The following is a 67,527-nucleotide window of genomic DNA, read 5'->3' on the forward strand; positions in this document are numbered from 1 at the left end:
CTACATACATATAAGTATGTAATATATCTACATACATATATGTATGTAATATACCTTCATACATTATGTATGTAATGTAGGCAAGTAATATACAGAGGAGAATCACCTGTGTATATTACTTGCCTTTTAATATGTTATAGTGATCTTCACTCCTGTAACACTAGGTATGCAAATTACAACTTAGTATGCCCAAAGTTTAAACATAAATTAGATGGCAGTAAAACTTTCACTGTTACCACATGTCAACTATGGAACTGTTTTCCTATCACCTTATGACAAGACATCAGAAAAACGTTTTGAAAAGGCCTTAAGGCAGTTTTTTCTAAGAAACTAACAGTTTGAATCATATTATAGTTTAATAGGTTACTCTTTTATAGTTTCCTGACTCTGTCATTTAATCCTTGAGATCTACTTTATTTTGGATTTTACTATGGGACTTATAATTTTTTAACTGTTCTTCTATTTCTATAATAATATATTTATTCTTACTTATTGATTTCTATCTTTGTATTAGTATTAACATATGTATTGTATGAGGACCAAAAGTTTATTAGCCTTTTGGCTATTAAGTGCTAACCTCTTTAAATAAAGAGTTTACTTACTTACTTACCTACTGACTTAACTACTTACCTACAGAATGGAAAGCTCTTGCAGTGGTTTGGACTTGTGAAAACTTACATCTATATGCCTACAGGAGGCCCATCACAATTTACACCTCAAACCCTTGGTGTCCATCTACAGCAGCCCAAGCTCCCAGCCTCCAGCAAGAATTAAGAGGTGGGTGTTAAGACTTCAACCACATCAGATCACAGTCAAGTATTGAGGAGAGGTAGGGGAGAGGTAAACCCCGCAGAATACCTGTCACGACACCCAACAAAACATGCAGCCACAACAAGCCAAAAGAAGAAAGTGGTAGAGGAATGCATCAGCTACACCATAACTTCTTCAACCCCTAAAAACCTTGAAGACACAAGACATCAAGTCCACCACTCGGAGTGATCCAACCCTGCAGCCATAGCAGAGGCTATTCAAAAAGGCACCTGGCATGATGTAGTCAAAAGTCCCTGTGTCAACATCACAGAATTTCACCCCCTAGAAGGAGTGCTGGACGAGCTGACTGTGACTGGGTCTGGCAAGCTCACTCTACACTCTACATGGAACCCTCATAGTTATTCCAAAGATCATGTGGTAAACCTCACACACAAAGACCATCAAGGACTCATGAAAACAAAGTCACTACTGTGCAAGAAAGTTTGGTTTCCAAACATTGGCAAATTGGTGGAGAATAAAGTCAAGTCATGTGACACATATTTGATTACTACTGCTGAGTGCAAGAGAGAACCCTAATGAATCTTACCACTCCAGCAGCGCTGTGGAAGTAAGTCAGTGTTGACTTTGCCGAGATCCATAACAACAAGTACCTCCTCTTAACTACTGATGGTACCCAGTGGTCAAAATAGTGAGATCAACCTCAGCAAAACAACCATGATACCAAGGCTGGACAATGTGTTCTCAGAATTTGGAGTTCCAAAGGACAACCACCCCCATTTCAATAGTAAAGGGTATGCATCATTATCACATAGTGGAGCATGACTGTGACATTATAGCAGTAATGGAGACATGGCTTCCTTGTGAAGATTTATTAGCTAATCAAATCATTGGTGATGTCTGTCCCGAAGGATACAAAATGTCTCATATACCTCGTGGCACTGGTCATCGTGGGGGTGGTATTGGCATCTTGTATAAAACATGTCTCGACATACCTGTTGCTGATAATTGCCAACTGACCACTGTGAAATATAATACTTTTTTAATAATACTTTTGAACATGTTGAATATCTCCTAAATATGAACTCTAAATGGATTAGGATTATTACCCTCTACCATCCTCCTCCATCTACTACCAATGGCCTTACAACAGCACAGTTCTTTTTTGAATTTGCAATGTTCTTGGAACACTTAATATCACTCTCTGGGCAAATCTCAATCGTAGGAGATGTCAATCTTCATTTGGATAATACCCCAAATAATCAAACAAGAGAAATTCTGGAACTACTGGATACCATGAATCTGAGTTAACTAGTGAATCAACTAACTCATAGACTTGGTCATATTTTGGATTGCATAATAACTGAACAGAATGTGAATCTAGTAGATGATATCTGTGTGCACACTCCTTGGATATCTGACCATAGCCCTGTAGCTTTTAAACTCTCAGTACAAAAACCTGCGTTATCCTATAGGACTGTAGTTACTTGAGACCGGAAGTCTTTAAACCTGGATCAACTCAATTATGATATTACAAGAGCTGACTGAAAGTGGTTTTCGGCAATCACAAACCACTAGAATCAATTTTTAAGAGGCCTTTGGATTGTGCCCCCTAGTGTTTGCAAGCCATGATCACTTGTCTACAGAAGTATGACCTGGAGATGATGTATCAGAGAGGAGACAAGACATTCTTACCAGACACCCTTTCAAGATTGTTTCTCCCAGCCAGTCAGCAAGACGAGTCAGAGTTTGAAACAATTTAACATGATCAAGTATCTTCCTGTATCGGAAGAAAGGCTCCAGCAGATTCAGAAAGACATTGAAGCAGATGAGTCTCTTCAAGTGTTTAAGGTTGTGATCTAGAAGGGCTGGCCAAAGCATAAGAGTATCTTCCCCTACTTCAACATGTGTGACGAGATGTCCATCCAGGACAGCCTCATTTTTAAGGGAGAGTGAGTTATGGTTCCCCATGCTTCTAGGAGCAAGCTGTTGAAACGAATTCCCAGCTCACACCTTGGGGTCAACAGCTGTCTAAACAGAGAGCATAAGTGTGTATTGGCCCAGGATGGCCACTGACATTAAGAGCCATGTGTGGACATGTGAGGTATGTCATGAACATGAACAAGGGTAAGCTAAGGAAACAATGATGTCTTTGCAGTCACTTTCATATTCAGATCTTTATCTGTAGTTCAAATATATGACTTTCATATATTCACAGTCATTTATTCATCACTTCACGGGTTTATTTGGAACCAACATAATGACCAGCTTCCAGTTGGCTTGTTAGCTCAGTTGGTGGGACACCAGTATCACAGAGGTCATAGGTTCAAATCCTGTACAGGCCTGAATTTTTTTTCAGTCCTTATTTTCACTACTGCTCAAGTACTGTTCATTACTGCGAAGATCACTTTCATATTCACATCAATTATTTTTGTTGACTTGATATCCTTTAGCATGCAATTAATAAATTTTCACACTTCTTCTTTTCAGTGTTTCATTGAGAATGATACCACTTGATACTACTGTCACTGATGCCTCAATTATTCTGCCGTGCCATTAATTATGCTGTGCCACAAAATGAGCATGTCAGTATCATTTTCCATTTGAATTGCTCTGAAGCCTGCTTTTTTCACAATTAAATTCTTTTATTTTCAAGTTCATTACCCATGTAAGTAAGAACTATTTTTTTGAACTAAATAAAGAAACAAGCTGAGAAATTGACAAGGTAAGGAAGTAAGAGTACAAACAAGATAAAAGCTTTGTTATTGAGTACTCTCCACTAATACATCAACCGATATATTGGTTGATATATTGGTTGACCGACAACTGACTGTCGACTGATATATCAGTCAACAGTCGATTAACTCTTGGCCAACTGTTGGTCGATATATCAATCGATATGTATGTTGGCCAATATAGCTTTTAGTTCACCGATACTTTGCTGATACGTCTAACTAGTTAAAATGGTCCAACCATTTAGAATGATCTAACAAGACAAAATGGTCCACCTAATTCTGTAGGACTGTGAAATGCAGGCTACCAAACTGGCAACTTTCAGCGGAAATTTATTTACCAAAAGTTATCTAACTCAACATGGCAACCAAAACAGTCATAGCTGGAGATTGGGTATGCATGGTCAAAACTTGTGAAAACAAACCAATTTTGACTTAAGATCCACAAGACACAATAAAACCCATACTCCCATGCTACAAAAATGTCTTTTTCCAAAATTGTATTTCATGATTTAGCTGCAATATCAAGTGAGGTCACGTGCCCTAACAAACACAGAATAAAAGGTGCACGGATTGCTTTATGGCCAGAAGAGAGAGCCAATTCATGGTCAAATCATGCTAAAAACAGATGTAACAGATATAACAGTCTGTTGTGAGCACTGTGGAATGAAACCTGACTTTTCAATACACAATTTAAACATGCAAATTAACTGACTGAGAATGATGTTACCTATGTTCTGCCTCCAAACAGGAATATTCTTCTCAAGCCAGGATAGCAGACTTTCCACAGATTCAATGTGACATGTTTCTGATGCTCTGTACTGTCTCCTCCAGGTTGATATCTGTATTATTATGCAATAGTTAAAAATTATTGGAATATCATAAGATCTACTGTAAGGGTCGTACATTGAAAAAATTTATGAAAATAACCTTTTTTTACAATGTCTAATATACACGTACTATAGAGATACCTATATTGTGTCGACATCCATAGGGCCCTCTAGCACCTGCTGACAACAGGGTGTCACTTTGATTCAAAAGTTTTTCTAAGCAGACCTTTCAATACGTTTTAAATGACTGTACAACCCTCTTTAGCCCGAATCAATGTGTGTTACTGGTTTGCTTGAATTCATAGCGAAATAACTAGGTCATGGTGACTGCAATATTGGGTGAGTATAAGGTGACTGCAATATTGGGTGAGTATAAGGTTGTGAAATATTTACTGTATTTTAAATGACAAGAATACTCATATGAAGTGCAAGGAATGTTGAGGTACATCCTGTTAATTATCTTTTTCTTGAGTTATTCACACCTCTAAATTTTGTAACCTACCAAAGAGGGGCTTTAGTTAATTCAATTTCCCTTTCTGGTTAAACTTTGTTGTGAGGTGGAAGAAATCCTTCCCCTTTATGCCATGTGAAGTCGTCTCTTAAAATTATAACTATGTTGACTTTCATTTAGGTATTGTTTCTCACATGTAGCCCTGTATTCAAAATTGATTGTTTATATCTATAAAAATATTACATATCCTTAGTAAAATGCTTATGCTTATCTATGAAGTGCAACTTTCCCGCCCCTTCACCAAACCAACCATTTTATTTTTCAATCAAGGTTATAGGATGATCTGGTTATTACTGACACCTAGTTCAAAAACCATAAACTGACTGTCAATGTAAGCATATACCAGTGCACTGTAAATTTTTTATGATTGAGGGCAATTTTTCCAACTCAATGTATGACAACTTGGTTCTTCCTGTGCTTCTCTAATTGTAGATTGGAATTGAGTAGGTGCAAACTTGATTGGAACATACTAATCTGAGTTATTTAACAGGCAAAAACTCTCATCCCTTAGGTATTAATCAGCGATATGTTCTTTCAAGTCTGACTTTTGACCTCTCTCAATTCCTGAAATTATATCTGGTTTTGTAATGGATGGAAAAAATATAATCAACTGCATATCATTTAATGTAAATTGTGGACTTGCAAAGTTGCTGCTGACAAGAGGAAAAGCACTGGCCCCTAAACTGACCCCTGAAGTAGACCCTGCTTAACAGACAGCATTCAGAAATTATGTTTTCAGGCCTAATTTGATAAATTATCTCCCCTCTCTGAAACAAGATTTACATCAGCCAACATAAGAAAGACTAAGCCACAAATAAATTTTCTCCAAAGCCTGGTTACACAGTTAAATTAAGACCTTTGTGAAGGTCTACGAAGTTGAACTGCTTGCATTGTTTTTCTCCTTCTTATTATAAAACAAAGACAAAAGGACTTAAAGAAAAACTCAAAGTTGTTTGGCTTTGATGATAGAATTTCTTGAAGAAGAGAGTTAAATTCTAAAACAAGAGGAGTGCCAATAACCCATTTTGGCAATGTACTAGAGCAGTTGGCTAGATAACTCGGTTGGTAGAGCACTGTGTTGGTGTCCCAAAGGTGATGGGTTCAAATCTGTTAAAGGCCTTCATTTTTTATCATTACTGACTTTACTGACTTCTACCTGATTTTATTGATTTTTTTCAATGGCAAAGGGTTGCTTCAATCAATCATTTATTAATTTGTTTATTATATATTAATATTACCTTTACAAAGATTTTTTTCAATTTTGATAGAATTTTCATAACTCAACTTTATTCACATGAAGCAGGTAAGTTAGTGTTAACAACTGAGTTAAAAATGTAAATTGACCGTTGTAAAGAGTAAAAAAGCTGACATTTCCAGTGTTAGCCCTTCATCAGAGTGATAGGGCTTTGAAGAAGGGCTAACACTTGAAACGTCAGCTTTTTAACACTCTACGGTTGCCAATTTACATTTTCAACTCAGTTGTTAACATTAAATTACCTAATTAATGATTGTTTGTATACACAGAATTTTTCTTCTTGTGTCCAACTCAGTATCTCTCTGGTTCCTTGCACTCACAAGGGAGGTATAGAGTTGAACAGACAAATTCCTTACTTACAAGCGACACTGTGTTACTCTCTAGGCATCATTTTGTGCCCCATCCTAAGAGCTATGTTCATGACCACATGTGCCATCAATCCTCCTCAGTACTTGTTGCAGGAGATTTTTCTTTCCAATGCAATTGCTTTTTATGTTATTAGAGGAAAGTCCAAAATCTTAGCAGCATTTAATTACAAGGTTTGTTAATGTAGAGTTATTTAACTCCACAACAACATCATTTTTGTTGCCAATTTTTAAAGATATCAACAATGAACCTATTTATTCATTGCTGTTGATACCATTCCCTTTGTAAACTACTTCTTTTTCTTATGAGCCAAAGGTTTGTTTGTTTATTCTATTGTCTCAGTATCTCCCAATCTCTATTGAATTAAGTTTGTTTTACTACATTTTCATTTACAAATGGGGCTTTTTGTCTTAATTCTATTAAGACTTGTGGTTTGCCTTTTCGCCTGTACCAGTATACCCTTCCCTGTCCTCTGACAGGGCAGATTAAGGTGCCTATTTTAACAGCTTATACCGTGTTTTCATAAAAAGTCAACTCTCTTTGTCATCTAGACAGGCAGATAAGGCCTCTTGACAAGTCTACATTAATAAAGAATATGTCAGCCAAAATAGCAGTGTTGTTTAACTGATGCTTTCACTGAGCTATAACACCATAAAATGCAGCAGCTATTAGAATGATTTTAATTGGTTCATTACTGATTAAGTTAATTTAGACACATTATCAAGTGGTACCATTGACCTCAACCATTGGCCTCACAGGACCTACAACATTATCCTAGGGTGGACTCAGATTCAACCTCATTAAAGCCCTTACTAATTAACGCTTAAGTTCACATTAGTCTCCAATAACATAAATTTATTAGTTTATGATGTACTACTTGTCTTACATTGGTGCTAACAGTCACTCGAGAGAGGGTGAAGAGTTCTCGAAAGTATTCCCTGTTATCATCCAGGTAAAAAATTGAATGCAGCTAGATTGTCTGAGTTGAGGGCTTGCTGTTGGACTACAGAAAACTCTGTTTTTTACCATAATCATTCAAAATATGAAAGAAAAACAAGCAAGAAGTTTACCAAGAAGTTTGTCTCTGAAGGAAGGGCCAATATGTTATAATACAGAGCCACTAAAGAAGTGAATGAATTCCAAATTACCTGTCTCCCTAAGAAGTTGGACTGATGGCCAAAATCAGAGAGTTCCAAACCCTTCCAATTGATGTTGTGTAGCCTTGCCAAAGTACTGATCATGCCATTGTAGATAGCTTTTCGATCATCTTCTGAATGATTTGGCAATGTGGGTTTACGAAATATGATACCCTGAAAAAAAGAGTTTATCAATCAGAAATCATTTTCAAAAATTCAAAGTGCCTTAAAAAATGTTCCGGCACATGGCCTTTGTCAGATGGCAGACAATGAATAATGTAAGAATGAACACAAGTAATGAGGCTAGGAAGCATAGCATGGGAAAAATCAATGCCTTTGTGAACAAGAAAAATGATATTTTTAAAAGTACTTTACATGAAAAAATCTCTTGTTGGTGTTTTCTTAGACTTAACTTTCAGCAACTTTTAATAGTACTGAAAATAGCATTTGATATTGGGGCTGTGCAGTTGTTCTAACCAATATCTGGCAAAGCACCTGACTTTAGTCCCCTTTTTACTAACCCAGTCATTCTTAGTTTTTCAAGGTTTGTGATGGCTCGGGCGGTTACCATAATCCAGACTCTACTTTGGGTAATTTCTCAATGATTGAGAGGCCCTTTACAAAAGCATTTTCATTACCTACTTTGCCTCTATGAGACAAAGCTAAGACTTCATTGCATATTATTTCACTTCCATGCAAAAGACACTCAGTTACATCTATCATTTAACTCTCTTCTTGATGTCTGACTTTCAAGAGATAAAACTGAAGTCTGTATTCATGATATTGATTGATGGATGCTACGTAATAGATCAAAGGATGAGCAAATGTAAAAATGCAATTGCTCATTTATAATTTAATGACAATCTTCCTTTGAGTTCTTTAAAGTATCTCATGATCAAGGATACAGAAGTTTCCAATTTGGTAAATTAAAACATAACAGTCTAGTTCTTGTTACAGCATACCTCTTCTATGTATGTAGAGGTATACATGTAGAGCATCTCAAGACTTCACTACTTGAATCTATAATAATTTTCTTTATGATAGACATGAAATTAGGTCTTAAAAGGTATTCATTTAAAAAGTCTATAGCAAAATAGGTAGTACTTCATGTTAGTCTTGAAACACAATTTGTTTTACTAATTTCCTACAAATTTCCTTTTGCTTTATATTTAGTTATTATGTAGCCAATTACATGATCTAAAATGAAGGCATCAGTAGAAATCAAGATTTCCTGGAATTCTATATCAACTTTGGAATCTTCGCTTCTCAGGAAATAGTTCTTACAAAGGGCACTACTCTTTAGCAACACCTTGGCTTTTTTCACTCATCATAGCATATAAAAGTGCAACATTAGTAAAAAAGAAGTTGGTCGAAGCTACACCATGACCTTTACTATGATCAGAAGGATCCAAGCTACCCCTATCTCAAGTATCTTTGCTATTTTTTTGGCGCGAGTTGTCAACCGAAGCATACAAGTCTTTTCTTTGTTGTTAATTAAGTTGCAGGATCATAATTGGCCTCATCATAGAACATCTTATTTTTAGTCAGCTAAGTGTTATCATTAAAGTATCATAGCAAAACAATCTTGGTCCTCAATTGTCCTTGTTTCTTTTCAAATTGTTATTCTTTTATGCTCACTCAAATTACTCTGTTTTAGTACTGACAATACTGTTGTTTGTATTTTCTAAAGACAAAAGAATTATCACATCTATTCATTTCTCACTAGGAGTTTTCTGGTTATATTATTGCACCAACAGCTACTACTACATGTATGTTTTTCTAATGCTACTGCTATTAAGGCCAAGGAACTTCAATCTTCATTATCTTTATAACCCTTCATGTCAAATGCTACTGATTGATCTAAACCTTTGAACTTTGATCTGTCATTAAATGAGTTTAGAGAGCCTGTTTGCTTTGATCCAATTTGACAGTTTATTGAATTCACCATTTAATGTGCTGATTAGTCAATCTGAATCCATTCTCATTAAATTCCCAGTAATAAACAATTATTAATTCCATTTAATGAAAAATTAAAGCACAACAAATTATAGTCTATACATCACTTACCTGTACATGTTCCATGATGTAAAACTCAGTTCCAATGACTGAAATATCTCCACAATAGAGGTAAGGATTTGGCACTGGGAAGGAGGCAGATTTTAATGCTGATAGTACTCTAAATTCTCTGTCAACCTGTAAGGATAAAAAGAAATCTTGAAGAAAAAAACTGACTATATAGTACTTTACTGCAACTTCACATTCAAATTTTATAATTTCAACTATGCTCTAAAGAAATTTAAGAAAACTCCTGTAACTCTTACAGATGTATTTGAAAGGAACTGTGGCATTGGTGACTTCAGACACATTTTCTGCCCTCAGGTAACTCAAGAACCACTAAGAGCCACTATGAAGCCTGACTACCAAAACAACTGCCTATTGATGTATTGTCATTGGACATACTTAACTCTGTAAAGATTGCAATGAGGTTTGCTTGTGCCAATGAACACTACAAAGTTCATTCTAAAAACCTTGAGTAGGGGTATGCACATAGCTGTGTAAGATATAAGCCCCCATGTTTTAAAATGTCTTGCCACCTCTGACAGTAGCCTGTGCTGCACTATCAATCAGCAAAAATAAACAAAAAAATTAGCACCCAAAAAGGACAGGGGTATGGCAAAGAAAAAATAGGAAATAGATTGTAAAAGGATTGTTTGAAATATCCCATTCTGACCACTCAGACCCACCCACTCAAAGAAAATGTTTCAGATTAGGTAAGGTAAAGTTTCAGATTAGATCATGCCTATACTAAAGTTGGGTGTAACCCAGAGAGTTTTGTTTGGGTGGTAGATCAGGAGAAGACAGGTTTCATTTTTCAAAACAACCAGTTTACTTCATACAACTAAAAGCATGTACACTGTTACACATAAGATCCAGTATATTAACCCTTGTAAGTGTGCACCCACATCAATCTGGTCATGCCTCAAAATACAGACCCTCAGTTTCTATTAAAATATCTTTCCCTCCATGAAAAAATACCGGTAGTCAATGTAAAAAGGTGAAAAGGATCATATGGTAAGTAAAAATAGAACTTGAATAGAATAGGAATAAACCACAACTGTTTTCAGAAGATGGCAACCACTGTATTTACTTGTGTATAAGTTGACCTTTTATGACCAAAAAGTCAGCCCAAAAAAATCACCCTTGACTAATAGACAAGTCATACACAAAGAACTGACCTTAGCAATCCAAGAAATTAGCATAAAAATTGCCTGAAGTCCGTTAGGAAAACCAGGTAAATAAAACCAGTTCTAATTGTGTTTGAGTTTCGTCACTTTTCAGCGCATTCTTGGTAAAAAAAAAGTTTGAAATGATAAATTTTAGGTGGCTGAACACAAAGTTACTGGAGCTGGTTTCTATTGTGTCTTTGGCCTGAAGGGCAGACATTTTTGCTTGCAGCTTTCAAATTGCTAATTCATGTCAAAACGGGAGGTCGAGAGCCTACTTCAGTTGAAAAAGGGCTAAGAAATACGTCAGCTGACATCGTTTGAATGGATTAAGGTTTATTACATGATAAGCTGTATGATTGGTTCTCACTTGGAATCTTTTGGAAAAACAGATGCATAGATGACGTCACCATTAACAGCATTTTACTTATTTATCATATAAAACAATTAGCTTCCATGTTGGCCTGGTGTCTTTACACAAATGGATTCTATTACATATCTCTCTACATGTCTCTCTACATATCTTTCAGTTACAGTGGGCTCTGATTTGCATATTTAATGCTGTAGGCCCGATCAAGATGTTGGACTACTTCTCTTTCATTCTCTCCTCACTTTTAACAAAAGAGTTGTTTACTTAGTTGTCTGATCCTTGCCCAAAGCTGTGGGAAGCGTTGTATTTGAGGTCACACTTTGAAGTGCTGGATTCTTTGTCTAGCTTTATGTCCAGGAAAATATGAATGTTTAGTTCTGGCACTATTGGTGACTTGTAGGTTTCTTTATTTGCCTCTTCTTTGCACCTTCTTTCAGGTGCTTGCTGTTTATGGTGCCAAACTTTCATTTTTATCGAATGATTTCAGTAGCTTACTGACCTGGCAAATGCTGCTGTCTCGCGCAGTCTTGCCTGTTATGCGCAATTCTTTGAAACTCTTCAGTGTTCCTTCAGTCTACTTAATCTCCTTTCAAACTCAACATTAAGATTAAGGTTGGTTAAATGCAAGAAGATTTCGTTTTCAAAGTGAACTACATGGTTAGATATGGTTAGATACTTCTCCAGTAAATGGAAGTGCTTGTGTATGCTTAAATCGTGGTGATGCAAACAAGTACTAATAAAATTCACAGCACACGGTTATATTTTGCTCTGCAGTCTTTTGAATTCTCCATGTTTTCAATACAATCTCAGAAATAATATATTATCTTTCTGGGAAATTCCTATCTGTCTGAAGTTTACTTTTTTGACTAGAAATGATGAAAAATCCAATTTTTGACCTTGAAAACTGGGGTCAACTTATACACGAGTTCGACTTATACATGAGTAAATACGGTATACGCAATTCAAGAGTGTACAGTAAAGCCTCTATAAACAACTTACAAAATAATTGCTTATTAGTGCACAACTGTGGGTTGAAAGTAGCCTAATATTTTAACTTGGATAATAATAATAATAATAATATGTAATATTTATATTGTGTATTTTCTTTTAAAAAATAATCAAATGCACAAGAAATTATCAGTAGAGGGATGATTCACACACCAAATCTCCTCTAAAACCCTTTAGCTTTTGCAATTAAATATAATTATCATAATTGAGCATTGGGTGCAAACAAAATATTAGTCAACTCAACTTATTAGTAGAATTATACACAACAAATTTAATTATCATGTCCAAAGACCAAACTGCAAAATTAATAACAGGTATAACTTTTTGAAAGCTGCAAACTGTCAGAACATACAAGAGCCAGCATACATGCTCACCTGATGTGCTCCTTTGAGAAGCTTACCAGGAGGTTTTTTCCTGAGAACAAATTCTTTTCCATCTTTTGACAAGTAAAATGTCGGATTGGACTGCCCAGAGCTAAGGAACAATTTGTTGGTAAACAATTGAGATTAGTGATAACTCAAACCAACCCATACAGTCAGATAATTTAGTTAAGGATAGGTGACTCACAAACAAGATCTTGATGTAACCTTAAAATGATCACAGCTGATGATGTAGTACTCCACTAAACCATAAAACATGACTTCAAGTAATGTTTGGGACAAAGACAGCCTTTATTGTTACAAGATTACTTATAATTAACAAATATTTTCACAAATACATAAGTTTTAAGATATGCATAATTATAAGCTAATAATAAATTAATACTTAAACATATTTTTAAAAAACATAGGCATGCTATGCATGTAGAAGTTACCTCTTCGGATGGGCAGTTTGAAATGGGACACTAATATTTGTAAAAAAAAGAAGATAATATACTTTCAAAAGATTCCAATGAAAATATTTTTAGTGGAGAGCAAAAAAGACCCTACACTTCCTGAAGTCTCCCTCACAGCTGTTGTTTAGTCTAGTCACACAACTCTCTCTCCCCCCATTACAAATGAGACCCAACAGTAGCCTGCTTGCAGCCTAAGAATATGTTTACCGTCCTTCCTTTGTCCAAGACAAAATTCACTAACAGCTAGTTGCCTCAAAAATATTCTTCCTATTAATTTTGCTGCAGAAAGTAACCAAAACTTTATCCTATTTCAAATAGCCGCCAACCAAAGATATCTTGTGGACAAGTAGAAATAAATTGAATAAAGAGAAAGTATCATATTTCAAAGACTTTCAAGTGGGCATAACATATAAGGTTAGTTCACATTAAAAAGTATCATGGAGTCTCCAGAAAAAAACTTGTAGTACCCTTGGTTTTCCACATTTCCATGTTTACCACAAATGACCTCGTATTCTGCATAAATCTCTATTGAACCGCAACAGACAACAAATTAACCATTTTTGATACAAGTTAGGGACTTGCATAGGGCTGACAGATTTGATAAGAAATACTCTATAGTAATGATACAATGTTACTCAATATATCCTTGAAGAAGGTAATTTAGTGTTAACAACTGGGTTGAAAACGTAAATTAGCCACTGTAAAGGGTAAAAAAGCTGACATTTCGAGCGTTAGCCCTTCGTCAGAGCGATTGACGAAGGGCTAACGCTCAAAATGTCAGCTTTTTTACCCTTTACGATGACTAATTTACGTTTTCAACCCAGTTGTCAACACTAAATTACCTGCTATACTCTCCCACCGATGCAGCACCACAGTTTCTTTAGAAACTCACCCCCTTATATCCTTGAAGAAGCTTTGTATCAACCAAGCTAAATATTGCACAAATCATTATTGGAAGATTATGAGCATGATAACAAGAACTCTTAAGGCCAAGGTTTCACTTGTCACAGCTGAGATGAGGCAACAACTATAATTTGTAACTTCTGGTGCAAAAAAATATGTCATTGAAGATGTCTCTCTTGGGTCTCACAGTTTCTAGTTATAGGGGATGACTTAAAAGGAGTAGTGAAAGTCAAAAGTAAAACAAAATGAGTTGATTCTTAATTGCTGCATTCTCCATGCACTTGTTAATGATCAAATTATAGACCACAAAAGATTTAAACACTGAAGCTACAAGAACAATTCTTCAAGTTTTTTGTGCCTGTATTCATATCATTTTTCTACTAAGTTTAGCTCTGGAAATTTCGCTTACAATCACCTTGATGCTTTGAAATGCATCAATATGCAAGGAGCAATTTCCTCTATGTCACCCCTAATGATTCAAGCAGCAGTGAACTGCCCACTTGGTTGCCTTACATAAACTGAGCAAAATAACTAAATGCTGTTAAGCACTTTTTGGTAATCAAAAGAGCATGATTACTTGAACTTGATTGTTAATAGTTGCTTATTTTTGCAGATAAAATTATCCATTTGCAAAAACTGTTCCTTATGTTAAAGCCAATGAGTGATTTATTGAAGAACCTATAAAAAGCAGTGAGAATGAAACACAAAAAGAAATAGTGACAAGTGGATCAACACCTTCTGAAAGAAGGTGCAAAGAAGAGGCAAATAAAGAAACCTACAAGCCACCAATAGTGCCAGAACTAAACATTCATATTTTCCTGGACATAAAGCTAGACAAAGAACTCCAGCACTTCAAAGTGTGACCTCAAATACAACACTTCCCACAGCTTTGGGCAAGGATCAGACAACTAAGTAAACAACTCTTTGGTTAAAAGTGGGGAGAGAATGAAAGACAAGTAGTCCAACATCTTGATCGGGCCTATAGCATTATATATGCAAATCAGAGCCCACTGTAACTGAAAGATACGTAGAGAGACATGTAGAGAGATATGTAATAGAATCCATTTGTGTACAGACACCGGGCCAGCATGGAAGCTAATTGTTTTATATGATAAATAAGTAAAATGCAGTTAATGGTGACGTCATCTATACATCTGTTTTTCCAAAAGATTCCAAGTGAGAACCAATCATACAGCTTAATCATGTAATAAACCTTAATCCATTCAAACGACGTCAGCTGACGTATTTCTTAGCCCTTTTTCAACTGAACTAGGCTCTCGACCCCCCTTTTTCGACACGAATTAGCGATTTGAAATGAGCTTCAAATGTATGTGTAAGGGCCTATTTACACGGTACGACTTTGTCGCATGCGACAAGCTTACGACAGGCTTACGACACGAATTGTTTCGTGTAAATCAAACCTACAACTCGCTTACGAATCTTAAGTCATGTCGTAGGCCTGTCGTAAGCTTGTCGCATGCGACAAAGTCGTGCCGTGTAAATAGGCCTTAAAGAAATGCTCTTAATAGTCCGATCGCAGAATGGGTTTAATTAAAGAAAAACGAAATACTTCACGCGAGCAACACAAACCTGTATTGCAGAACCTTTAAATGCCCGTTACTTTTAGGAAAGGCCAGAAAGTTACGCTCCAGATATTCGTGAAGTGCAGTCTCATCGAATTTGTGCTCTAAGCGTACCTTTGTCACTTGTTCGGCCATGTTCGCCTCTCGTTTCCAGACTTCCACGGAGAGGAACATTTTCATCATGATAGCTGTCAGTCAGACAGGGACATGTCTCTGATGTCGTGTTGTGGGTCAGGTCCGTGATTTGTGGAAACTTTTATTTTTCGTGTCTCACTTTTGTTAACAAAAGTTTCCTTTAAATAGAGTGAGGAGAATGTAATCTGGTCCTTATTCACTTAATGACCTGCAAAATCGGACGACCGCGTTGATGCGAAAGTCAAATTACGTAAAAAAGTCCAGCCTGGAATGTACGGTACCGAGTCCCATACCATCAGTTAAAATTTATTATAAATGAAGACATTTGATTTGAATTTTTTCCTCGAGAAAATAATTTTGAGAGATGTGGGTCACGATTTTTCAGCGGCACCCTCTCCAAAGAGGGGGTGGGGGTTGGGAACAGGGCTTCAAAACCGCCTCAGGTTTTAATTGGGTGTTTGACCAGACTATCTGTTGTTCTTCACTTTGAAAGACATAACGTAAAATGGCGTAGCTCCAATGGTTTTGCTGACTGCAGGCATCCTTATCCTTGTAAAGAATAAGGATGAAATAGATGTGACTGTTTCACTTACTTTACCCTATAACTCCCATGAGTAACCACGACAGAATTTCTCCTTACAATATCAATACAAACTCAAGAAGACAAGTGATGAGAACCGAGAAAAGTGTCAATTAGGGATTGTAAGTTTATCCAATACAAAATTCTCAGAAGTGACATCAGAAGAGTTGCACTGCAGACAGTAAGGAGAATTACTAATGAGATCTTGGGAGTTAAAGAGCTAAAGGGGAGTATACAAGTTTGTCAAGGTGTTTGAGTGGTAACGGAAAAAATAGGGGTGATAATGATTTCCAATTACCATGATTTACAGGTTATTCTTATCTACATAAGTTGGTCCTCTTCCAAGTGCATACTGTCCAATTATCTAGGAATGAATTGTGATGAGTACAGCTTCACAATCTACCAACTCCTTTCTCCAACAAGCATGACTTTACACTGTCCCTTTGATTCTAGCTCACAACCAATCAAATTAGGGAATTCTGTTTTGTTTTGGGTTTCTGTAGATTTCTTCATAATTTCTTTGATTCAACTGAGTTTCATCTCCAATGACACATTACTGGTTTTGGGCATCTCATATCAGAACTAGCACTTCATTGCATGTACAATGAAATTGCAAATGAACACTTGGAGAAAAGGAAAGCAAAAGTAAGAATTTATTCTCTTCCATGGATTAATGGGGAAATAAGAAAACTTATGAATAAACAATATAAACAACTCCGCAAAGCTCAAACTACAAATTCTGCTGTTGACTGGAAGTTGTATAAAGATCTTAGAAACAAAGTACACAGGAAACTAAAGAAAGCTGAATCCATGTATTATCTTGAGACTCTTGAGAACATAAGAAATGGAAGTACAAACTTTTGGAACTTAATTGAGAAAATTAATAAAAATAAAACAATCACTAAAAAAACTGGCCCTATTAAGAATGAAGTAGGAACACTAATATTTGATGACACTGAGGCTAATACATTAAACCAATTCTTTTCCACAATTGGTGAAAACCATGCATCCAACCAAGAAGAAAATGTAAATCCTTTGTCTTATATCTGTAGAGTGACACCTGTAATAGATGTTGATTTTCCAGTAGAAGCCTTTTCAAGAAAGTTAAAATCAGTTAACCCCAAGAAAGCACATGGTGCTGACAGCTGGTCAGCAAAAGAAATAAAAATTGCTGGGATAATCTGGACAGACATAAGAAATGCAGAAAATATGAATTCTTTTAAATTAGCTCTTAAAAAGAAATCAAGATTGATGGAAACTAATAGTTACATAAAGGGACAATGCAATAACTTAAATAGGAGAACTGAAGATTTAATATACTATTGAAAGGGATTACTTTTTTAAATTACTTACTTATTAGTTTCATATTTATATTTGATTATTTATCAATAATTATTTATTAGATGATCTATATTTTATACTTTATAAAAACTTTTAAGATTATGCTATTAGGTTCTCTTTTTTTAAATATTTTAGCATGTAGTTGGGTCCACATCAGCAAAAGCTGCCCTTATCATGACTTTATTGAAATAAATTATGCATGCATCTATGTATGTATGTTGCAATCTTTGTTTATAATTAAATCATAGGAGTAGACAAACTGAAACATCCAAGATTACCCTCAAGTCACTTATAATAATTTCAAGGGAGCACACCCCTAGACTATACAATGCATGCAAACCATGCTTGTAGTCCAGGAATTAAGGGATAACTTAAGTATCAGCCTAATACTTTTGCAGGCTAAGTCAAGATTTTATCAGGTACAGACAAAAAATTTAATGCTACGCAGTCCACACAAAAACAGATAGCACTGAACATCTCCACAAGAGTTAAGATGGCATTCTGTCTTTTCACAAGTGTGGGACAAAGAAAAAATTCTGAGTTAGATTCCTTGTGGGGACTCAGCATTATGTCCTTGTCCCATGTGTAATAAGACGACTCACTTTAAAAAAAAAAGTTCGCAGAAAATTACAATAGAGCATGAGGCTGTAACAGCTTGTGGCATACTTACACCATACATTGCAAGGGTTTCTTTCAACTGGGTAAAATGAACCAAGCATTGAAATCGATTCCTAGGAAAGTGTCAGCAGAAGAATATCTCCAGGGGCACTTGAATAATGCTTCTGCCATTCTCATATTGTTTTTAACCAAGTTCTCCACAAATATCCAATGTCATTACCCTAAGTTTCATGAAGTAAATTCTCTTAACAAAATCAATAAAATGTTGGGCACAAAGGAGATGACAATAAAGAAAAATTTTAACTAAGGCAAATTCTTTGATTTGACAACCAATCATAAAAAATAACAAAACAAAATTGGTATTACCATCAAGATATTTTGGAGTGAAAGGGTCAAAATCTAACTCAAGCAAAATTGTATAAAAAAAAAAAGGAGAGAAAGAGATAAAGCATGAGCCACTGAACCAAGAAAAAACACCTTCAGTACAAACTGACTATAAGAAAAAACCACATTTGTATCAAAATCTCAAAAACTCACATCTCACGGTAAGAATACTTATTTATGCCTCCCAAACATCCCAAAACCTAAGACAATTCACAGTTTTCTCTTAAAATCCTGTTAACTACCACCTTGCATCTAAAGAGAACCTGATTTAAAACAACTACCACAGATTTAATAGTAACATCTTAAATGTTCTCATCCTTAAACCTTTGGTATGTAGCCTTCAAAATGGAAGACATTTTTTCAAAAATGTTGGGGAAAAGTATACCAAATAATTCAACAAAGGAGTTCCTTAGAGGACAGTTGTGGAATTACAGAATCAGACCATGCTTGGGAAACTCCGTCAATTTAATTCAAATACAAACTACTTTTCAAAATTCATGCTTGACAGAAAATGGTTCATTTAAGACAAATAACACAAAAAATTGGTCATCCCTGGAAATGTTTGTACAAGAACTAATACAATTAAGAGGTTGATATGAGCTAAGCCTCAAATACCAGTTTGTCCACATATTTCTGGTTACACCTAGTAATTTAAATGTCTTTCAATAACTGTTTGGTAACTTTAATGGCATACTTCTTGTCAAATACACATAGAGCAAACATTGTCCTCTATACCTTTGTCTTTATCAATAAAATAATGAACATAAAACTTCAAAATCAGTTAACCCACAGAAGTCCTTGGATTTAATGAGTTAAGTAAGTGGCCTTAAATAGAAAACACATCAGCCACGCTCTAAAATGCAGCTATACCCTAATAATGCGATCAAATGTGTTGACAGTGTCCAGCAGTTCCCAGCTGACATAAATCAAACCAACACATTCTTATTCATATCAAACAAACTTAAGCATCCAAAAAGGGTGAAAACCATAGTAAATTGCTTTTGTGTAATCTGGAATAGCATTAAATCTGTTTACTCCTTTTCTAGAAACTTCATCCCAGTTATGACAACTGCAGTTCACATAAACAGCTTCGTGTCTGATCTGAAGAGGATAAGCCGATGAAACGTGAGCTTCAAGAATGTGCAGTAGTTTTCAATTCCGACGGAAACAAAAAATGACACAATCTTTTCGAAGCAACTTCACAGAAAAACGCAAAATTTAGGACGATCATTCTTATCTATAACACGAATTTAAAGGAAGGAGGTGCAAGTCGGCTATTTAAAGAACAATTCCAATATAAGGGCTTAAGTGCGTTACAACTTGTATAATTCTAAATCGCTAATGACACAAGTCAACAAAACGCAAACCATGCTCGTTTGCTCAAACGAAGCTCAGCCAGGCGCGGTAAAAAGTTAACCATTTCCATGAGCCAATTGGTGTTGCTCAACAACAACCGGTATAGAGCACCACATAGGCAGTAAACACTAGCAAGCTTACTTTTCGATCACGCGATCTGATATGCAGTATAGCCACGCGCTTTCGGCAAGTTCCATAAAGGAGTTCTTTCTCACGGTGGCGTAAATTGACCTTACGAGCAAGTATATAGATTTTACACGTTTCTTGCTTACAGATATAAGACTTTCACAATAAAAACTTTCCAAGTTACAATCACACGAGCGTATTCGCTCCTCGCCCGAACAGATTGTGCGCTACTGAACGATAAAACCTTCTCCAGGCGTTAATGGTCTTACTCGACCATATCCAAAATCCTGATGTAATTCCAACGATCAAGAACATCAAGTACTTGACCATAAATACGGTGAAATCCGGTTTGTCATTAACAATCGGGTATTTGGGACAATCCATGTCTTTCATGTTATCAATGCACGCTTGTTGATGCTTCCAGCCTTCAAGCCATGATTGCTCCCACTTTTCACGATTTGCCTGCTCATAGAACAAACAACCTATTACTGAAATCGCGGGCAAAGTGTACAGAATGGAAAATACTCCGATACGAATCATTAATTTTTCGATTTTCTCCCTCTTGCTGTAATCGTCTTTTAAAACTGATCTCACTCGAAACAGCGACACAAATCCGGCTAACAGGAATGTAGCTCCAGCAAAAAAGTAAATGAACAGGGGAGCCAACACATATACCCTCAGCGCATTTAAATCTGAGAGTCCAACAAAGCAAACTCCGCTTAGCTCGTCGCCATCAACTTTGGTCATCAATAAAATCGCAATTGTTTTAACGGCAGGAATCGCCCAGGCTGCAAGGTGGAAAAATTGTGCGTTTGCCTCGATAGCTTCTTGACCCCATTTTAGTCCGGCCGCAAGAAACCAAGTGAGTGTTAGAATAACCCACCAGATTGAAGATGCCATGCTGAAGAAATATAATAGCATAAAAATTACTGTGCATCCTTCGTGTTTAGTTCCTTGCACAAGGACGGAATGACCATGTTTAGATTCCGTGCAAGATAAAGAGTCGCCAGCAGTGAATCCAATGATGTAGGAAACAGAAATCATGAAGTAACAACCCGATAGAAAAATAATAGGTCTTTCAGGGTACCGAAATCTCCTCATGTCAATAATAAACGTTAAAATTGTAAAGAGAGTTGATATGCAACAGAGAATCGCCCATATTCCAGTCCAAAGACGGGCAATTTTTCGCTCCTTCTCATCAAAATAGATGTTTTCGCACTTTGATGCACAGTTCTTCTTGCCAAAGAACATGTAGTGATCGTTATCAATTTTTTGCTCCTCCGGACATCGGAATGACACCAAACTAATGTCGATCGGAGCCTCCGTCGAGTTGTGTCCTTGTGGTTGTTCCTTAGAAGGCACTACTTGACCGTTTCTACCAGTTGTGTTCTTTCCAACACAGAGATCCTCGCCTAGTTTTGGAAACTTCTCGCAACGCAAAGACTCGGGCCACGTGAAACCAAATTTCTTCATAAGATCTTCGCATCCATCTCGTGCACTGTCACAAAGTGAACGGCATGGTGGAACTGGAATACCGAGAAGAGTGCAAATGGGGGCATAAACCGAACACAAGAAGAAGGCCAGATCCTCCGAACAGCCGACTTTAACCAGTGGGAAAAACTGATGAACTTCGAGAGCTGCTTCCTCTTGTGTTCTGTGCTTTAACATGTTTGGAAATATTGTAGTGTTGTACGGTAAACCAATGCAAAGAGGTATCGTAACAGACTCACATTTCTTTTGGCACAAGCAAGGCAATAAACAAACCCCAAAGATCACGACGGGGAGCAGCAATCGTTCAAAACGCGTACCGTAAGCGACTCCGACCATGTTGAACAGAACAGTTGTACTAACGCAATTCAATCTCCTCTTCAAAGCTGACCAAGACTACGCTCTTAGTTAATGACCTAGTACGCTTTCCTGAAAAGAATTGTCAACGAAATTAGCATGCTTTGGCTGTCGAGAATGTGATTGGCTGGCGGTAACAGAAGGAGACAATCAAAATACCAAACAGGATCCGATTGGCTTAAATAATATGATCCAACTAATTACGAGTCAAACAAAACGTCTCTACGTAAAGGCCACCGGATGTTCAATCACTCCCAATGAATATCTTTAAAAGCTTTACGGTGTACTTTTCACAAATATAATTTACTTGCAGAGGCATTTCACTTTTCACTCAGATATCATCAAACATTTTATCAAAGGTACTTTGCAAAAAACAATACGACAAAAACAAAGAATTCTCATTTCTATCTGAAACGAGGTATTTTGAATCAAATATTCATCAAGAAACCCCTTGCTGTTTTCTTATTATTTACTTTTCAATAAGGCATCTGGAATTCGTTTCTTACTGACGCCTATCGGTCACGAAATTAGAAACCGGCGACATTAAACTCTGCAGGGAGTAAATTGCTTTCAGCAGAGTATTTCAGTTTACACCTGACAAATCCCTTGTCTAGAGTAAACAAAGTTCTTATATGGTTTTAACCACGATACAAGATTCTTTATACTGAGATAACCTAACATCAGATAACCGGTTCGATTCCAGTGGAAAGTTTTGCTGTTTTTGAGAGTACATTTCCTGAGGGTTGGGCGTTCTTCGCATTTTTTTACCGTACCGCACTTTCGGCGTTTTCTTTACGCTCTTTGTTCTTCGGTCATTTTTTATTGAATCTATTTTTTTTACAGTCAGGAAGAATATGTTTATCTATCTCCGGTATATTGATGGCAGCGAAATGAACTTTGAGTTCAGTTTCCTAAACAAAGTACGGCAAGAAGTTAAGGTATGAGTGTTCATGATCTTCATGACTTCTTCCAGACTGCAGGCAACGCAATAAACTACTGGTAACAAGCCTAACACTCAATTAAACACCACCTTCCGATAAACACCGCACTAAATTAAAGGAATGTGACGTTTACTCGAGGAGCAAATTGAACATAAAGTACAGAATTACTCGGTAATCTACACTGTCAGATCCCACCGTCCTTGGACATTCATATCATTCATATCGAGACAGTAAATCTTCAAAAGAAAGTTTGTATGTCACCTAATTTTCAAATGAGTTACAGTATATTGTGCTACTTAAATAACGCTGACCTCGAATTCACTTCAGACACATCCGATAAATTCATGTTGCTTGTGAAACGATCTCAATGTCCGCTTCGAGCTTAATCCTCATAAAACGGACTCAACGTGCTGCTGTCAAGCTCAATATACGCGCCAGTTGACTAAACACTGCGTCGAAAATGCTCAATAATATCTAATAAACATTGCGGCTTTTAATAAGTTGAAAGACGCACAGGAAATGTGTGCTGTTCATCAGCCGGGGGGTTTGCATTGGGAAAAACTTAACCCGAGGTCTTGGATACCTCTTAAGGCCTCTACTTTGGTTAACTATCATCAACTATCATGACCTAGAATTGTTTTGAGGAATTGAAAGAGTCTGAATGAAAGTCACATCGATAGATTGAATTGTAAAAAATAAAAAGCCTCACGTTTTTACTTCTTGAGTGTACTTGGCTTTTGGACGGCATGTCAACAGAATCATTGACGCTCTTGCCTTCTCAAAATTCATTTCGAAACCAATATTTTGCAGGTAGCCGGAGTGATTTGTGTGAACAAGGAAAGAATTGATAAGTTATTCATCACCTTAACATTGTAACTTAAGTCTTTCCTTCAAGAAGGCTGCCCAGTGGGCAAAACAACGTATATCTATGAAAACCAAAAACTCACAAAACCTCACGAAAGCGTTACCGTGCCCATGTGCAGAGATAGGAAAGTCCGGACCGCGCTAAGAATCAATCAGGTTGATTAGCGTACCCTTTTGGAAAAAAATAAACATTCGTATTAAAAATCCATCAAGTATTACGACTCTGCTCGCCTCTGGTAACATATACTGTATTTCCTCGGTTAAGCGATTGAGTGCTCAGTTAAAATTTCGGCTAAAAGGAGGGGCGGCGCTTAATCAAGAGCACGCTCTCAATTCTTGTGACATACATAAAAGAAAAAAAATACATGGATCCTGTTCGGCTCATGGATGATGTAGTCATTCCATGAGATGTAGGGTGAAAGTCGGGCGGCATTATGGCACACACTCACCAGTAGGAAAATCGACTCTTATTAATTTATTCATTAAAAATTGGATTAAACATTGAAATCCAACCTCCCCCTGCTAAATAATGGTTTTGTTCCAAAATATCTGCCAAGCTTTAGAAGGGACGAGAAAGGCGTAGATTTTTTCCAATAACGGTATAAACTTCATGGATGAACGCCATATAAACGACAAAATAGCGGAATGAAATCTATAGACGACCTATGGGTGCGGCTTACTTGACGCGCTTTCCTTACTTAGGGCACTTTCCTTACTTAAAGCGCTTTAGTTACACGTGGTGCTTTACTCTCAAGTGAGATAAGCACCTGAGGTAAGTAAGGCATCTCGAGTAAGTAAAGCACGGGAAGTAAGGAAAGCACCTCAAGTAAGGAAAGCACCTGAAGTAAGTGAAGCATCTCAAGTAAGTGAAGCATCTCAGGTAAGTGAAGCATCTCAAGTAAGTAAAGCATCTTAAGTAAGTAAAGCACCTTAAGGAAGGAAGAACCTTAAGTAAGTTAGCAACTCAAGTAAGCCTAACCAAAAAGTCGCCTATATAATAATATACCATTCCGCCATTTTTTCGTCTATAAATGGCATTCAGCCATGAAGTATATAAGCGGCACGAAAATGGTCTGTGTTTGAACTCCTTTGTGGAGTAGAACACTGAAATGTTGTTAAGCCAGGAACGCTGACGGCGAAAATGGACATCGAAATCCTAAACGCTGCTAAGCGGGACGATGCTCAAAGTGACACCGTAAAAGCTTCGATGGTTTAAAGACCTTTAAGCCGACGATATCAATCGACTGCGGACTATTTGTTCAATAGATTTTGCACGATTACCTGGAGTGAAGCTGCACGAAGATGGCCTTTTTTTTCCTTTCCATAAAATCCTCTAACATTCCAAATAACTTTCAATACGCCGAATATACCAATTCCCAATTTTTTTCATTCAACTGCCTTTTCATTCGCTTATCCAATTCCGTTCCATGAGCGGCCTCACGGAAGCCTTTGATGCAATAAATGGATGTTCTTGTTTTTACTTGACAGATACTAAACGGTTGGAGATGTCGAGGTAAGACCTTCTTCTGGGATACGATGACTATGAAGGAAACTTCTTTGCAGCGTGGCTATGAAAGTCAACGTGACGTAAATTACTCGCGCCTGTCTCCTGATGAGATGCAAAAATAGCTTTACTCTCGTGGAAATTGTCCTTGCCACACCTTGCCAAATCTATATACAACTTTACTTCTTGCCTCTATCTCGTCTAACTGTTGGCTAAAGTTGACGATTCGAAGTCCAGGTGAGCTGGGGGTTTGAGCCGTGTTATTCTAGCAGATCTTATCCAATGATGACCTTTTTTAAACTTATTTTAGCATGCGATCCTACGCTGCGGCTATATTGAAAACCACAGCTGATTGGATTGTGGTACCTCATCCTCTCGTATGCAAACGTAATGAAATATACCATTAACCCTTTAACTCCCGAGAGTGACCAAGGCAGAATTTCTCCTTACAATATCAATACAATGTCAAGAAGACAGGCGATAAGAATAAAAGAAATATCAGTTGAGCAATTGTTAATTGATTCAAAACCGAATTCTCAAAACTAACATCATGAGAACTGTATAGCAGACAGCAAGGAGAGTTACTTTTGAGATTTAGGGGTGAAAGGGTTAAAAGTGAAAATTTTGAGTTATTAAAAAGAATGTTTTGTCTGCCAAAAATTGGGGAAAAATATGTGTTGGGGTAAGATTTACTTTCTTTTTGACTTATAGTACCTGTCTGTTAAAAAAAAGCAAAGAAGAAATAACGGCTTCACAAGGTCGGAGGTAAACCATTTGTTCGAGTTCAACTTGAAATCCGTCCTCTCTAGTGATTCTTGATGGTCACGAATAAAGCAGATACTGAGATTATGAATTCGCGCTCGAACGATATTTTTTAAAAGTTCTGAAATTTGCTAAACATCATCTTAACGTAAGCGATAAATTTACATGCACGCTAATGAATAAGATCAAGAGAATCTATTATCTCTCGGTAAGATAGATACAGGAAAACACGTGGGTGCTTAGTTTGAGATGTGAAGCATTTCCGCAATCTCCTTCGTGCTCTAAGTTTGCTATGGGCAGGACGAGAAGAATCAGGCCCGAAAAGTTCTGCTAATCTTGAATATATCATTGAGAAATAAGGAGTTATTGGAAACCAACAATAGATTATCGTTAGTGGTCTCCAAATTACGCTCCACTTCATTTCGTCAGAGAAAGACTGAATAGACCTCAAAATCACTTTTCCTTCTCACTAGAAGATATAAAATCTTAACATTAATCACCAGTCAAAGAATAAATATTGTCAACCGTCAACCGTCGAAGTCCTCAAAGACTGATCGTTAACCGTCAAAATAATAACGAATAAACCGTCAGAGCTACTCCCCCATTAAGACCCTGCTATTAGCCGACGCTGTGTTTACTGCCATGCATGCTACTAGGCTGTCGTGCTAGCACCTCTTCCTCTGTGGACATCTTAGCTTGGGTTCGTTGGGATCCTGAAAACATGCACGACAAAGGTAGGCTAGTTTTAAACAGTTGCAGTAGTTGAAGTAGTTTGTACATTCTCTCTCTGTTAGAGCCTATGCACTCAACCAGCACATGTCTCATTGATATCACTATTAAGCCTCTCCATACCATGGACAAAGGCCGGTTCATTGAATGGTATTTTTAGATCTGTCTAAAGCATTTGACACTATAAATCATGACATTATGCTGCATAAGTTGCTTTCCCTCGGTTCTTCTGATTCTGCGGTTGTATGGTTCAAGTCTTATCTGTCAAACCGGACTCAAAGCATTTGTGTTAATGGTGTTCTTTCTGAACCCCAGTCGATACAGTTTGGTGTCCCACAGGGCTCATTACTCGGTTTATTACTTTATATCATCTATATTAATGACTTCCCATCCATTGTCCATTGCTATCAAATTCAACTTTTTGCGGATGCACTCTGCTATTCTATAGTAGTAGTTCCAAGGAAGAAGTCGAGTCTTACCTGTCTGCTGATCTAAGCAACATCATAAGCTGGGTAGATAGTAACTACCTGTTCCTTAACTACTCTAAAACTAAAGTAATACTTGTGGGAACAGATCAAAGGCTCTCAATAGTTGCAAATTTTAATGTTTCAGCGTTCGACAAGACCTTTAGCAGGGTCTCTCGGAGTTATGCTCGATCCAGCCCTCTCTTGGAGTGATCACATCGACCATATTGCTTCCAAAATATCTGCTAGGCTGGGAATGCTGCGGAAAGCTGACAAAATAACTCCTCCAGAGGCCTATATCGCACCCTATGACTCCATGATACTTCCTGTGTGCGACTACAGCTGTGTAGTCTGGGATGGCTGTGGAAAGACAAATCAGGACCACCTAAACAACTGCGAGCAGCTCGTATTATCAAAGGGCGTAAAGAAGAAAATGCGGAAAAATTGTAGGCAATTTCACACTTGCCTCCAAGTGCTTAAATGTCAACAAGGTCTCGCGCCAGCCCATCTTTTGAATTAATTTAGTTCTTCCTCGCAAATATAATGTCTACAATACCACATATAGAGACCTTTTGCGATTACCCCAGGCTAATATCTTGATATCTTAATATCAAGGTTCCTTTCGCAATAAAGGTGCAAGGACGTGGAATTCTCTAACTAGTAAACTGGGAAACATTACTTCATTGCCTAATTTACAAACATTCCTCAAACTTTAATTATGTAATTGATGTAATATACTTTATAATGTAACGGATATCGTATATCTTAAGTGTGAATTGTAATTTGCGTTGTGAGCTTCTTTTGTATTTTATATTTCTAAATACATTTTGTTTTACTCAGTATGTCCTAAGCAGGCCCTCATTCAACCATCTTAAAGCTGAACTGGGCCAGCCTGCTTATATATCACTAATCAATAGATAAATAAATATATATATATCATCCAAATCCCCATGGAACAAGTCTCCACCATGAAATCCCTCAGTGTAATATTGGTTCATATTAAAGAAATTTCTAAAAAGATTGCAGCGGCTTAAGCGCCATCAAATGCAAAAGGAATATTGTAGTGTGGGGACGCTGTTCAAAGATACTTTCTCAAAAATTACAAAAGCAACAGAACCGAGCAGCGTGTATCACAACCTTCTCTAATTGTGATTTGTATTTTTATTTGAATAAAGTAATTATGATCTATAACACTGTAAACAGCCAATAACCGAATTACTTAAGTTCTCTCTTTTATCCGCGTACAATGTCAGATATGCTAGAAGCAAGCTTTCCATTCCACACCCGCGCACTAATTATTATAAACGCAGTTTTAGTTATAGCGGATCTGTGTTATGGAATAGGGTGCCCAAAGAGATAAATAATCGAACCCCTAAATGATTCCAAAATTAAATTAAAAAACTACACTTTCCAAAGCGAGTTCAGTAAGCGCTATGTTATGCATACACAGCATCCTTCGTGCCAAATCAGATCCCAGTTCTCTCACGGAATGCAGTAATTCTCTCAAATTTTCTTCGCTTCCAGCTAGTGGCTTCGTAGCTCAGTTGGTAATAGCGTTGGTAGTAGGTATTTCGTGAGATCTCTTGAATTTTGATCGTCATTGAATGTTGGAACGGATATCGATTGACCAACGGGTCGGCTACGAACCGACACAGACTGGGTATGGATCTTCTGAGTTTGAGTACGAACCGACTAAGTAAGAGACGTCCGTGGGTACGAAACGACTGAATACGGTTGGTACAGATGATGGTACAGTTGGTGGTGAAGCTGGCGTAGTTCGAATGTAACTCCAGTACTGGTGTAATTAGTACACTTGGTGTAGTTAGTGGCTTTGATGCACATGGTGTACTTATTATTGTTTTTGTGCAGTCCAGGTAGTAATGAAGTGTGCATTTTTTTAAACTGATGCTGTGTAGCCCATGAAGTTCACGTGGCCAGTGTAGTCGATGTAATTAGTTGCAGTTCCGGAGCTTTTTGCGATTAGTGTAATCGGTGCAGATGGTGATGTTAAGTGTAGTTCCCTTAAGACGTGTTGTTGGTGTTATTGGGTTGGTTTATGAAGGAACAGTTCGCGTAGTTGGAGTAGCTGATGCAGTTAGTTTAATTTATCTAGTTCTGTGAAACTCCGATAGTTGGTGTAGTTTGCGCCTTTGTGACGATTGCTGGTTTTGTATTTCGACTTATTCAAATATCGGTTAAGTCAAGTGTAACTGCATTTTTTTTTAAGTTGTATTCTTTGTGGAGTTCAACGTTTGGTTTAGTTTATGTCGTTGATGCAAATGGTATAGTTGAAACAGTTTAGTAGAGTTGCAGTAGCTGGTTCAGTATGCCTAATCGGAGTTGTTGTTGCAATTAGCATAATTAATGTAATTCGTGTTGTCGAGGTTAGTTTGGGTAGCTCGTGTAATTTGCAGAGACGATGAAGTGTGGTAGAGCTGAGGTAATTGTCGTGGTAAGTACATTTAAAGTTCCTGCTGTCTTTGGTATAGTTCGCTCATTTACAGTAGTTGTAGTCCGTGCAATTTAGTGTAGTTGCAGTAGTTGGTGTAGTTGGTGTAGTTGGTGTAGTTGGTGTTGTTGGCAAAGTGAATCCAGTGGATTCGGCTAGAGAAGTCTTATGCAGTTCCATCAATTGGTGCAAATTGCACATTTGGTGCTCTTGCTGTTTTTGTGAAGTTCGTGTATAGAGTAGTAGTTTATTGTTTATGCAGTAACTGATTCATTAGGTTTAACTGATTTAATTGATGTATTCTTTACTTTGGAACTTTTGATGATTTTGAAGTAGTTTGTGTATTTAGAATAAGTGGTACAGTTGGTGGCATTTTTTTTTGCAGTAACTTGCATTTTGACCCGGGGATAAATTCAAGTGAAGGAAAGATTTTCTTTTGTGACTTGCAATTTAAGCAATAGCAGAAAAGAGCCTTGAAAACATTTAGGCTTCAACTCGAATTCATGCGTTTCAAATAATAGTTAGGCACTATTAACATTTATAACTAGTTATAGTTCTCACTGGAGCTGCCCCCGCCCTACAGTACCATTTTCTTTTTTTTTTTTTTGAGTTGGGCTTGTTGTTTACAGTTGTGTAGTTATGACCATTTGCGGGAAAAACGTTGATACCTTGCGGCCGTGCAAGAGATCAAATCGAGATTTTTTTTGGTTACGATCAACCGAAAACACCTACATTCTCTCTTCTCCAGTCTTCCTCTATACTAGGACAAATCTCGTGTCAAAGACGCCGATCCTAAAAGTCCTCGCGCGCGTCTTTTTACTGGCAGCCCATGACCATTTGCGGGAAAAACGTTGATACCTTGCGGCCGTGTAAGCGATCAAATCGAGATTTTTTCTGGTTATGATCTACCGAAAATACCCACATTCCCTCTTCTCCAGTCTTCCTCTATATTACGCGGGGAGTCCTAAGGTGCCTCCTCGGGTTTTTGGCCCTCTGGGACCAAAAACCCTGCGGGGGCAATAAAGTTCGGATATAACGCGCGCTGTCATTGGTTGAAAGAGCGTGCTCTATGAGAGTATAGAGCATAGAGCTGAGCTAAAGCTGTCACACCATCTGTCAATTGTACTATGTTCGAGCTTTTCCAGGACTTCTTTTTAGCTTTTTTCCGATAATTGAAAGTGAAATTTCGGAACTGAAGCGAGCCGAGAAGTAGCAACAGAAGAATCAAACAAAGGTTTGTAAACATACCTGCCGCCGTAATTTACGTTATTAAAACGTGAGCAGATACGAAAATCCTCAAAGGAAAAACAAAATAAACATTCCGAGTTTTAAAGATTTTCGCGCTCAGTTAGATTGCAAGCTTACGTACGGTAATAAAAATCAAATACAGCTAAACACTCGTATAGTATATAAAGTTCAGTGTTCAAAAACAAAACAGAACAAAACAGAAATGATGAAAAATTTAACCAAACTGGCATAATTGTTAAAATTCATACTAATCATGACGGTGTCTGAGCAAATATGATCATGCTGAAGTTCATCGCGGCTCGCTCATCATGGCGATCTCCGGTCATCACAGTAAAGCAAGCCTCAGAAACTACATCGGCTACCCTTCGATATCCTTTCCGATACGTTGAGTGGAAAGTCACATCAGTCACTGCAGCCGAGTTTTGCGGCGCTATCATCACGAGCGATTTTCATGTTCCGGTGAATTCGGCTGTCGTTCACTCAAAAAACACTCGCCTTGAACAGTTTGTTTTCTACCTTGTCATGTGAAAAAACTCGTGTGTTTTTATGAGCCATTATTCGGCTGAAGTTCACTGAACATTTCACTTCAAGATTCTGTATTAGAGACTTAAAAACTTCAGGCAAAAGTGTTGACTTGCCGAACTACTTTAGTTTGTAAACTATCGTAGAATGTGAACTTTGATGGTTTGACACTTTTGACAGCTTTAGTCTTGTACATCCAATCAGATTATTTGAAGCATTCTAACAGGGATTCCGATTGGCTTATTGTAGCGTGCTTTATGAGAGTATAGAGCATGCTGACGACACTGTTGTTCGCTTTGGAAATAAAGTTTGTTTTGAAAATTGAAAGTAATGCTTGGATAATTTAACGGATTCTTTATTATAAAACAAATAGAGAAGCCTTGACTGTGCTCTGTTCTGTTATAAAGCACTTAGGAAGCGGCTAGAGCACTCAAGAAGTGAGAAGAAACACTCGACTACGTCTCGTGTTTCTCCCTACACTTCTTTCGTGCTCTAGCCGCTTCCTGCGTGCTTTATAACAGAACAGAGCACAGTCAAGGCTTCTCTATTTGTTAATTGGAAACAAAGCAATTTGTTGGGAGGAAGGCAAATTTTAGTGCGCTCTTCGCTTCCGTCATGAATCTGATACCAATGTTTTAGTTTGGTGAGCTACATGTTGACCTGCCGGTGGAATTATATGTAGGAATGATCTCTACAGCTCAGCAGAAATTTAAGAAATTGCAGAAAAAGTTTGTGTATTTGTGTACTTCAGTGTAGCTGCGGTAGTTTGTCTAACTGGCATAGTGTACTTGGGAGAGTTGCTGCAAATGGTGCTATGGAAGTGGTTTAGCGTATTAACGGAAGATCGCGCAATTTTTTTGATCGATACGATTTGTTGTAGTAGCCTTAGTGTTTGAAGTAGGTTTATTCAGTGTTGAATGAATGAAAACTTTATTTATCCATGGTATTCATCATCACTAAGAAGTGCTATCCCAAGGAGCCATACATGAAAACTATGATAAATAAAATAACACTATAATTTGAAGAAGCCAGCGCATACGAACTTATTATAGACCACGCGTGAACGAAGCCCTTCAGGGACAGGGTCTTTCATACTAAGCAAGTTACCAATCTTTAAAGAAGAGAAAACCAGCTTGATATCCAAATCATTGCAATAGCGCCTAATACAATGGCGAATCTTTTTCTGGGTGAAAGCAGAAAAATGGCCTTTGTAGGGTAGCTTAAAGTAAAACGTAAGTGAAGTGGTGGGAAGGGAACCCCGGGGATGATGATTGCTTTGGGTCCCAGTTATGTAACGGTTTATAACCTTTTCGATTAAATGGGCAGGGAAAAGATTCTTTTTTAGAATATTCAAAAGCTCAGTAATATCCTCATGAAACCCTAAACAGGTGCCATCAATCTTGTAGGCCTTATCAACGACAGTTTTAATGAGACCCACTTTGTAAGAATACGAAGTGAGGATGAAATAATTGGTTAATAACCCTGTGAAAGTTTTCTTGGGCTATTTAAATTAAATTAATTAAATCAAATTAAATACATTTATATAGTGCCATCGTTCATTAAGTGTCCATGGCGCTTTACAATATCCTAAAAGCCATAAAAATTGAAATCTTAGGAATTAAATAGACTATAACTACAAGTAAAAACTACAAATCAAATGCACGCTTAAAAAGATAAGTCTTAAGATTAGCCTTAAAAACTGCCTCTGATGATGAAAGCCTGATCTGGAGTGATAGTTTATTCCAGAGCCTTAGTGCCGCCACGGAAAAAGCCCTTTCACCATACGTTTTAAGATTCGCTCAAGGCTCATCAAGCAACCTGTTGAAGATCTTAGTGTGCGACGAGAGTCATTATACTTCAATAGGTCTTTAATGTAATTTGGGGTCAGTTCATTTGGCCATCTTATCCATTTAGACAGGTTGGACACTTTTAACGATGTGATGTAGTTTGTTTTCAAAAACGCTGCTTCAATTTTGAGAAAATAAAAAAAAAATCTATTTTTGCTGTCGGCGACTTCAAAAGAGCCAAAATTTTAGACGAAATAGGTCGTTCTGAAAATTTCGCCTGCATGCTAAAGGGAAGAAGGAGAGATAAAATATTTTCCGATGCGTCAGTTCATAGAGGGTTTTGCTTCTAGTTTGGTGGTAAATATTCAACTTAGCAGTAATCTGAACAGCGAAAAATAATATTTTAGAACTGCTTTATTCTTACCAAAAGAAATTTATATTTTGGCTGAAAGTCGCGATTAAAATTTTAGGCATGTGCTACACCTTGGTTTACCCTGAGACTCAAGCCATAAGGCCTTTAAACATTGTACCAAAACATATGTAAAAACTGGCTTGGGTAATTCAGTCTGCGCTTCACACGAACCCTCCGAAGTTGAACAAAATTTGGTTGAGGCCCCGTCCACACGTATCCGGATAAATTTGAAAACGGATAAATATTTATCCGTGTTCAAATTTATTCGCGTCCACACGTTGCCGTTTGCGAATCGTTTTTGGTGTCCACACGTAAACGTCAAACAATGCCGTGATGAACTGAACAAAATGTGCAAAATTGAACCACTAAATGCTAAGTTTGAAGGGGCCAAAGTAACTTCTGTTGAAACAGTGTTTAAAATACATATCTCTGATTTCCTGAAGCAAAACAGTGACTTAGAACCAATCACAGATAAAATCAAAATCAATGGTGATGGTGCCAGAATGACGAGAAATTCAAATTTTATTTTACTTTCATTTTCTTGTTACGTCATCGTTTTCAAATCGTTTTCAAATTTATCCGGATAAGGCGCCCACACGGAGACGCTTAGCCAGCGTTTTCAAATTTATCCACTCTGCAGAGCGTTTTCAAATTTATCCGTTTTCGGTGCGTGAAAACGCCGTTTACGAGTGGACGGAGCCCGTAACCGTATGAATATTTATCCGTTTTCAAATTTATCCGGATACGTGTGGACGGGGCCTCAAGTAGCGGTTTGTTGGTGTTTACTGCGGCTTGCCGCTACTGCCGAAAACTTAACTCGCATGAAATTTTTAACAGATTTGTGTTTTAAAAAAATTACCTTACTGTCTTACCCTTTTTTTGGTTGACTTCAAATTTGTCTCGGGCAATTTGCTCCCTGGTTATCCTTGTTTCTTCTTCCCAAAATTATGCTCAACGAACTCGAAGCAGCGAACCCTCTAACTTCACCCGGGAACTTCAGCAGTCGAGTATTTTATCGGAAATATTAGATTCGATCAATCCTTTCTTTTCCATCCAATTTTCACATCTTGTACGCTTTCAAAGATTAAGCTTTCATAAAGCTCAAAATAATTTGCAGGTAAACGCTCCAGTTGTCAAGGGCACATTTGTCTTAAATTATGTTGTAGCTGTGGAGTTGCGTAACAGAACAAAATTATTCCCACCGGGAGGGTGTAGAGAAACAACGACGTGAAAGGGACCTGTTTCCGTTGTTTTCGATTTCACTTTAAGTGAATATTTTATAATTCTCTTGCAGCCTTTTCTTCGAATTTCGACTTTCCATCAGGCCATAAATAATTGGGTTTTTTTTTTGTTTGTTTTTTTGTTTTTTAATACGGTGTTCTAATCTACGACTCTAGACATGTTCGCAATACCATTTTGCTCGAATTAAAAAGGAGAACAAAACAAGGGTCTTACAAAATTAAACTTTTCACAAAATTAAAAAAAAAACAATCGACAAACAAGCTCTTGAGTTGAGTTTTCTATGAGACTTTTGCTGTAAAGCGCTGTACTCTTTACTATAATTATGCCGATGTTTATTGGTTGACCTTCATAGGCAAGTCTTTCAGACAGGCAAATGTTTTGACACATCACAGATATCGTTTAAACAAAGCGCGATTTAAAGTTTTCCCTGACAGGTGCATTTTTTGCCAAAGGTGATCAACCTCTCGATGTAAGGAGCTTTCCTCTTCACTTTGATGTCGGTTGTCGGAATATCAAAGTGCTCGCAGATATTCTGAAGCATCTGAATTGCAAATTTTGACAGCTTTGAATCTGCAATAAGTTCGCAAATGTAGTAACTGTCATAGCAGATGGGATGACTGAGGGAAACTTCTTGAAGGATTTCACTTCTCAGCTCGCTGAAGGCTTCCTCATCTTCTACGTTCTGGTTTTCTTCAATGTCACTCTCCGTCATTTTCACTGAGCGTACGCTTGGAGGCTAGCCTTGAGAAGAAACTTGAAACTTTCTGGCCAGTCAGAAATTCAGAACTTGTAAAAAGGCGGTTTCCATTGCTGTCCCTGGCAGTCATCATGGACTTGGCTACAGACGCTGTATCCGCTTTCTGGCCAGTCGTCTCTCCAATACGGAATTTACTTGTCAAGTAATCTTTTTGCTTTTCTGTAAATCTTGTTCGTCCAACATGACTAGACTTCAGAGCCCATCCCATCGGTAAACACGGATGACTTGTGAGGTTTAGAGGCTTTCTAGCTTGTATCTGTGGTATACCACAGAACTGCTCCTGTAGTCTGTCTGCGTAGGCGAGCACTGCTCTGTCAAGAAACGTCTCATTCTCTAAAGCACGTTCGTGTTTTCCAAGATCCAGATGGTGCTGTAAGGAGGAAAACCTTTGATACGTTTTCACACATCCTTCCTCCGGACAGGAAAAAAGAGGAACAGTCGAGGTGTCACCCACAGGCTCCTCCTCGGTATCTGAACATCTCTGAGAATTAGCAGCTGCGCGAGGCTGAGGCCTGGACTTCACTTTAATGAAATGTGCATTAGGCATTCTCTCTCCATCACATTTCACAAGATCTGGAACCTGCAGCACCTGCGGAGTATTAAGCTCTGAAAGCCGTATGCATTTACCAGGTCCTATTCCACACACCTTCCAAACCCTCAGGCCTCCGTCGTTGTATTTAATATTAGAAATCAAACTCACGCCTGCAATATTCACATTCAAAGAGGGTTTTGCGATGAGCTGCATAATGTAACATCGACTCCAGGAACACCCCCTGATGACTGGATAGCGTCTCCCATTTCCCTGGAAGTCTCGATGTTAGACCCTTGGTTAAGGTAAACTCTCATGTGCGATTTAAGTGACGCTGCCTTTCTGTCACAAGGCCCTTTACCACCCTGTGGGTCCGAGAAGTCCAGGCGTTTCACGGAAACCCCATAACAGCGACTTTCAAAGCTAGCTCCCACTATAGTAGCTCCACAGTGGTAGCAGCCAGCATTGTCCTGCCTATAAAATACAGATTTCAGTTGAGGTAAGAGTGACTTCAGCTTTCCAATGACAGCCTTCATAATTGACAGCACCGCGCAGCTGTCTTGGTTGCCGGTTTGGAAAACGTGTACGAAGGTCATCATCTGCAATTCTTTGTTTTCTGCCCGACGAGTAGCTACGGTAATGTGCCAGGACATGCCTCTTTTGCAAACCAATCACTTTGGCTTTCTCTGAACTTTTTTAAGAGAAATTTCATGGCCCAGTCCTGTAAAGGAAAGTACTGAACTTTCATCGAGAGCATTAATCACCTCTAGTCGAGCTTCATCCCGATTAACACATCGGAGTAGGTGTGCTTTCCATGCCAAGATGTTTTGCTTAGCCTGACCTTTGATGAAGGTCAACTCTTCTATGACGTCACGTGACACATTTCTATTTGACATCTTCTCAAGAGCGTCGTGTATATCTGCCAGAACTGACGCGAGCAACTCACAACGATCGCAGTTTTCTAGATGATCATGTGGACAGGTCATCTGATAATCCTTGTCCTTTGGATCGCTCAGGGCATATGCTCTGCAATGGTCTGGAATGTTCGATTGTTTCGAAACGTGCACCTGCACAGACAATATCAGTTAGTCATAAATAATCACCTTTTATTTGCCTAGGTCAACACATGAAATAAAAATATGCTTCACTAGCGAGGAAAAATGCAATTTTAAAGCCGTCTTTAAAAAATCCGAACGTCCTAATCACGTGACCGGTATCATAACAACCTGAAGATTACATAGAGTGTCTCTTCATAAAAACATTTACCAACACGTTAGGTTAAGTTTCTGTACGTTCCAACGAAGAAAATATACATCCCCAAAGCTAGCCTCCCACTTTTTCGCTCAGGCAAACTGGCCATTTTTAAATGCCCCATATAACATTACTCTTTTAAATATGCGAGGTGCTCTTAGTTGCTCAGTGTCTGTCCTCGCACTGAGATAAATTCCACTTTTAGACATGGTCACGTGACTGATGACGTCATCACACCACGTTTGCGGGAAATACATACATCAGGGCAAGTGTCTCTTTTTCAAGCTTGAACCTGTTTGTTGAGGTCTCTATACATGCACATTATTAAGTTTATTTCAATTTTACCTTAAAATCGACCTTCAAATAAAGCTTTGCAGACTTCAAGTGTTCCTTTTGTTCCCTTGCCCAAGTCATTCCCATAAATTCGTCGCCCAATCTGTTTACTACGTCAGCGAGATCGTTGAACGCCTGACCCCCTGCAGAACTTGTATAATCGAGAGCTTGAAGAGACTTTCGTTCAGAGGGGGAACAAACAGTCAGGATTCTCAAGAGTGTTCTTTGACTCAGTGGTGTGACGCCACATTCCTCTGAATAAGTCAAATACTGCTTGACTATATACTCTGGTATCATCAGGCGAAGAACATTTGGTACTGTGATGATCTCTTTAGTTGACAGTTTTATTGATTTCTTCCCGAAAGGAAGGTCCTGGATTGCATGAGGGCTCGTTATAAAGTCCAGAAAGTGGTCCAGTTGAGTTTGAGATACTGCCATCCTCGTCTAGGAAGACTGCAGCAATGGTGCGACACCTCTACCCTCGACCAGGATATGCTTTCTTGCTTCACTGAGCCGATACCTCGTAAGGTTTGGAATCCATTTGTGAAGCGCTTTGTATGAGACCTTGTCCGCCATTATAGACAATATTTGCCGCCTGGTTTGCCAATTATTAGCATTCCTGTAGCATTCCGCCAGCGCCTGCATAAGCACTTCATCTTCGCGCTCCTCGTCATCATTAAAAGGGTGTTGTCCAAAAGATTTGGACGTAACCATTGACTGCCAAAGTTGATCGCTCTGATTTGGTGCTACTTCGTCTAACACAGCATCAACCGCTTGTTTTGCTTTACGTGTGTGACGACGCTTTGTTCGTTCGCTAGCCTCTTCTTATTGAGTCTTCATATGATGTCTTACAGGACTTATGTCCCTGCTTTCTAGAAAGGAATTTGGCTTTTCAAGTGGTTTCCATTCTGATGTGAGTGGATCATCTACGTCTGTTAGGGAGTAGACACTTGTTGCTGGAGTCTGAGGGTCGATGAGAAAGAGAGACGAAGGTGAGCCCTCTGCCACTGAACTTTCTGATGTACTCATTTTTGTTTCATCCTATAGTAAATTTATGGAATTTAAAAGTTTAACTAAAAAGAAACCTTATTACGAAAGGACCTGAATGGTAAAAAAATTAGCTATACATTTGACCCATTAACTGCAGTGTTAGAGGAAAAGCTTTGTTTAATTAGAGCTGGGTTAGTGTTTAAAAGGGCGGGGGTAGCGGGTGATAGTGTCACTATTTCTCAAACTAATTTTCCGTCATCAATGCGTAATAATAAACTTATTTTTACGTAGCCGTGCTGCCCCTTTCCCGGGCTGCCTTTTCCTTCAACAGGGCATAGTGGCCTGAGGACTAAGTTCCATCACGGTCACAATAGCTTGCACGTCAAGTAATGTTCTCTTACCAAAGATAGCTCCCCCATTTGAAACGTGAATTGGCTATCCTCAAAAGCCTCTGGTGGAGTTATCGTCTCAGTTTTCATTTCGCTCAACATTTTCCTGCATTTAGGGCATACACCTAATTGTGACTACCCAATTAAAACTAGCCTGTTTCTGACGTCTTGCCTGGTTAATTGGGAAGTAACGCAAAAGAATTCGAAAGAAGATAATAGCGTACGGGAAAAATTATAGCTGGGGAAATCTCCTCGCCCCAAGCCCCTCCCCTACTTCGTCTCTTGATCCCATCGCCTTTCACGCCAGCGCGCTGCACCCCAAAGGCCGGTAACAGCCTTTATTGAAACAGATCTAGACAAACCTACAAGCAAACAAACTATCGCCATCTTTAAGATTGTATGGTTAAAACCTCGTAGTTGCATTGTAATCACGTTTTATTGAAACTGAATAACTAATCACCGTATTGCAGCTCAAATTACCAAAAAATAGTACTCAGAAAAAACATTCAGTTTACTGACACTTTCGCCAAGAAAAACAACAATGTTGATACTTATATTTTAAAGAGTACAAACCTGAGCCACAGCAAGAAAAACTCCAGTTTCTTTTAGCACTGCATAGGAGCCCGCTATCTGCTTTTGGTCTTTTGCTGATATCCTCGCTATGATGAGACAGTATTAAAGGCACTTTGCACTTGTCCGGAACTCGGCGTGTCCATTCAATACCTAGCGAAGCTCTATGTGCTGGACATAATGTCATCTGGTCAATATTTTGGGGAGAGAAGAAGATGGATGCTCTCGCCAGAATCAACTCAACTTCATTATCTATAGTTTGTGTAGTGTGATCGTCCGGGTGAGTGTAGTTCTGAAAAGAACTGTTGTTGGTGACTGACGTTTCGACTATCTGTGCGATAGTCATCTTCAGAGTCAAGTAAGGAATAGTTGTCAGTCGATGATGTTATAAAGTCTGGTCTGTTGAACGTGATTGGTCTGTTTAGCCGTGATGTGATTGACTGGAAGACTCGTGTAGAGTTTATTAACAGTCATTGGTCGGTTTCGATCCGTCTGTTGTTTGTCGGTCTGTTTGTCGGTTTGTTCACGTCGTTAATGAGTCGTTTGTAAGGTGCTGGTAATTGTTGACATCTGTTGAGAGGCGTCTGTTCTAAGTTAGTGAACCAGCTTTCCAGAGTCAGTCGTTGAAAGTAGTTTGTACTGTAGGTTAAGCATTTAGCAGAGTCCCAGTCGATTCTGTGATTAGTTTGCCGGTGATGTTCAGAAATGTGATTGTTTACATCGCCATTTCTAGTAGATCGTTTGTGTTCAGTTAGTCGCGTGTTAAGGTTTCTACCAGTCTCACCAATGTAGGAGGCCTGGCAGTCGGAGCATTCGATCTTATAAATCGCTCCCTGTCTGTTGTTGGGTTCGTCTTTGTCTTTAACGTTGGTCAGCAAATGTCGTAAAGTAGTTATAGGCCTGTGAGCTACGCGAATGTTGTAAGGTTGTAGGATCCGCGCGATAGCCTCAGAAGTGCCTTTGATGTAGGGTATAGTAGCTGTAGTCGTGATAGATGTGGAGTCCCTGTTAGTTTCTGTAGTGTCGGTCACCCTGTGAGTGTTTCGTCTAATGAAGTCAGTGTTGTAGTTGTTTTTGTCAAAAACACGGTCAAGGTACTTGTTTTCGTCAGATAAACTGTCCGGTGTGTTGCAAACAAGTTGCGCTCGTCTTGTCAATGTCTTGATAGTCGTAGCTTTGTGGGAAGTCGGGTTGTAGGATGATTCGTCAAGAAGTCTGTCGGTATGCGTCGGTTTTCTGTATATTGTTGTTCGTAGTTCGTTGTTGTTTCGGCCTACCAAACAGTCGAGAAAAGGAAGCTTGCCGTCTTCTTCGATCTCCCTGGTAAACTGAATGTCGGTGTTTTGTTCGTTAAGGTGATTGTGAAAAGCGTCAATTTCGTCTTTGTGTACGGCGGTAAATGTGTCGTCTACGTAGCGTAACCAAAGCGGTATGGTTTGTCGGCAAGTTGCAAGGGCGCGTTCCTCGATGTTTTGCATCACAATTTCTGCGACAACAACGGAGACCGGCGACCCCATAGCTGTTCCGTGCAACTGCTTGTAGTGTTTCCCGTTGTACTGAAAGTAAGTCGATGTAAGGCAGAGGTTAAGTAGGTCCATAATGTCTTCTGTCGGTAATGGTAGTGCATCAGTAGACTGATGGATGGCGGTTTCAGTACACTGTAGAGCCAATTGAAGTGGAATACTGGTGAACAGTGATTTCACATCAAAAGACACAAGTTTGTAGTCGTCAGGTATCTGTACGTCTTTGATAGCGTCAATAAAGTTCTCAGTTGATTGTAGTTTACGTCTCGATTTGTCAGTCAGTGGTTGCAGTATCGTCGTAAGGTATTTCGACAGTTGGTACGTCGGGGACCCACAGAATGAGACTATAGGTCGCATAGGTATCCCAGGTTTGTGTAGTTTCGGTAGTCCGTAAAGTTTAGGTGGTTGTGGTACAGAGCACCTCAGCCGGTAGTAGCGTTGAGTGTCAAAGGCTTCAGTCTTTTTGAGCGTAAGTAATTTGTTGTTGAGTTTGCGTTGTAGTGCTGGCGTCGGGTCACGTTTAAGTAATTCGTAAGTTTGTTTGTCGTTAACAAGTGCGTCCATTTTGTCATAGTAGTCAGTCTTGTCCATAACAACAGTAACACGTCCTTTGTCGGCTGGTAGTATAACAATTTCCTTGTCGTTTTTCAGTCGTTTCAGTGCTTGTTGTTCGTCTTTGGTTAAGTTGCTGTCAGTTATAGAGGCTGATTGTATCGTGGAAGCAATTCTACTTCTGATGTTGTCCTTGGCAGGTTCTGATAAGTCTCGTTGACGAGAAAGAGCCGCCTCAACACTGGATACAATAGACTCGGTCGGTATACGTTTAGGCGTCACTGAGTGTTTCAGTCCGTAAGATAGTACTTGAGTCTCAGTCTTGTCTAGGGGACGGGAAGAGATGTTCCTGACCCAGTTGTCGTCGGTTCTTTGTCGTCTTTTGTCTTTGTTATGTTGAAGTCTCGTCAGTTTTTGTTGATGTTTGTCACGAGCTTGGTAACTCGTTTTGTCGGCTCTTCTGTCGGCAATAGCTGTGACTGTGTCGAGTAAGGTAGTCGGTAATTGCTGTTCCAGTTTGTCAAGTAGTTGTTGTAATTTGTTATTGTAGTGGTTGAGTCTTCTGTGACAGTCGTTAATCCGCGCTTTGACCAGTCGTCGGCAGGTGGATTTGACGATCTGGATGGCCTCTTGTGTGTTCAACGGGGACCTAAGTCGAAGTCCGGCCGGAACGAGACCAAGATCTAAATGCTTAACCTACAGTACAAACTACTTTCAACGACTGACTCTGGAAAGCTGGTTCACTAACTTAGAACAGACGCCTCTCAACAGATGTCAACAATTACCAGCACCTTACAAACGACTCATTAACGACGTGAACAAATCGACAAACAGACCGACAAACAACAGACGGATCGAAACCGACCAATGACTGTTAATAAACTCTACACGAGTCTTCCAGCCAATCACATCACGGCTAAACAGACCAATCACGTTCAACAGACCAGACTTTATAACATCATCGACTGACAACTATTCCTTACTTGACTCTGAAGATGACTATCGCACAGATAGTCGAAACGTCAGTCACCAACAACAGTTCTTTTCAGAACTACACTCACCCGGACGATCACACTACACAAACTACTGATACTCCTGGGTTCAAACCATTTACTTCATTATCTATGCCGTGAAACGCAAACATCGCCTTATGGCCGGTTACATCCCGCTGACAGCTAAGTAATGGAATACATTCCTTTGCTCTGTTCCTGTCTCTTCTGTCGTGACCGCATTGGCCTCCCACAATCGATAGAAATGAACAAGTATTTTCCATGGTTCCTAAAAGACTTGAACCAGTTTTCGTGTTTCACTTCATTAAGTTTATACTTAATTTTTGACGTAGATGTCAAAAACTGACTGTTGTAAAATTAAATTAATTACCAGCCAGACTATATCTTTTTAAAAGTATTTAATCGTTACGATGCAAAGAGATGTGATGGTCGAAAAGTCTAAGAGGTTTATACACTGCTGTTTTCTGCTATTTTGATAAAACAATCCCTTTTTTCAGTCACCCGGAGCGGACAGAAGGATTTTGCTCTTTGTCACGCAACTGCGCTCCTTATCGGTCTATCTCCTCAATTTGTAACTCTGTTGTAACTAATTTAGAGGGTAGCAACATCAATCATATTCATTTAAAAAGCCAATAAACCTTGTCTCAATTTAATGTTTGTCTTGCGATAGCGTATTTAAAAAATACGTTAGATTTCGGCCAGTAAAAAGGTTATCGTTCCCTTTCAGTAATAACAAGTCGTTTATGCTAAGTATACGTATTCAAATGTCTCATATTTCAACCAAATTTTGTTCAACTTCGGAGAGTTCGTGTCAAGCGCAAACTGAATTACCCAGGCCAGTTTTTACATACGTTTTAGTAAAATGTTTAAAGACCTTATGGCTTGAGTTTCAGGGTAAACCAAGGTGTAGCACATGCCTAAAATTTTAATCGCAACTTTCGGCTAAATTATAAATTTCTTTCGGTTAAGAATAAAGCAGTTCTAAAATATTATTGTTCGCTGTTCAGATTACGGCTAAATGGAATATTTACCACCAAACTAGAAGTAAAACCCTCTAAGAACAAACGCATCAGAAAATATTTTATCTCTCTTTCTTCCCTTTTGCATGCAAGCAAGTTTTGAGAACGACCCATTTCGTCTTAAATTTTGGCTGTTCTGAAGTCGCCGACAACAAAAATAGATTTTATCGGTTTTCTCCAAATTAAAGCGGTCTTTCTGAAAACAAACTACATAATGTTTAGTTACTTACTAATACCTTTCCATGGGCAAAATATCAGCGGAAAAAATTTTCGGCTCTGACCGCGAAATTTCAGTTTTGCTCGATTTTTATAGGCATTGACTCTTAAATAGTTACCCAATAAAAAATTTTTCTTGTGAGACCAGATTACCCAATTGAACCAGCCTCACCAAACGAACTTTTATGTAGTCAGTCCTCTTCTAGCAGTTGCACCATTTTCATTAGGTAGATAATTCTGATCAGACTATTTCTACCAGTAACCCATTTTACATAGCAAAAACGTTTTTACTGGCTGAGTCATTTTAACCAGTTGAACTATTTTTAGTCCATTCTATCTGGTTTGAACCTTTCCGCCAGCTGAGTCAGAGTCCCAGTTAAGCCGTTTGAATCGGTTAAGCCATTTTAACCACTAGGACCATTTAACTGAACCGGTTGGACCTACTTAGACCATTTCTATCAATTAAATCACTTTATTTGGTTGCAAAATTTTGACCAAACGGACCATTCCAAGTGGTTGGGCCATTTTATTTGCTTAGACTCTTTTAAGCGGTTGAACCATGTTATGCAGGTAGACCACTTAAGCCGGCTGAACCATAATTAACTCGTTTTCCCATCTCAGCCCTTTGGGTTACTTTAAACAGTCATACCATTTTCTTTGGTTAAAACATTAAAACCACTCTGACCATTTTTTCTAGTTTCACCATTTTTAGCAGTTGGATCAATCAAAAAATTCTAATCATTTTCCTTAGCAAGGACATTTAAACCAGTTCGAACATTTTATTTAGTTACACATTTTTAAGAAGTTGGAAGATCTCATTTAGTTACTTAACTTCAACCGATTAAACCGTTTCAAAAACTTGGACTATTTGTCTTTTTACACTGTTTTAAGAGGTGGGACCGTTTTACCTTACTTATGCATTTGACCGATGGGCCGATTTTTTCCTAGTTTTATAATTTTATGTTAAACAGCTGGACCACTTAATCTTGTAAGACCATCTTAAACAATTGGACTATCTTAGCCAACTGTACCATATACAGTTTCACTACTTTATATTGTAAAATAATTTTTTTTTGTCATGGTGGTAAATAACACTTTCAAAAGGCAATTCTAATTTTTTGGCTCGTGATGCGGTCTCTATGGATGTGGATCACAACATCTCAACTGCATACTTCTAGTCTTCTTCGGGCAATGAGGTCGATTGAGTGCGCATCAACTGTTGTGCTCAGTTTGGAAGTACATGGCTGTGATTGGTAGGATGAGGTTACCTCTGTGGTCCCTCTGATCGATGGTATTCAGGCTCCTAGGATTTCGATTCAACTTTCCCTGTTGATATTGTTAGGGTGAAGGAGGTCTTTCACCCTGCAAGCGTAGAAAAGGGGTTCACGATCTATTGATCTATGGGGGTCCAAAATGACGGTGGTAGTCTTGGCTTAGTTACATCACTCAAACCTCGTTCCCGTTTGTCTCATTTGATAAAGAGGGAATCGTTAATGTTTTCATTAACAAAGTATTGCCTTGATTTTATAATATTTACAACGATAGACAGTAAATTTCACTTTTCACCCACATTTACTTCCAACCTTTTCTTTTGAACCAGAAACAGAAATGATATACGTTTAAAACACATGACATCATCCACCCTTGTAAAATGCAATAGCATGATCATTTCAATTGTAATGCCTCCTTATCCCGACATTACTTTGTTTCTTTGCTACACTAGCGAACACTGAACTACTGCTCGTACTCTAGATATGACAATCAACCACAAAATTCCCTAAACCAGAAAACATTAAACATAATCCAAAAAATCATGTGTCAATTCACGAGTTTGCTCACAGAGCACTTTGATCTTTAGTTACACTACGTGTGCCAGTTGGACCATTTTAACTATTTTGGCCATTCTCACCAGTTGGACCATTTAAATAAGAGAGACCATTTTAGGCAATTGAACCATTTTAACCTGGAGCACCATATCAACCACCATTAGCAATGTGTCTAGTAGTTGGAGCATTGTAACCAATTGAACAATTTCATTAGACCATTTTAACCAGCTAAACAGTTTTAACCAGTTGAACAATTTCAATCAGTTGAAACCTTCCCTCCAGTTGATCCATTTTATCCAGTAGGACCAGTTTAGGCAATTGGGCCATTTTACTCAATCTGATCATCTTAAACAGTAGGACAATTTTAACCAGTTGGACAGTTTTAACCAGTTCAACCATGATAATCAATCTGATCATTCCAACGGGTCGGAACATTTAACCTGTTGAACGATCTTAACCAATTGAAACCTTTTAACCAGCTGGGTCATTTTAACCACTTAGCCCAGCTAAACTAGTCGGATAATTTTAATTACTTCGGTTGGTCTACTTGAATTAGTTAAGGCGATTTTAACCAGTTGAACCATTTTACCTCGTTGGATCAATTAAAAATCGCTACCCTGTTTCATAAAAATCACATGTGGACATTCTTATTGTCCCACCATACAGAAAATGTTTCACAATGGACCAACTTAAATGGCATAATTTTGCACAAGTTTGCGATAGCTTGGTAGTAGAGTGTTCGAAGTACTAATGGGAGGATCGTAAGCTCAACATCCATCGGGAGCAGTTGGAGTTTCCCTTTTTCTCCGAGTATATCTGTGTCATTTAGTGAATAACATCTTTGTTACTTAAGTAACCTGGATTATAATTTTCCATTTTTATTTACACCATTGTATTACATAGGTATCACCAATCGACGCTCCTGTTCTCGCAGTATACAGGAAGTTTGTCACAATGGGCATAGTTAACCGACTGACTTTCCACGAGTCTCCTTTAAATCAGTAGTAGGGTTTCAAAAGCACTAGTCGGTAGGTCGTAAGTTCAAGTCCTATTGGGAGCTTTCAGAGTTTTCTTTTTTCTTGGGGTAGGCTTGTGTCATTCGCTAAATAACAAGCTCCTTCACTCAAATAATCAGGTTTAAAATTTATCATCTTTAATTAGATCATCGTTGCGCATACGCTTCACATATCGAAATTTCTATCCCCTTAGTATGTCAGAAGTTTGCCTTCATGGACCTAGTTATAACTGGCCTAACTTGCCACGTTCCTTTGAATCCCCGCCATAAGATTTACCATTTTTATTTATATCATGGCTGTGCATAAGCATCACCTATCGACGTTCCCATGCTCAATGTAAGCAGGAAATTTGAAAGCATGGACCTAGTCCTACGACCTATAGATATTATAAGTATGGTTGCTTTACTTTCATCCAATATTGCGTTTTTTTTTTCTATCTGGACTAGCGATGAGGCGCTCGGTGTTTTCTCAGGTAATCAATAGCTTAAAATCTTGGCTATCTTCAAAATTAAATTTTGTTCAGAAAGAATGGTATTAGTCCTTGCATTTTCATTAATTTGATTGTTCCGTTAGTATCTCGCGCACTTTAAGGATTCTTCTTCGTTCGATGGTAACTTTAGTATCTCGTGCACTTCTAAGGTTCTTTTTCATTCGATTGATGCTTTGGTAGCTTAGGAACTTAAAGGATTCTATTTCATTCCATTGTTAAATTAGTACTTCGAACACTTTTAGGATACTATTTCATTCGATTGTTACGTTAGAATTTCGCGCACTTTAAGGGTTCTCTTTCATGCGATTGTAACTTTAGTGTATCGTGCCCTTTTAAGGTTCTCTTTCACTTGATTGCTCTGTTTTTAAAAAATAAATCGATGAGCAGCACTATGCAAACAGTAGTTGTAAAACTTCTTCATTCTCTCAGCGTTTCGTCTAACTGTCGTAGACTTCTCCAGGGAGTTTTACAAGTCAACGTTAGCGGCCATGACTGTGTCCGATGATCATATATAGGCTTGGCCGAACTTACGAAGTTTGACAAATTCTGAAAATTTTATAGGCAGGGCGAGGAAAAAAATTGGGGTTCACGGTTTCAGCTAAACATTGTATTTCATTCGATTGTTAGGTATTTTGGCCCTTTTAGGTCTTTCATTCATTGGATTGTTACGTTACTTTCTCAGGAATTTGTAGGGTTTTTTTGTCGTTGGATTGTTACGATAGTATTTTGCTGACTTTAAGGATTCTTTTTCATTCGATTGCTACGTTAGTATTTCACGACATCAAAGATTCTCTTTCATTCGATTCTGGTAATCGGGAGAGCGAGTTTTAACAACGTTGCTGCGCTAATTTCGGACCTCACTTCTTTTATTCAGGGCTTTCAAGGCGCGATTGCATTCAAATTTTTGCGCTTTTAGTGCACATGAATAAATTATGTCCGGGCATTCTGTGCGATGACAGATTATCTGACAGAGCATGACTCTATTTAGACAGATTATCTAGCAGAACAATTCGTAGGCGCTGCTTAAATACAAGCCAACCAAGGTCTGAGATAACCCATAAGAAGGTAAAAGTTCGACTCACAGAGGAACTAGCTGTTGGCAGTCCAATGCTTGGACATGTTTTTGTTATTTGACGGTAAAATAGGAGACCAAGTGACATTTAAAAAAAAAGGTATAGTATTGGCACACTGACGGATATATTGTCTGCTACACAAGTATTAGCAGCAGGCTGCGTTGATAAAACTGTACGGTGCCTGTTGAAAAAAGAACATCTCTGCCAATTATAACGTGTAAGAAGGGCTCGACTCTCAATCCTCGCAGAAGGGTGTTTGAGAGGTTTAATGACACTAGGAACTTAGGACTTCTTTAGAAAAACAGAATAAGATTTACTGTTTTCACCGAGCGAAGGAGCGCTTTCAGAATACCAAAACTTAGTTTATGAGCGAGTAATTTCGCTAACAGACGAAATTGCCCTTCCTTGAACTTAGCCTTTACAATCCCCCCAGTGGTAAGCAGACTACTTGTCCTTTGGATTACACCATTTACACGGATCATCTTGTCTAATACGTTCAAGTTTCACTACAAAGCTAAGTAATAAATGTATCATTTTTTTCTATCCATTTGTGTCATAAAAAAATAAACGAAATAACTAGTACAGGGGTAGGCGGTACAAGATCAGTTTTGAAAAAACTTATCTCATACCAAGCCAGCTCGTAGTATCGTTGAGTATTTTTACGCGTTGCTTGTATTTTGACTCGCCGACGGGCTTGCCAGAATACGGTACAACTCGTAAAAATACTCAGCGATACTACACACCAAAACGTCAAGTAAGATATATGTATTTTTACAAGTCATGCTGTATCTTGACGAGCCCGTCAAGGCGAGTTTAAATGCAGGCAACGAGTGAAAGTACTCAGCGATACTTCACACAAAAACGTCTACTAAGTCATTCTTTATCCAACTGCCTAATTATTTATGTACTTATGGTGAGGCGGGGAAAGCGAAGAAAACAGAGAAGCGGTTTAAGACAGGTCTTGTGTAATGCTCTCGTTGGATTGTCTCCAGAGAAGTCAACTTGTCGCATAAGGTTTCAAAACGATTCAAAGTTGAATTTTATTTCCGATCGTAGTTCTCAAATCGTACACATTTGAAAGTACTGAAAGTGTTTAAAGCGTATATAATTTAAATATATCTTTTTTTCTTAGCAAACATATGAGTAATGTATTTATAACTAAAATTTTAATGTTATCGATACATGTAAAAAATACAGAATTATAGATTCTATTGTGAATAGATTTTACCACTTAAAATAAAGATTTTCGAAGTATTAAAGTGTTCGTTTATCAATGAAAAATGATGAATAATTTTTCGCCAGTAACAAAGCCTGAGTCTACCGGTAGAAAAACTCTCAGAGACATGGATGAGCTCTAAGCAATTAAAAAGAATTTATACGGCACAATAGAAGGCAAGTGTAGCCAACCTGTCAAACAGAGTTTTTTTTTACTGTACAAAAAAAACGAAATTTATAAATAACCTTAGAATATCGCGGGATATTTTTACTCCATTCTAGCGTTATTTGTACTCTACCGCTAGTGCAGTAAGAGATTCTCAGAAAGCCGTTAGCCCAATGACTTAACGGCTATCTTTGCCTCGGTATAGCGAGAAACTCTCAGAAAGCCACAACCACCATGACTTGACGGCTACCTTTGTGTCGGTATAATGGGAGAATATAGATTATGTATAGTTCAGACTGGTACCAACAACCCTAAAAGCCAGCCCGCACGTGAAATCGCGAAACAGATAGTTGATCTTGGGAAGCTAGTGACAAGATCACAAAATTCAAAGTTGTCACGTGATCGCCTGAATTTCACATAACTCTTTTTTTCACGGGGCGTTACGCGGGTGATCACTTAACTTGCAGGATCCACAGAATAGGTACACAAAAAACTAAAAAAAACAAACATTTTTTGCCGGACTGTGCCGCCTAATTTAAAAAAGCTTGCTTAAGCTACTTCTGACAAGGTAATTTGGTATTATCAACTGAGTTGACAACGTAAATTGGCCACCGTATCGAGTTTCAATGTTGACATTTCTAGCGTTAGCCCTTCGTCAGAGCGAATGGATGACTTTGATGACTTGTGGTTGTCAGTGTCCTGTTATTCAGAAAATGGAGCTTCGCTACTGGTAGGATTATGGTGATGACAAAACAAGAATAAGTTAGATGAATGGAAAGCGCTCGTTGATACCATGGGGATTAAGAGTGCCGATTTGAAAGATAAATTTTCGCTCTAGAGCTTTGCAGCTTTCCGGAGTACCTAGATGTAGGGAAGGGCTACAAATTGCCATATGCTTCTTAGAATTATTAGGGAGATTTAAGTGTCTAGCGACTGGTTTGGATGCGTTCTTGTCATTTCTTTTGAAGTTTCGAAGATGTTATCGGAACTAGTCACCTAGTCGTCTTCCTGTTTCACTGTATAACTTTTTGCTATAAGTGCAAGTTATGAATTAGATTTTCGTCACCTGCTCTCCAAAAATATTCACAGGAAAAATTTCGAAGTTTTTGAAGATTGTCATGTTGCTACACGTTTGAAGTCCCTTACATGTTTCTGTCTCATGCTTTTCTATTTATTCAGAAAATAATCATTTGCGTATGAATAGACTAAGTTATTGCAGTAAAAATGTGTTTCATTGCTTACAATTTAACCAACCCAGAAAATATGGCCAGAGGTATGTCACAAGGTTGACATTTTTTCCAATTGTTCTGGAACATTAAACAAAAAAATTTAACGTGGTCCACGGTATAAAACTCGACACTGAGATCCAACATGACAAGCAAGGTGACGTGGCCTTTTTCCACATTGAGTAAAAGATCATTTTTGTCTCAGTGCTGTGATTTTTTCGATACGCACTTTGGAGACCAGAAAATAAGCCGTTTACTATCATGTGATCTTGCATTTGGAAAGCCTACTGACTTTTCCGTGATTTTGGATGTAAACTGCAAGTTGCTGACCGGACGTAGCGTGCTGATTGACGGGAGTCCTGCTTTCTTAAGAAAAGGGTGCCCTGATGTATTCTTTCAGTCCTCTACAAAGACACCGGATCCACGTGACAGCTTAACAGTTTTGCAATGACAGGGAACGGTTCATCTTGGTCAGACGATGGTAGAGGATCACGTGTACAAGTGTTTGTGCTTGAATCCGCAATTATCCGTAACTTCTCGTCAGACAATGGAGTAAATTCAGAAAACTCAATGTCACAACCTGGAGGACTTGTTGGAAAAAGCGAGAGAGCATCATTGATGGTAGAGTGGTTTTCGGCATCTAACTCAGGCCTAAAAGCCGTGATTTTGTGAACAAAATGTTCACTCAAGTCATTTGCCAGCGCATGAGCGTCCGTATGATGGGGTAGAGCCTCATCTGCCCACAAATTCAAAAGGCGTTTACTGACCCGAAAGAGCCTTCCCTGGTTCGAGCTATTATAAGCTATTATTATCAACATATTGCTTGTATTAACCGCGTCTAGAAACATTCATCAATTACAAGGCGTAAGGTCACTTCGCTTTAAATCAGAATTAAGAATTAAATCAGAATTAAGCGTACTGGCTCGCCATTTCTTCTCAGCTCTCCTGGCTTTCATTATTGCATCATTCTTGTAACATTCCACAAGTTCCTCCATGGTGTCAAGGGGGTTACGACAAAAGCTAGAGTTTCCGAAATTCAGCGTGTTTGAGTGTAGAGGCAGGCTTGATTCAGTGAGTAGTTAACGGGGTCATTGTGGCTCCTAACCAATCATAAAGCGCTATGTTGTACCACGTGACCAACGTGGACCAGTCTGCGTCTACGACACGTCTTAAGATCTGTAAGATTCTTGTGGGTATCTCCTCGTTCATCCCTCTCAATATAGGCTACTTTTGAGATAAAGAACACTTCATCTCTTAATTCTAGTCCTCTTCTATTTATTAGAATACCCTTTGTCATGTTAAGTTCAATAACGAAATCCTGTATGATTTCCAAAATCCTCGACCTCTGTTCCAAAAACATAGGTTCTTTAAAATGTCTCAATTATCCATCTCGATGCTTTAGACACGAAAAAAGATTTAAATGAAACGAAATTGCCTTGCCATGGGTTCTTGTCTAATGATTTTGAAATTTATATGTACCGAATCAAAATAATTACATACTGCCTGTGCTATGTAAACTTCTTTTAAACACTTTTCTATATAATGACGATAATCATCGGTCAGATCAGGTGACATTAGACCTATTTAAGGTAAATGGTTTGAACCCAGGAGTATCAGTAGTTTGTGTAGTGTGATCGTCCGGGTGAGTGTAGTTCTGAGAAGAACTGTTGTTGGTGACTGACGTTTCGACTATCTGTGCGATAGTCATCTTCAGAGTCAAGTAAGGAATAGTTGTCAGTCGATGATGTTATAAAGTCTGGTCTGTTGAACGTGATTGGTCTGTTTAGCCGTGATGTGATTGGCTGGAAGACTCATGTAGAGTTTGTTAACAGTCATTGGTCGGTTTCGATCCGTCTGTTGTTTGTCGGTCTGTTTGTCGGTTTGTTCACGTCGTTAATGAGTCGTTTGTAAGGTGCTGGTAATTGTTGACATCTGTTGAGAGGCGTCTGTTCTAAGTTAGTGAACCAGCTTTCCAGAGTCAGTCGTTGAAAGTAGTTTGTACTGTAGGTTAAGCATTTAGCAGAGTCCCAGTCGATTCTGTGATTAGTTTGTCGGTGATGTTCAGAAATGTGATTGTTTACATCGCCATTTCTAGTAGATCGTTTGTGTTCAGTTAGTCGCGTGTTAAGGTTTCTACCAGTCTCACCAATGTAGGAGGCCTGGCAGTCGGAGCATTCGATCTTATAAATCGCTCCCTGTCTGTTGTTGGGTTCGTCTTTGTCTTTAACGTTGGTCAGCAAATGTCGTAAAGTAGTTATAGGCCTGTGAGCTACGCGAATGTTGTAAGGTTGTAGGATCCGTGCGATAGCCTCAGAAGTGCCTTTGATGTAGGGTATAGTAGCTGTAGTCGTGATAGATGTGGAGTCCCTGTTAGTTTCTGTAGTGTCGGTCACCCTGTGAGTGTTTCGTCTAATGAAGTCAGTGTTGTAGTTGTTTTTGTCAAAAACACGGTCAAGGTACTTGTTTTCGTCAGATAAACTGTCCGGTGTGTTGCAAACAAGTTGCGCTCGTCTTGTCAATGTCTTGATAGTCGTAGCTTTGTGGGAAGTCGGGTTGTAGGATGATTCGTCAAGAAGTCTGTCGGTATGCGTCGGTTTTCTGTATATTGTTGTTCGTAGTTCGTTGTTGTTTCGGCCTACCAAACAGTCGAGAAAAGGAAGCTTGCCGTCTACTTCGATCTCCCTGGTAAACTGAATGTCGGTGTTTTGTTCGTTAAGGTGATTGTGAAAAGCGTCAATTTCGTCTTTGTGTACGGCTTCAACATAACAAAGACAAAAGACGACAAAGAACCGACGACAACTGGGTCAGGAACATCTCTTCCCGTCCCCTAGACAAGACTGAGACTCAAGTACTATCTTACGGACTGAAACACTCAGTGACGCCTAAACGTATACCGACCGAGTCTATTGTATCTAGTGTTGAGGCGGCTCTTTCTCGTAAACGAGACTTATCAGAACCTGCCAAGGACAACATCAGAAGTAGAATTGCTTCCACGATACAATCAGCCTCTATAACTGACAGCAACTTAACCAAAGACGAACAACAAGCACTGAAACGACTGAAAAACGACAAGGAAATTGTTATACTACCAGCCGACAAAGGACGTGTTACTGTTGTTATGGACAAGACTGACTACTATGACAAAATGGACGCACTTGTTAACGACAAACAAACTTACGAATTACTTAAACGTGACCCGACGCCAGCACTACAACGTAAACTCAACAACAAATTACTTACGCTCAAAAAGACTGAAGCCTTTGACACTCAACGCTACTACCGGCTGAGGTGCTCTGTACCACAACCACCTAAACTTTACGGACTACCGAAACTACACAAACCTGGGATACCTATGCGACCTATAGTCTCATTCTGTGGGTCCCCGACGTACCAACTGTCGAAATACCTTACGACGATACTGCAACCACTGACTGACAAATCGAGACGTAAACTACAATCCACTGAGAACTTTATTGACGCTATCAAAGACGTACAGATACTTGATGACTACAAACTCGTGTCTTTTGATGTGAAATCACTGTTCACCAGTATTCCACTTCAATTGGCTCTACAGTGTACTGAAACCGCCATCCATCAGTCTACTGATGCACTACCATTACCGACAGAAGACATTATGGACCTACTTAACCTCTGCCTTACATCGACTTACTTTCAGTACAACGGGAAACACTACAAGCAGTTGCACGGAACAGCTATGGGGTCGCCGGTCTCCGTTGTTGTCGCAGAAATTGTGATGCAAAACATCGAGGAACGCGCCCTTGCAACTTGCCGACAAACCATACCGCTTTGGTTACGCTACGTAGACGACACATTTACCGCCGTACACAAAGACGAAATTGACGCTTTTCACAATCACCTTAACGAACAAAACACCGACATTCAGTTTACCAGGGAGATCGAAGTAGACGGCAAGCTTCCTTTTCTCGACTGTTTGGTAGGCCGAAACAACAACGAACTACGAACAACAATATACAGAAAACCGACGCATACCGACAGACTTCTTGACGAATCATCCTACAACCCGACTTCCCACAAAGCTACGACTATCAAGACATTGACAAGACGAGCGCAACTTGTTTGCAACACACCGGACAGTTTATCTGACGAAAACAAGTACCTTGACCGTGTTTTTGACAAAAACAACTACAACACTGACTTCATTAGACGAAACACTCACAGGGTGACCGACACTACAGAAACTAACAGGGACTCCACATCTATCACGACTACAGCTACTATACCCTACATCAAAGGCACTTCTGAGGCTATCGCACGGATCCTACAACCTTACAACATTCGCGTAGCTCACAGGCCTATAACTACTTTACGACATTTGCTGACCAACGTTAAAGACAAAGACGAACCCAACAACAGACAGGGAGCGATTTATAAGATCGAATGCTCCGACTGCCAGGCCTCCTACATTGGTGAGACTGGTAGAAACCTTAACACGCGACTAACTGAACACAAACGATCTACTAGAAATGGCGATGTAAACAATCACATTTCTGAACATCACCGACAAACTAATCACAGAATCGACTGGGACTCTGCTAAATGCTTAACCTACAGTACAAACTACTTTCAACGACTGACTCTGGAAAGCTGGTTCACTAACTTAGAACAGACGCCTCTCAACAGATGTCAACAATTACCAGCACCTTACAAACGACTCATTAACGACGTGAACAAACCGACAAACAGACCGACAAACAACAGACGGATCGAAACCGACCAATGACTGTTAACAAACTCTACATGAGTCTTCCAGCCAATCACATCACGGCTAAACAGACCAATCACGTTCAACAGACCAGACTTTATAACATCATCGACTGACAACTATTCCTTACTTGACTCTGAAGATGACTATCGCACAGATAGTCGAAACGTCAGTCACCAACAACAGTTCTTCTCAGAACTACACTCACCCGGACGATCACACTACACAAATTAGACCTATTTGTCATCAAAATAGTCTCCTCAACGGAGCAGTTGTTCTTTATGTAATTTCAATGTCGCCATCAATCCAAGCTGTAATTCAACGTGGTAATCTACTTGTCCAGAATTTATATATGTTAGGATCGAACGTAAGGCTGACTGATTTCTAATATATCTTGGGGATCAGAGCCTGAAAACTTAAAAAAATCGCACACGGTCGTCTTCCCCCTCCTCCCCCCCCCCCCCACCTCATTCTCCCTTCCTCCTACTCCTCACAATCTTCCTCCTCCTTCTTCCAAATTTACTGAATAAAACTAGGATTGAATTTCATTGGCCTAGTCACCAGTTACATAGGCTCCGCCGCCCCCTCCTCCTCGTATTCTTCCTTCTCCTCCTCCCTACAATTCTCCTCCTTCTCACAATCCTCCTCTTCTTCTTCACAATCCTCCTCCTCCTCCACCTAACAATCCTTCTTCTCAAAATTCTCATCCTCTCTCTAACAATTCTCCTCCTCCATCTCACAATTCCCCTCTACTTCACAATACTCCTCAGAATTCTCCTCCTCTCCCTCACCTCCTCCTCCTCTCAATCCCCCTCCTTACGGGTTTTTTCGTATAATCAATGACCTCCATTAAGGTAAGAATGTGTCAGATAAACCGGACTTGTCTAAGACTACTAAATGAATACTCTCCACTGACCGTTTTAAACCACCAACAAAAGACATAGAAACTATGGTAACAAAATCACTTTCCATGGAAGAAGAGAAAAGGGCTAAGCAAAGGGAGTAATTAATATAGTATTAAGAGAAAAACAAAGGGTGTTGGTATGAACGTTACTTAAGGACATGAGACAGTCACCTAGCCTACGAGAAAAATGCTATCAAAAGAAAAATAATACATCAAGAAATACCACAAAGTCTATCATCTTCAAAATAAAGACAACATCATTAATAAACAAAAAGAGTACAACCAACAAAATAAAAATCATCAAAAAAGGGAGAATATCGAAAGCAAAAGCAAGATCTCATTCGTTAATAGGTGAAGGACTATCATCAACAAAATCGAAATCGTCTTCCTGAATAAACGAGGGACCATCGCCAGAGAAAACGAGAAGAAAACTATTCTCCAGCTAAAACAGTCTAAGAGGAAAACTTACACTTTCATAATTCTCTGCGGGTAATATGGTGGTGCCATACTTTTATTCACGAAGGCCAGTATAAGAGGAAGGAAAACTTACACTTTCATAACTCTCTGCGGGTAATATGGTGGTGCCATACTTTTATTCACGTAGGCCAATATAAGAGGAAGGAACACTTACACTTTCATAACTCTCTGTGGATAACGTGGTGGTGCCGTATTTTTAATCACCAAAGCTATGTAATGCGTGAGTTGATGATGTCGCACCTTTGCCGTCACTGTCAAAGACCATTCAGCCGTTCAGACAACAGAGACCGTCACGAGAAACATTCGTGTTTGAACCCAAGGGATGACGAGCTAGCAATTCTAATCGTTGACCTGTGGGTGCGGCAAGGCGTGTTTCACTGAGTCGTTGCTCCTGGAGCATTTAGATGAATCGTTTGTAGATCCTCCTACTGTGATTCCATTACTGCTATGGCGCATGAAAAAATGGTCTTCGTCAAATGAGAGGGGAACGTATCAAACTTCACGAAAATGTACCTGATCACGGACTGTTGAAAAAATGGTTCACTATGAAAGGTGACTTACTGGTCCAGGACTATCTGATGACCGAAAGAGGAAATGATAAAGAAGTCTTGGTTCTTTTTACCAAACATTCCCATCATTGCATCATAACTGTCACGTACTATTTCCAAAACGAGAGCGAGTGTTTCATCGGGGTATCCAAACACCGAGAAACAAATGAAACGGCCGTGTGCTTTTATTGTTTCGAGGTATTTGGATATCCCCGATGAAACACGAAGCACGAGTTTTGGAAATACCTTCTCATGATCACTCTTAAAGAAATAATTAACAACGACTTCCAATTAGAATTGTTTGCTATCTAACATTCCTTCATCGATAATTTAAATATCAATGATGTTTTCTACTGGCGTAATTAATTTGTGTTTATGGTGTGATTAAATTTATTCTGAAAAGTTGCTGGAGCTGCCAGCATTTACAAGTTGTCGTTCAGTAAGGATGTATACTGTAACAAAGTCGTTCGAGAGATTTCAGCAGCCGAAAAGTGTGGAGGATGAGAAAAAAAGTGTTTATAATGCAGTACCAAAAGCAACAGCTTATAAAACCAAATGGTTGTTTGAGGTTTTCGAGAAATGGAAACAGAATCGATTAGTGAAGTCCTGTACTTTAGAACCCGGCGGCCTTTTTACCACAAGGAATAAGGAGTACAAACTTTGGACACGGCCATTATAGATAGGTCTGCATGCAGTGTGAACTACTGGCTGTCGAAGTTCGTTCAAGAAGTAAGCAACTCTTCTGGGAACGCTATACTTCCTGTTCGTTGTACTCAATCATTTGCGGACTGAACTTCCACCTTCCTGATATAAATGGAAGTGCTGCATTGAACCCTTTGGACATGTCCGACGGTAGCTGAGTTACATTTTTTAAGGAGAAAAATTTGGTTCGCGTAAAGTACTTGTGTGTATTGCTGATTTTAATACTTCTTTTTTTTTCTTTCGCTTTGTTAGGTTTGTGACATTTCGGCGTGTTTAAGATGTAGAAATGAAGGAAGGAACGCGAATGGGTGTAACTTTGAAAACAAAAGGAGACGAGAAAGAGGGTATAAATAAGAAAGAACAATAACTATTTTGGTCAAAAGACTATTTGGACAGTCATCAGCTAGGTCACTTCTACACACTGTTTATTTTTATAATGGAAAGTTACAAATATAAGAGTTTTCGATGATTTTATTAATTTCACGGAGAATGTTTCCAAAACATCTCATAGTGGCATTTGTGATTTGAAATACGTCCCACGTTCTGTGACACATATTTGTCATCCGAAAGGCCAGTCACATGAGCGATGCCTTGTTAGTTGTATCGTTTATATATTACTTTATCCGATACATTTGGCAAAGATATCAGTGCTTTTTATTTCAAGCCTAAACCTCTAACACTGGGGTTTTACAAGGATCCGGTGAAGATAAATTCATTAAAAAAAAGTTTGCCAGATTTTTGCTGCGCAGTTAGGATAACGAAAAAAAAACAGCCCATTGTCTGAGGGTTACATGTGCTTCCAGGTTATTCCAGAGTGGAGTAGACGAAAAACTCATCAGAAAACGTACTGGTCATGTATCTAATGCACTTTATAAGTATGAAAAGGCCAGCGAAGGTCAAGCTAAACATGTTGGAAGCATTTTCAGCGCAGATCAAAGTAGTAATCAGAATAGTAGCCCTAAAGAGGAAAGTAAAAACGAATTTCCTGTAAAGGACATGGCTGAAGAAAAACGTGTGGAAAAGAATTTTTCTATTTTCGAATATGTCAAGTTTAATGATTGTGAAGTAAATGTTTTTGTAAATGAGGTTAAATAAGAAAATGAAGCATATTAAAAATAAGGGTACTTGTGAGTAAGAAATCTTCATTGATTTTATGCAAGGTGTCATTATGCATATTTTAGTGCATATTTATTTTTACCGGAGAGTGGTATGCTCTTTTTCATTGGGTATCCAAGCACATGCACGTGATGTGGTATAGATCTTGTGGTTGGTAGCTGACCTCATACATTATTAATGAGTTTAAGAAGTACATGTGTCAAAACATGGTTTGACCGGGCAAAGATGCTAACAGTATTTTTAAGGAATCCCCATTACGTGATTTCTTTCAAGAACTTTCAAGATCAATTGGGTAGAAGGAGTCGATTATTGCAAGCATTTCCAACATTGTGGCACGATATAATGGATGTGTACCGCAGATACTCATCGCCTATTCTCATGTGTGGCCTTGGATTTACATCCTAACAGTGATGACGATCGACAGTTGTTCGATCACCTTTTGACACATGAGGGATGTATGCTGTTTTTAATTCCCTCTTATCTCAAGCTAGAAGTGAAGTAATAAGGGTATTCTTGTAAAGTGTGAGGTGCTTGCAGGTCATTAAAACTGTTCATCGCTTTATGAATGAAAAAGATATGGATCTTGACGAGACGGAAAACTCCTCTTAAACCGCCTTTTCAACGCTAAAAAACCCTCTTTGGCGAATCTGAGGGAGGGGAAGGAGAGGAGGAAGAAGCAGGAGAGGAAGAACCCAAGAAAGTCATGAATGAATAAATGTTTCACGTCCTCCTTGTCAGTTTAAGTTTTCTTGATATTGATTAAAATTGCTTCAAGAAATCTGTGACTTTTTATCTCAATAAAATCGGTCGCAAAACAACAAGGAGGAATACAAAGTGCCGAAACCAGTTTTCAAACCAAGGTTACTGCAGCCATTACGTAGTGCCCTAGCCACCGGACCATCACGACTATTCATCCAAGCAGTGGGTAATGTTATAAAAATTAAACGTAAAATAGGTCCTAAGACTATTAGGTTTCCTTTTAACGGTTTCGACTTTAAAAAAGATTTAAACCACTTTTAACTTTCTTACTTCGAAAAAAAGTGCGGTGTTTAGGATGAAAAAATTAAACAAAAACTTTGTTTTAAAGTAAAAAAACATTCAGCTTACCATTATTCTATTCTATTCACAATTTTTTACCACTAGGTATTTCATCTCCCCATTGGAATAATAAACAGCGGTTTGACACTTGAAGTACACTCCGTTGGGATTATGTTCTGATTCAATTTGCATAAGGCTGATGGTTCTGAACGATAGTTCTTGAGAATGTCCTTTTTCTATTTTACTAGACCAGAATATACTGGTTAGCATTCTGCAAATACCCTATGGCTTAGTGGAGTCTAGTAAAGAAGAAACAATTCAACGAGGGACTTTTTTACAAACTCCAATCTCGTTCATTTAGGGTAGTGCCTCCTCTTAAGATTTTAAGAGTTCACACGTTTCAGTGTTTCTCTCACATGTAAGTGTGTTATTTGTTCAGTTATAAGTTCTTTTTTGTAAGATATCTATGATGTCTACGTAAGTTTTTAACGTTTCTTTTCAAATAACTAGCGAATTCCTTCCCCCCACTGATTCCACTAGATTTTCCCGAATACACCTCTTTTTTAGCGTTCGATTTCTATAATACTTGAACCCTTCGATATTTTCAAGTAACTTCTTTTTTCGTCTACTTCTGGCTGATGAAAAAAACAAGTCTGTGATTTTTCGCTGACTCTCATATCCATTTTTGGTGGACTTCCTGTGGACGTTCGTATCTGGCGGAACTTTCATGGGTAAACGTTGTTTTGGCGGGCTTTTTCCTAGAAATAGAAGATTTGGCTGAAGAACATTGGGTGAAGGTACCTAAAATTTCCTCGTTTGCATAGGTTCTTGTGTTTCAAGTGTCTTGTGATGTGTCTTCCTCAGCCCCTCAGACCACTCAACGTGAAGAGAACGAATTGGTGAAATATTTACCTATACCACGCGAACCTATCAAAGATTATAATCTTCTGGAAGAGAACGACGTCATACTTATCTGAGCAATCATGGTCTATCGTTTCCTTATATAGCTCTTGTATCTTCAACCCGATTTGTCAACCTCAGCTGTTTGACGACATAACACTTAACGACGTAGCACTGCCCTAACCAGACTTCCCCTTGTACCTTGTACCCAAAGCCGGTAGCCTGGTTTATAAACAGGTTTTATATTGGCTGTTTAATAGGAAGGCCAATCACCATGTTCTAACTTGGTCTCTACGTGACAGGTGTAATCTACACTTTCAGATGGGCTCTGAGGCGCAAGATCAGTTGTATTAACTAGAGGAGACCATGAACTATCGAGGGGTTGAAATACAAGAAATTCATACAAAGCGACAACACGTGTAAAGGAAGAAAGAAGAAGAGTTATACAGCAAGCGTGTCTGAATTTAACCCTCTAACTCCCACGAGTGCTGAGACAAAATTTGTCTTTAGAACATCAATACAATATCAAAGAGATAACTAATGAGGATCCAAAAAAAATATCAATAAAGGGATTAAATGTGGAACCGATACTAAATTCTCCAAATTAACGTCACAAGTATTTTAAAACTGAGTAAGGAGAATTATTAATGAGGTCTTAGGAGTGAAAGAGTTAAAGGAGCAGGTCAAAAAGTTGAGACTACGATTCGGTAAATTAATGGTACAATAATAGCGTCTTACTCCTACAAGAAGAGCTTAAAAAACGCAAATTCCACACAGCTAGGTAACTGCGTTGAAATTTTATGCTCCTGTCGCCATTTTGACTGTTATAAGAGGTATGAAAAATATCAGAAACCACACCCAGCATGTTTCCTTGAGAACTAACAACGAAAGAACATTTATTCAATAATAAAAGACGTTCATACTCTATACATAACAAAAAATTCCAGTGGGAGTAACAAGTGTTCTGTGAATTTCCGCTTGAAAAAGGTAAGTAGCTATAGATTATTGCCCATTTTTTATCTAACCTAGGATCTGGCAAGCTCAAAGACCTATTCAATAGAAGCTTGTTAGTTGAAGATACTTATTAAACAAACCTTGATGTCCACTTTTGAAAAATACGTAAACAGAAGTATATTGATGGGTTATTAAATCTTGATTAATTGCCCATAGGCTGCCTACATGGTATCTTGATTTGCTAAAATAGAAAACCATCATCCTAAGCTCATGTAAGTTCAGGAGTCAACAATTCGCCATGCTGCTTGCAAATATGTAAAAAATCATTCTAATCCTTTGCTCTAACTAATTAATGAGTCAACAACTTACCACAAGGTGCAATTAAGTTACCTTAAGTGTGCGCAACTTGCACACGTGCGCTGAACTACTCGATTTGGACTTTTCCAGAGAGGACTGGAATTCTAAGTATTATGGAAAAACTATTTGAGTCAATTGTTATGGAGAGCGCCCATGTTTTTTTAGAGTGCGTTGCGTTACATAATTATTAAAAATAGAACGAAGAAGTTTCTAGAACATTTAGTCATGATGACTAAGCGAGAACTTTAAGGAGAACCTTCTAGAACCGTGACTCAGCATATTTTTGTTATGATGTAATCATAGTGTAATGTTTCTAAAAATAACAATATTACAGATCTCTAGGACATTCTAGAACTTTTCCGAAAGATATATAAGGAGTCACGCTAGCTTAAAGAAATAGGCCTTTTAGTGAGCTATAACTGCTGTTGCGAAGAGCCCAGAGGAGCGAGAGCCGGACAGAGTTGTTTACTGGAATTGAAAGCCATGTGGAAGGCTACGTGAGAGAAAGAATTACGGACGTCGACAGTTTGTTAAAGATTTTCAAGAGAACTGTGAGTTGTGCGGTAGTGCACTGAGATTTAAGTGATATTATTTGTAAAGGGCTCTAAGTTATAGGGATACTGATTGTATTAGCATTTATATCGCTCCGTAGATAAGTGAAAAAGATAGTTATTGTATTGGTTGTCGATATCGCTTCGTAGTTATTACGTTGGTCAATAAAGTAGTTGAGTTGTACGAGTTGTATCTTTCTGGCGGTTTGGAAAATACCGTAAGACAATCTTAGGGTTTCAAGAGTAAGATGTAATGTTACTGAGGTTCAGTGATTATCAAGTCAGATTCCAAAGTTGTCCCGCACGAAAGTCTTTCGAAAGCATTGAACTCTTATTGTTATTCTGCATTTCTATTTCTGACGTTGAACATTGGAGTAGCTCTACGTCCATAGTAGGAGAATTGTAACGGTAAAATTTATTTGCCGTCACGAATCACTCAATTTGCAGAGTTTCTGCTTCATACTTTCCTCTAACGATTTTAGGTTTTTGTCAGCATATAAATATTTGTGTCGTCAGCAAATAGAAAAAAATCAAGTTTGTCAGAGGATTCATAGACATCATTGATACACACTGGAACCAGAAAAGGGTTAAGGCCTAAACCTTGCGGTACACCACAGGTAGTGATAGTTTTTGTGGATAGATGGGAATCAACTTGAGATGTATGGGTTTTCCCTTGCAAGTAAGATGAAAACCCATATTTATTACCTCACGGAATCTAGATTGATATAGCCTCTGGAGGAAAATGTTATGATCAACAATGTCAAAAGCTTTTTCAGATCAACAAAAACTCCAAGTAAGAATAAGCGTTTGTCCATATTTGTCTGGATAGTGTTCATGATATCTAGAATTGAATACTGTGTTAAATACGCTTTACGGAAGCTATACTGAGAGAGAGAAACTAGTTTGTTTTGTTTGATGAAGGATTTTATTCTATTGTACATAAAGTTCTCAAAGATTCTACTAAAATTTGGAATCATAGGAATGAATCAGTACTTGCTTGCATCAGTTTTATTGTCAGCCTTAGGAATAGGTATAACCTCTACCATTTTTGGCTTATTTGGATATACTCTTGTGAGGTGGACAAATTTATAATTTTAGCAAGGATACACTAATTTCGTACCGTTACAAATTGGCTAAGTGCAGTCTTCTATTATTGCATTTGAAGTACACATTAGAGTGTCAAAAAAACTTGGCACTCAATAGAATGAAACAGAAAATGTGCGACTGCTCTTTATGGAACTGGGCGAAGCACGTAGAAGGAGTGCTCAGTCCCGCTATTATTCTACATGATATAACCATTAGAGTGTCAGGAAGACATGGCGATTCAATTAAATGATAAGAAAAACTCGGTGAATTACTGGTTTTGATGTAACTAAGCGCACCGCGTAGAAAGAGTGAAACATTTTGGAACACATATTTTACACGGTTAGGTGCACGCCACGCAAATGGAGTTGCCTCAAGATGAAATAATTTCATTGATAGCACAAAGTTAAAAGAAATGGGAACCAAGAGAAGCACATGCTTATTTGTCCATCGAGTTTTATCTGGTATATGAGTTACAGAAAAGTCCGTGCTGCGTTCTTGCATGACCCACTGTTACTCTGAAGGTACCACTCAAGACATAATGAACAAACTAAAATCTTAAATATTTTGCTTTACAAAAACGCATCAGTAAAGATTATGGACAAACTGGGACATGTTAATTACTACTTCTTAAGTTGTCTATCATTTTGGTTGTATAGCAGTGATACGGTCTCACTTTGATTTCCCACGGAGTATCAAATTACTCTTTGGGCAGTGCAGATGTATCCGAGAGAATTCAGTCTATTAATCTTCGATGGACCTCCATCTGACTCCCACTGATTTCTTTTCCAAATTCACCGGTTTGCTCACTTCGAGATTATTGTCATCAGTTGCCTTCTTCAAACTGTTATTATATCCAGGCGTACTCTGATTGTTCAAAAGAAGACTCGAAGACATGAATGTGCAAGGTAGCCAGAAATATTTCAAGATTCAATATGACTTTCGCTTCATCAATCGGGAGTTGAGACCTTTGAACTCTCTTCAAAGATCGCACTTTATTGCATTTTGTCCAGTTTAACCGTTATAGCTAACTGGATCATTTTAACAAGTTAAACTAATTCTGCTAGTTTATGGCGTAACATACCGTTCAAAATTCAGTCTGGGTATTTTCCCTATCGAAAAATTAATTTTCATATTAGTTTACTCATTTTTCCAGTCAAAGGATAGTTTTATCATTTCGATCCATTCAAATAACTCTGCAAGATTGCACAATTTGTCCATTTTAATAGTTTTTGTTAGTTAGACCAATTTGACCAGTTAAACTTATTCACATCGTTTTTTCATTTTTTCCGCTTAAAACATTTATGCTCATTTGACAATCTCTTAACCAATTATACCAAATCAGTGAGTTTGTGCAGTTTGTTTAGTTTCATCTTTTAAACGATTCAGAAGATTGTAAACAGTTGAACCGATTCAGCTAGTTTGTGCATTTAGAACGTCTGAGCTTAAATTATCATTTTACCAATTGAGACAATTCAGCTAGTCTGTTTATTTTGTGCAATTTAGCCACTTAGGCTAATTTCAGCTTCTTAACCACTTCAACTTATTCAGCTAGTTTGTGTATTTCGTCGGGTAAATTATTTTTAGCTAGATTCTAAAGTTTTAAACCATTTAACCAACTTAGCTTATTTTTATGTTGTGTACAGTTTAACCGTTAAAGCTAGTTTAAGCATTTCAACCAGTTAATCTAACCCTGTTCAGCTGATTTGTGTATTTTCTGAAGTTAAAACGTTTTCCATAGTTTGAACATTTTCACCAGGTGAACTTCGGTTAGTTTCCGCATTTTGTTTAGTCTAACTACTTTTTGCTACTTTGAACATTCTGAAACCTTTTAACATAGCAAAATAGTGCATTTTGTCCGGTTTAACCGTTTAAGTTATTTAGACGATGTTAACCCTTCAACCACTAAGAGTGATTGGCATCTAGCTTCCAATATCACCCCTAAAACACACAATAAATGGGGGTAAAGGAAATGATCAACAGCTAAAGAAGCTCTTGATTGAATTCTCCTTGTCAGCACCTTAGGAAATGTAGAGAGCAGTATGGAGGATACGCATACTGATTTAAGGATGTAGAGTTATTACCAGTTAAAATAATTTAGCTAGTTGGTGTATTTTGTGCAACCTACCTTTTAAGTTGAATTAACTAATTTAACGAGTGGAATCAATTTACTAATACTGCGCATTTTGAAAATTTTAACCCTTCTAGCTAATTATTTAGCATTTCTACCAGTTTAATCAAGTTAGTTTGTTTTTGACCGCTGTAGCAAGTTTTAGCTTTTTAAGCAGTTGAACCAATTACCTAATTTGTGCATTTTGTGCGCTTTTATCGTTTTGTTTATTAGGACCATTTTAAGTCGTTAAACCAATTCACCTCCTTCGTTCATTTGCCAGTTTGTTACCCAATTTCAACCAATTCAAGTGATTCAGTAAACTTTTTGCATTTTGTTCAGCTCAATCATTTTTTGTTAGTTCGACAAATTTAAACAGTAAACCAATTCTTCGATTCGGAGACTTCGATCTGTTTGCGATGAGTTAAACCTGGCTCAGTTCCACCTGGACTGATCCTGAGCTTGCAATTGACAACTACACAATCTACCGTTGTGACAGGAATGATGCTAAAGGAGGTGGAGTAGCGATTTATATAAAAAACTCGCTTATTTGTCGACGAATTGATCTTCTCGACAAAGAATCAAGCGCTGAATATATATGCATCGAGATAAAACAACACGCTGCTGGAGCAAAATTTCTATTTATTGTTTTCTACCGTCCTCCCAGGTCAACGTCAAAGCGACTGGATCAAATCACACAGATGATTGAATTTGCTTCTTGTCACTGGAATGAAATTATAGTGACCGGAGACTTCAACTTTAATCTTCTTGATGCGACGAATGCAAACTGCAAACTCATCAAGATATTCCGGGATGCAGGCCTGAAGCAATTAATTAACACTGCAACGCGAGAAGACAAGAATACACATACTTTACTAGATCACCTCTATACAACCCACGAAGATAGAATCAGTGAAATTATTGTTCCAGTCTATGGCCTAAGCGACCACTATCCAATTTGCTTTACGCATAAATTTGGCAGAGGTAAACGCAGTAAAAACCATCACGAAGAAATTACGTACAGAAACTTTAAGATCTTTTCAAAAGAAAATTTTGTTCATG

At 38.4% G+C, this 67,527-nt stretch overlaps 2 protein-coding genes, 1 long non-coding RNA gene and 3 pseudogenes across 6 annotated transcripts in view; 3 read left to right on the forward strand and 3 right to left on the reverse strand.

Annotated features, from left to right (window-relative positions):
- Window positions 1–15,688, reverse strand: part of LOC113665071 (uncharacterized) — a 62,432-nt gene extending 46,744 nt beyond the window's left edge. The window contains exons 1-5 of one of the 4 annotated variants that reach the window (XM_027180722.2): window positions 15,529–15,688; window positions 12,575–12,674; window positions 9,666–9,791; window positions 7,611–7,772; window positions 4,231–4,342 (exon numbers count right to left, since the gene is read on the reverse strand). In XM_027180722.2, coding sequence (XP_027036523.2) covers window positions 4,231–4,342; window positions 7,611–7,772; window positions 9,666–9,791; window positions 12,575–12,674; window positions 15,529–15,656 — 628 coding nt within the window. In that variant the 5' untranslated portion in view covers window positions 15,657–15,688. Of the gene's footprint in view, window positions 1–4,230; window positions 4,343–7,610; window positions 7,773–9,665; window positions 9,792–10,834; window positions 10,944–12,574; window positions 12,675–15,528 lie in introns of all 4 variants that reach the window. The other 3 variants (XM_089193064.1, XM_089193065.1, XM_027180724.2) reach the window with 3 other exon arrangements.
- Window positions 15,689–19,026: 3,338 nt separating this feature from the next.
- On the reverse strand, window positions 19,027–21,978 carry LOC113665072 (frizzled-2). The gene has a single exon (XM_027180726.2). It carries the CDS (start codon window positions 21,886–21,888, stop codon window positions 20,248–20,250), a length of 1,641 nt encoding a protein of 546 aa, XP_027036527.2. The 5' UTR covers window positions 21,889–21,978; the 3' UTR covers window positions 19,027–20,247.
- A 744-nt stretch (window positions 21,979–22,722) lies between these two features.
- On the forward strand, window positions 22,723–26,064 carry LOC149034337 (uncharacterized). The gene is made up of 3 exons (XR_016182727.1): window positions 22,723–22,844; window positions 25,200–25,452; window positions 25,927–26,064. It is a non-coding gene; the product is annotated as an uncharacterized LOC149034337 (long non-coding RNA).
- Window positions 26,065–33,531: 7,467 nt separating this feature from the next.
- Window positions 33,532–38,726, reverse strand: LOC149034338 (uncharacterized; annotated as a pseudogene).
- Window positions 38,727–56,009: 17,283 nt separating this feature from the next.
- On the forward strand, window positions 56,010–59,974 carry LOC149034339 (uncharacterized; annotated as a pseudogene).
- On the forward strand, window positions 57,893–59,819 carry LOC113677419 (uncharacterized; annotated as a pseudogene).
- Window positions 59,975–67,527: the final 7,553 nt, after the last annotated feature.

The sequence above is a fragment of the Pocillopora damicornis genome, chromosome 14 (assembly GCF_964200805.1).
Source record: "Pocillopora damicornis chromosome 14, jaPocDami1.2, whole genome shotgun sequence".
Lineage (NCBI taxonomy): Eukaryota > Metazoa > Cnidaria > Anthozoa > Scleractinia > Pocilloporidae > Pocillopora > Pocillopora damicornis.

Bases quoted from the DNA above. Each gene is read 5' to 3' on its own strand.
- LOC113665072 (XM_027180726.2), bottom strand. From the start codon at position 21,888: ATGGTCGGAGTCGCTTACGGTACGCGTTTTGAACGATTGCTGCTCCCC.